Source organism: Salarias fasciatus, chromosome 23 (genome assembly GCF_902148845.1).
Source record: "Salarias fasciatus chromosome 23, fSalaFa1.1, whole genome shotgun sequence".
Lineage (NCBI taxonomy): Eukaryota > Metazoa > Chordata > Actinopteri > Blenniiformes > Blenniidae > Salarias > Salarias fasciatus.
In genome coordinates, this window is record NC_043766.1 from 311,912 (window position 1) to 381,109 (window position 69,198).

Here is a 69,198-nt window from a genome sequence, read left to right on the forward strand (position 1 = left end):
TAAAAAAAGGACTGAAAACAGTGAGTAGAAACTTAGTAGAAAGACCAAAATCGAAGAAAAAGGTCACTTGGTGGCCATCTTGGATTCCATCCCGAACAACCACTTTTGCATGAAAACCAAGACTTGAGTTCAGCTCCCTAAAGTTCGGCAGTCTACGTCCATCAGAATATGGCGGGCCATACTTCACTTTCAGCTCAGCTGATTAGTCCAAGATTCATGATAAGAAGATGAAGAAAACTGGTCATCTGGAGCCATGAAATGACCAATCAGTGTGGGAGGATTATGGCAGGAAACCACATGTGGTGGTCATTTTGGACACCATCTTCACTTTAGGTGGTTTTCTTAATCTTAAAGGAATACTCCGAAGATTTTGGACCCACGCCCTGTCCCGATTATTTACACAGTGAGATAAGCTCATAAATACCTTTATTGTGTCCGTTCGTCCAGCCGCGGGCTCCCAGCTGTTAGCATCGTAGTTAGCTTAGCTCAACTACGGCAGGTGAAGAGGAAACAGAGCCGGACTGACGAAAGTAGACACAGTCCTCCTTCCAGTGGTCCAGGGGACGGCGTATTAGCACGTGAAGTAAATCCGAACGGTTATAAAACATTTTAAAGACGTTTTTTTTTTTCGTTTTCAGTCCGTTAAAATAGCATTTTGATACACACAGACCTGCGCATGTGCAGTGCTCCGCGGAAGGATATACCGGAGCACAGCAGTAGAAGCACAGACTCAGCCGCTGTGCGCCGGTATATCCTTCCGCCGGAGCACTATGCAAAAGTCATTATATTGAATAACCCTAAATTAGTAAATATAAACTTTTCCGGCTCACCTTTTTCCCATCAAGATCCATCAAGACTTTTTGCACAAACTCAAAGGTTCATTCCAATTTCTTTGGATAGTTTTTGAGCGTGCATATGAGCCCAAAGATCATGGTCCATCCTTCCTTTGGAAATCTGCCTGCAGTGTATTTTTACAGCAGTAGTAGTAGCAGCAGTGGTAAGTGCTATGGTGAAATGCAGTAGAAAAAAGTAGAATATCTTTGACCATTGTCGTAGCAGCAGATTAAAGTTAGTCCAAGCAGTAATGTCCTCAAACAGCATTACTTTGCGGTTGGTTTGACATGAACTGTCTAGGATCATGCTCTAACTGTCCACTTGAGGGCACCAGAGTACCTGGATATCTGTGAATGGGCTTTTCATCAGTGGGGTACATGCTTTTTGAGTTCACAAGCCTCAGCTTTACAGTCATACTCAGTTTATTACTCATTAAAAAAAAGCCTGATTTGGACTGGAAACTGTATGAAGCTAAAATAAGTTGGCTATGACTGTAAACTTGATACTTGTGGTTTGAATTATTCATGTCATTAATTAAATTAGTTTGACATGAAAGGCAAAGAATGTGCCGAGGGGATTGCAGATTGAGTGACTGATTAACAGCAGATTCACAGTTTAGCTGTCACAAATGTGGCACTTCAATTGTGAATCATGCAGATGATGTTGAAAATGAGTTTTCACAGTCTTTACATTTCCACATACATGACTAACTGGTGAATCATGAAATAGAAAAGAAAAACAGATATCTTGGCCCTGTGAACTATGCCTAGTATGTATTGAACTAAAGGTCATTCAGACATTGAAAGACAAATCGTATTTTTTTAGTATAAACAAATGACTCTCCATGGTGAGCAAGTCTGGAAGCTTTCTGGATGTTATACTGCGAGAAAAAAATCAAACTTAGGTTAACCTTAGATGAAGTTGGTGCTTAAATATATTTACTGAATTTCCATTAATAAAAAAAAAAAAAAGAAAAAAAGAAAACGAAAGAAAAGACAAGAAACAAAGTGGTAAATGCATTGTCTTGCACAGATGGTTGGAATAGGTGGTTGTCTGCTATTGGTCCAAAAAGCCCACCTTGCAGTAATTTATAGTGTCACCTGGGACAGTAGACACATTTAGTGGCATGGGTGCAGCCAAAAGGGCAGAAAGGTTTACCGGTTTACTAGAAAGTCTTTCCATGCTAACCCATAAGCGACATTTCACCACAGAGGTACAGTTCTTCCAGAACATCATGCAGTGCAAATTTGTAGCAGCTATACTACTTTCGAAAGTCTGCCAGAGCCAAGCCCCCATTTTGTTTAGTGTTTTTGCAAAAAATCCCTGCGCAGACGAGGATTTTTACCACTCCAGATAAACCAGGATAATATTTAATTATGTAATTATGTAATTATATGAGGAATAGTAGACTCAGCTTTTGGCACATATAAGAGAAGGTCGTCGGCATACAAAGACAACTTGTGTTCTGTATTGCCCCTGAGAAAGCCTGTGATAGCACGATTGGATCTTATGGCTATCACAAGTGGCTCGATAGCTAAGACGGATAGCAGTGGACTGAGGGGACTGCCTTGTCTCGTCCCACAGGCCAAATCAAAAGGTGCAGAGTAGAGATTGTTGGTCAGGACTACAGCGGAAGGGCAAGAATACAGCAACCGGATCCAAGCAATGAAAGACGCCCCAAACCCAAATTTGACCAGGGTTTGAAAAAGGAATGTCCATTTGACTCGTCGAATGCTTTCTCTGCATCCATAGAGTGAATGCATTCTGAGGTGGACCGGGAAGGATATTGAAAAGGAGTGGTCTCTGTTTTACAAAACCTGTTTGGTCTGGGGATATAATACAAGGTAGAATCTCTTCAAGACAGAGAGAGAGAATCTTCATCAGAATTTTATAGTCCGAATTCAGTCACGAGATCGGCCGGTATGAGGCACAGTCTAATGGGTCCTTCCCTTTTTTTAACAGAAGCGTGATGCATGCTTGGTTGAGAGTGGGAGGAAGCCGGCCAGATGTATAGGATTCGACATACAGTTTGGTCAAGATCGGAGATAGTTGTTCACTAAAGGTATTCGTTAGTAAAGTTTCAGTTTTTAACAGTTTGATGGCATAGCAGGCTTCTCTTTGTGTTATTGGTTTGTCCAAAGAAGCAATCTGCTCTAAAGTAAGTGAGGGGAGGGCCAAATCATGAAAAACGGGTCAAAAGCTGTTTTTACAAATCTGGGGATGGGTTCTGAGCATTTCAGGTGTCAATCTGTGATATTTGTTTGTCGAGTTTCTCTTGTTGTTCCTTTGAAATTTTTCTTCTGTAGGCCGCGTATGATCAAATCTGTCCTCTACTTTAGCTTAAGTTGTGCCCTCTACAATACAGACACTTTCAGACAACAGCTATATTTCTTAAATGAATGAATGAATGAATTATGCCTGAGACCGTCCTCCCCTGGGCGTCTTTTGTGGCGGCGGTCTTCTTAATCCTCCAGAGTATCAGGCCGCAGCACAAGCCAATCAGCCGCAGGCCAGCCATTGTAAACACTTCCTCTGTCCTCCACGGACAGGGCTGCCAGGCATGTGACCCCCGTCCACTGTCCCCGGGCGTCCATCACATACCCAGCATGCCGAGTCCCGACCGGACAGGCAGGATGTCTGCAGCAGGACAGGAACCTGTTCTCCCGATGCAAGACATCTGGGTGAGTCAGCACGATGGAGGGGTTGGAGGAGGAGAGGGAGGGGCGCTCCACCTGCCAGGAGCTTTAAAGCAGAGGCGGAGCAGCAGGAGACGCAGCAGGACTCCCGTCCTCTCCCGTCCTCTCCTGTCCTCCACGTCTGAGCAGCAGGTAAGCAGAGAAGACCTCGTGCTGCTGTTGTGCTTCTGGAAGGGCTCATTTTTAGGAATCTGTGGCCTCAGTTTTCATTATTTCATTATCAGACAAACTGCATGAAAGCACCAAGAATGAAGTTTCTGTAAAAATCTGCAGGAGTCAGTGGCAGGAGTTGGTTGTCTGAGGTTCTCTGAGGTCTTTTATTACATGATATGAAACCAAGAACTTTGACTGCAGCTGAATGTGGATGTTCTGAAACCCGAGAGTTCAGGAAGGCTGGTCCTCAACAGGACCTGCTGCTGTGGAACCGCTGGGTCCTCAGTGTGGACCCGCGGGATTCAGGGTTTCAGTCTCAGTGTTCTCCAGGGTTCTCAGCTCCAGTCTTAGTGTTCTGCTGTGTCTCCAGCGTCTTCACCATGCTGCTGTTTCCAGAACTCTGACCCTGCTGGTCCAGATGTTCCCTCAGGTCTGTTCTTGTTCCAGGAAGCTGAAAGATGACCAGAGCAGCCGCGTCCCTGGTCCTGGTCCTGGTGGCCTTGTCCTCCACCTTTACTAAATATGTCCCCAAATCTGGCCAGAGGATCCCTCAGTCGCTGTCTCGAGGTTTGTGGTGACGGAGTTGTAATGGGAGCATTGGGGTAGGAACCATATGATGGTGAAAACTTGGTGGGACACTTTCAGGGGACGAACACATGTAAATGTATGGGCAGAGCAGCAGTGTTATTAAAGAGCCTGTAAAGAGCATACGTGTCTCCGGGATGTCTCTTACAGCAGCTAGACTTAACAGTACAGGAGTAGCTTCAGTAGTGTCCTGGTTTGAACCCCAGCTGCTCCTGTGTCTTGCAGGTTGGGGCGACCAGCTGAACTGGGCTCAGACGTACGAGGAGGCTCTGTCCTTGTCTCGGTCCACGTGAGGAAGCACCTTGGTTCTAAGGGGAACGGTTCCATGAGGGGTGGGTGTGAAACAACTGTCTGGTCTGTGTTCCAGGAACAAGCCTCTGATGGTCCTGTTCCACCTGGAGGACTGTTCTCAATGCGATGGTGAGCCGGCCCAGCTGTACCCCCCACCAGCCCCAGCACGTCCTGCTGCTCCCCCCCCTGCTCTGCTTCACCCTAACGCTCCGTCTGTCCTGCAGCACTCAAGCGGGCCTTGGCTCACGACGATGAGATCCAGAGGATCCTGGACGAGGACTTTGTGGTCCTCAATGTGATTGTAGGCTGCAGGGCTGGTGGGGGAGGGCTCTGACACTGCAATGAGACATCCTGCATTACGTGTGTGTGTGTGTGTGTGTGTGTGTGTGTGTGTGTGTGTGTGTGTGTGTGTGTGTGTGCTCTCCTCCCCTGCAGCAGGAAACCGTAGATCAAAACATGTCCCCTGATGGAAAGTACGTCCCCAGGATCGTCTTTGTGGGTAAGACCTGGTGTCTGTGGAGTCAGGGGACTGACCCGACTGGATCCGACCTGTTTAAACCAGATCAGCAGCTTGGTGCAGTCTGGAACAGGGGTCTCTCAGCAGAATGATGTGGCGTTTGGAGATTCAAGAAGTAAAACCAAGAATTTCTTTTTGGACCAAGTTCAGTTCTGTGGAACTCACAGGAGTTCCGGACACGGCTGTAGAATTATTCCCACGATGTTAAAATAACTTCACCAATAATTATGAAGGTGTGGACAAAAGACAAACAACTCAGATGACACTGAGTCACGTTTGTCCTCAATCTCTGGAGCCGTCAGCCAACAGTTCCTCTGACCCTAATGTGAGTAAATCTTCCTAGAACCGATGGGGGCAGGGAGGGAACAGCGCTGAATGTCTGACCTGGAAGAACCTAAACAGATGCTTTGTGGACCAATCATATTGTGTTGTCATTTCCTGAACTGAAGCCAGATCCTGAGAGTGTTGAGAACAACAGGACTTCTGATGAAGGCTGAGGCCTCGACTGGAAGAGAAGAGTATGTAAGAGCAGTGTTACCTCCCCCTTAAAGGTGTTAAAAATGGTCAAGCTAGGAGCTGGGGAAAAGCAACAATTTATGCACAGGGTTACTGGGCTGATGGAAATTAGGCTTACAACGGTGTGCAGGCAAAACAAGGTACAACACAAAAGAACTCAGGTGACCTTTTCCTTTATATAACCAAAGATAAATCAAATAGAAACAGTGTGACAAACAATTTTACAAGTTATCACAGAAATGAAAACACAACCCGCAGGGGTTAAACAAAAAACTAGCAAAAAGCAAAAATGGAGGAGAGCGAACAGAGGGTAGGAGGACGTTAGGAGAAGGGCTCTGTGGGCGGTGCCACTAAACACACACAAACCCTAATCTTCCCCTAAACCTCGACCCTGTGACCCCTCTACCTTAAACTACCTTAAACCAGTGACTAACCCAAACTAAGCCTCACCTGACCTGTCTGCTACAAAGGGTCGTGGCAGCCGCCCACGTTTACCTAATGTGTATATACGGAAAGTTACCTACGTGCTGAATGTAGACCCCGGGGTGTCTTACCTGGAGCCCTTCTCCAAGGAAAAAGACAATACAGAAAACGGGGGACACTACAAAACACACTAGGTGGGGACAGGTAGGTTTAACAAAAACAGGCCCTCAAACAGTAGTCTGGCTGAGGAGGGAACAAACAAGAAGTCTCAAAACTTCAGACAAGGCGTCAAAATGCTCCCCAAAACAACAAGCAATCTCTCCCTCTCACTCACACACCAACACAACACAGGGTGCAAAGCAATATATCGGGGCAGGACTGGAGGATGGTTGGATGATTGGATGATGGGATGATTGGAGACAGGTGTCCAGGATGACTGCTGGCTGGATAGGTGAGGTCATGGATGAAGGGCTGGAGAAAGGAAGCAAAAATGCCACGACTGGACACCTGAGCCAGACAAACACGATCAAACCCTGACACAAAAAGGCAGCAGCCGTCACAAGCCTGCAGAGACGAGTTACAGCAAGATCGATCCTCTTGGAGAACCCTGTTCTAGAAACTCTACATCACCTGCTTCTGCACTGCTACGTCATTTACTACGTCCACTTCCCAACAGACCCCTCCATGACGGTGAGAGACGACATCATTGGACGCTACTCCAACCGCCTATACGGCTATGAAGCAGCTGATATGAATGTCTGTAAGTGCTCCAGCTAACACACACACACACACACACACACACACACACACACACACACACACACACACACACACACACACACACTGAGAGCCTCCTCCTCTTCCTCAGTGCTGGACAACATGAAGAAGGCCAAGAAGGTCCTCAAATTCTCACCTTTGAGCCACAGAACCACACCCACCTCCACCCACTCCCTCCCCGAGTCCACTGCTGCTGAAGTCTGAGCTGTGAGCAGGAGGAGGCGCCCTCCACCCACCTCCACCTTCAGTTTGCTGTCACCAGTTCACATGTGAAAAGACTTTCACTTGAAGGGTTCCTCTGTCTCCTGACGTGTCCCTCCTCAACTCCACCCTGATTTCCACCCTGGTATCTTTACTGCACATCCTTTGGAATAAAAACTGATGTGTTCAACCAACAGCTGGTGTTTTTGGCCCTTTAAGTGATTTGCACCCAGCACAATGAAATATAGGGTACACTTAGCGAAAACCTTATGTGTCATATATTAAAAATATCATAACCTACTGTGTAATGAAAGATATAAAATAAAAATTGCACACCATGGCCATCATCAATGATCCTCGTTCTGTTGCCTTCTCCAGTTGTTGTGGAGTGCTGTGTAAATATCACTACGCCACAGTAAAAAGAGTAAAAAAAACAGACCAACACAAAAACACTCATTAAAAAAACGACTGAAAACAGTGAGTAGAAACTTAGTAGAAAGACCAAAATCGAAGAAAAAGGCCATTTGGTGGCCATTTTGGATTCCATCCCGAACAACCACTTTTGCATGAAAACCAAGACTTGAGTTCAGCGCCCTAAAGTTCAAAAGTCTGCGTCCATCAGAATATGGCGGGCCGTTGTTCACTTGAAACTCAGCTGATTATTCCAAGATTCATGATAAGAAGATGAAGAAAACTGGTCATCTGGAGCCATGAAATGACCAATCAGTGTGGGAGGATTATGGCAGGAAACCACATGTGGTGGTCATTTTGGACACCATCTTCACTTTAGGTGGTTTTCTTAATCTTAAAGGAATACTCCGAAGATTTTGGACCCACGCCCTGTCCTGATCATTTACACAGTGAGATAAGCTCAAAAATACCTTTATTGTGTCCGTTCGTCCAGCCGCGGGCTCCCAGCTGTTAGCATCGTAGTTAGCTTAGCTCAACTACGGCAGGTGAAGAGGAAACAGAGCCGGACTGACGAAAGTAGACACAGTCATCCTTCCAGTGGTCCAGGGGACGGCGTATTAGCACGTGAAGTAAATCCGAATGGTTATAAAACATTTTAAAGACGTTTTTTTTTTCCTTTTCAGTCCGTTAAAATAGCATTTTGATACACACAGACCTGCGCATGCGCAGTGCTCCACGGAAGGATATACCGGAGCACAGCAGTAGAAGCATAGACTCAGACACTGTGCGCCGGTATATCCTTCCGCCGGAGCACTATGCAAAAGTCATGATATTGAATAACCCTAAATTAGTAAATATAAACTTTTCCGGCTCACCTTTTTCCCCATCAAGATCCATCAAGACTTTTTGCACAAACTCAAAGGTTCATTCCAATTTCTTTGGATAGTTTTTGAGCGTGCATATGAGCCCAAAGATCATGGTCCATCCTTCCTTTGCAAATCTGCCTGCAGTGTATTTTTACAGCAGTAGTAGTAGCAGTAGTGGTAAGTGCTATGGTGAAATGCAGTAGAAAAAAGTAGAATATCTTTGACCATTGTCGTAGCAGCAGATTAAAGTTAGTCCAAGCAGTAATGTCCTCAAACAGCATTACTTTGCGGTTGGTTTGTCATGAACTGTCTAGGATCATGCTCTAACTGTCCACTTGAGGGCACCAGAGTACCTGGATATCTGTGAATGGGCTTTTCATCAGTGGGGTACATGCTTTTTGAGTTCACAAGCCTCAGCTTTACAGTCATCCTCAGTTTATTACTCATTAAAAAAAAAGCCTGATTTGGACTGGAAACTGTATGAAGCTAAAATAAGTTGGCTATGACTGTAAACTTGATACTTGTGGTTTGAATTATTCATGTCATTAATTAAATTAGTTTGACATGAAAGGCAAAGAATGTGCCGAGGGGATTGCAGATTGAGTGACTGATTAACAGCAGATTCACAGTTTAGCTGTCACAAATGTGGCACTTAAATTGTGAATCATGCAGATGATGTTGAAAATGAGTTTTCACAGTCTTTACATTTCCACATACACGACTAACTGGTGAATCATGAAATAGAAAAGAAAAACAAGAGATATCTTGGCCCTGTGAGCTATGCCTAGTATGTATTGAACTAAAGGTCATTCAGACATTGAAAGACAAATCGTATTTTTTTAGTATGAACAACTGACTCTCCACGGTGAGCAAGTCTGGAAGCTTTCTGGATGTTATACTGCGAGAAAAAAATCAAACTTAGGTTAACCTTAGATTAAGTTGGTGCTTAAATAGATTTACTGAATTTCCATTAATAAAAAAAACATTAAAAAAGAAAACGAAAGAAAAGAAAAGACACAAACAAAGTGGTACATGCATTGTCTTGCACAGATGGTTGGAATAGGTGGTTCTCTGGTATTGGTCCAAAAAGCCCACCTTGCAGTAATTTATAGTGTCACCTGGGACAGTAGACACATTTAGTGGCATGGGTGCAGCCAAAAGGGCAGAAAGGTTTACCGGTTTACTAGAAAGTCTTTCCATGCTAACCCATAAGCGACATTTCACCACAGAGGTACAGTTCTTCCAGAACATCATGCAGTGCAAATTTGTAGCAGCTATACTACTTTCGAAAGTCTGCCAGAGCCAAGCCCCCATTTTGTTTAGTGTTTTTGCAAAAAATCCCTGCGCAGACGCGGATTATTACCACTCCAGATAAACCAGGAAAATATTTAATTATGTAATTATGTAATTATATGAGGAATAGTAGACTCAGCTTTTGGCACATATAAGAGAAGGTCGTCGGCATACAAAGACAACTTGTGTTCTGTATTGCCCCTGAGAAAGCCTGTGATAGCACGATTGGATCTTATGGCTATCACAAGTGGCTCGATAGCTAAGACGGATAGCAGTGGACTGAGGGGACTGCCTTGTCTCGTCCCACAGGCCAAATCAAAAGGTGCAGAGTAGAGATTGTTGGTCAGGACTACAGCGGAAGGGCAAGAATACAGCAACCGGATCCAGGCAATGAAAGACGCCCCAAACCCAAATTTGACCAGGGTTTGAAAAAGGAATGTCCATTTGACTCATCAAATGCTTTCTCTGCATCCATAGAGTGAATGCATTCTGAGGTGGACCGGGAAGGATATTGAAAAAGAGTGGTCTCAGTTTTACAAAACCTGTTTGGTCTGGGGATATAATACAAGGTAGAATCTCTTCAAGACAGAGAGAGAGAATCTTCATCAGAATTTTATAGTCCGAATTCAGTCACGAGATCGGCCGGTATGAGGCACAGTCTAATGGTTCCTTCCCTTTTTTTAACAGAAGCGTGATGCATGATTGGCTGAGAGTGGGAGGAAGCCGGCCAGATGTATAGGATTCGGCATACAGTTTGGTCAAGATCGGAGATCGTTGTTCACTAAAGGTATTCGTTCGTAAAGTTTCAGTTTTTAACAGTTTGATGGCATAGCAGACTTCTCTTTGTGTTATTGGTTTGTCCAAAGAAGCAATCTGCTCTAAAGTAAATGAGGGGAGGGCCAAATCATGAAAAACTGGGGTCAAAAGCTGTTTTTCCAAATCTGGGGATGGGTTCTGACCATTTCAGGTGTCAATCTGTGATATTTGTTAGTCGAGTTTCTCTTGTTGTTCCTTTGAAATTTTCCTTCTGTAGGCCGCGTATGATAAAATCTGTCCTCTACTTTAGCTTAAGTTGTGCCCTCTACAATACAGACACTTTCAGACAACAGCTATATTTCTTAAATGAATGAATGAATGAATTATGCCTGAGACCGTCCTCCCCTGGGCGTCTTTTGTGGCGGCGGTCTTCTTCATCCTCCAGAGTATCAGGCCGCAGCACAAGCCAATCAGCCGCAGGCCAGCCATTGTAAACACTTCCTATATCCTCCACGGACAGGGCTGCCAGGCATGTGACCCCCGTCCACTGTCCCCGGGCGTCCATCACATACCCAGCATGCCTAGTCCCGACCGGACAGGCAGGATGTCTGCATCAGGACAGGAACCTGTTCTCCCGATGCAAGACATCTGGGTGAGTCAGCACGATGGAGGGGTTGGAGGAGGAGAGGGAGGGGCGCTCCACCTGCCAGGTGCTTTAAAGCAGAGGCGGAGCAGCAGGAGACGCAGCAGGACTCCCGTCCTCTCCCATTCTCTCCTGTCCTCCACGTCTGAGCAGCAGGTAAGCAGAGAAGACCTCGTGCTGCTGTTGTCCATTAGCATGTAGCATCTCCCCAAGGCTCCGCCTGGCTAGCTCCGCCCAGCTCCCACCCCATTGGAGGAGCTCCCGTTGGGAGCAGAGATGTTCGCGGCACTTCCGTGTCCAGTGCGTTCCTGGCGTAACCTGTCCTCAGCACTTCGTTTCTTCGTTTTTCTTTATTTGCACTACGCCAAGTTATGGCGCACTCAATGGTAAGTAAACCCCCAAACATTCTTCTCCACCATTCTGCAACGACCCTCTGTCCTTCTACGGGCGCACTGAACCAGGGTCAGTGCACGCCATTGACAGGTACGCGCAGGGGGCAGGTCGAATGGCGAAAGGATTTGATTGGTTTAAAAAAAGGTGTCCCGGCAAGACTATTGGTTGCTGTTTTTCCAATTTCACTCCTGCTGTAGATAGCTGATATTTTCCAAACTACTTTAACAACACGCTACGAATTGCTTCCCATCGGGTCATAAAGATCATTTTAACCAGTATTTAAAAAAAATGTATCTCATTCAATTCGCCAACCCTAGCTTTAAAGTTGAGGAGTCGTATTACTGAAGCTGTTGAAAGAGTGATGTGGTCTGTCGACTTCATGAAGCTGTTGAACGAGTCATCTTGTGGTCTGTAGGCTTGGAGAAACTGTTGAAAGAGTCGTCTTGTGGTCTGTAGACTTCGAGAAGCTGTTGAAAGAGTGATGTGGTCTGTCGACTTCATGAAGCTGTTGAACGAGTCATCTTGTGGTCTGTAGGCTTGGAGAAACTGTTGAAAGAGTCGTCTTGTGGTCTGTAGACTTCGAGAAGCTGTTGAAAGAGTGATGTGGTCTGTAGACTTCATGAAGCTGCTGAAAGAGTCGTCTTGTAGTCTGCAGACTTCATGCAGTTGCTGAAAGTTTCGTCTGGTGGTCTGTGGACTTCATTAAGCTGCTGAATGAGTCGCGCTGTGGTCTGCAGACTTCATGAGGCTATTTAAAGAGTTGTGTTGTGGTCAGTCCTGCTTTTATCACCAGTAACGAGACTGTTTTCTTTTTTCCAAAACATATTTATTGGAAAGTCAGTTGGAATTGACAACTTGTACAATACATTTTTCTTATTCCCCAGATCCTATTTTCTTTCAAACAAACACACAACGCAAAAAAGGAAACAATGCAAACACACAAACCAGACCCAGCGACATTCAGCCAACCTTCCCTGCTCAACGGCACTGAGTCTGGCAGGACCTGCAAGTCCTGATTCTGATTCTGAAAGAGGAGAAGCCTGTGTATTTCTGTGTATATGATACTTTAGCTTCGCAAATATTAGTATTAGCATTTCATCTGAATATTTTGTAGTGTGTTGTACTGTCTTTTATCGTGTTTCGGCTGCTTTTTTCATTTTTTTCAGTTGTTTTTTTTTCCCTCATTCAAATAGATTATTTAGTTGGCTAGTTTTGTAAATCGTTTAAGTAAAATGCTAAGAAGACCCAGGAGGGAGAGAAAAGCCCCATTAAGATTTATGGAGGAGGAAATAACATCATCATGTCATTTTACCAGTTAGATTTATTATTTCTCCCATTCTTACACACTCGAATAAGTTATGTTGGTCTATATAAATGTTATCCTATCTTATGACTTCTGAATCAAAATCTTGTGTTAAAACACAAATAAAAATGCAAGAAAAAAAACAAACAAACAAAACTAGCCACCCTGTTATAATTATAGGTGTAAAAGGATTATACCAAAAACTCATTATATTGAATAATCCTAAATGAATAAATATAAACTTTTCATAATACAAAATATGACTAAACCAATCTTTAAAAATGCAATGAATACACTGTGGACAATTTAAGAAACATCAACATTATTTGAGAACAAGTATTTATTGATGTATTGCTTTGTAACGTTTCCCAGCTGTGAAACAAAAACACACACTGCTCACTTTGGCGCACGGTGAAATGCAGCAGAAAAAAGCAGAATACCTTGAACAGTTGTAGTAGCAGCAGATTAAAGTTAGTACAAGCAGTAATGTCCTCAAACAACATTATTTCGCCGTTGGTTTGTCATGAATTGTCCACGATCATGATCTAACTGTCCACTAGATGGTGCCAGAGTACACCCTGGATATGTGTTTGTGACTGTACTCAGTATTATGGACGCCTCACCCCGCCCCTCCCCCCATAACAGGGAAGGGGCTTGAAGCTGGAGGGCGAAAAAGTCATTTTACACAGTAAGTTAACGTTTGCTGAAATATGGTCACTATAGATAATGCATGAGTAGGCCTGCACATGAAAATATACCAGGTTTTTGATTTCACAAGGCTCAGCTTTATAGTCATACTCAGTTTATTACTCGTGTGTAACATTTATCGCTTAAAACCTTTTTAAGCCTGTGCGGAACATACAAAGCCACAACAATAACAGTAGCTAATAATAGTAGTAATGAATGGAGGGGGGGTGAAGGAGGGCGGCGTGCTGTAGAGTTCTCTTTAGGGAGGCTCGCTGTCCCACACTTTGAAAACCACTGCTCCAACATATCTGGAAATCTGGAAAACATTTTCTAACGTAAGTAACCTATCATCAACAATTCCAGGTTTGAAATCTTGGATTGTACAGGGTGTATGTTTTCTCCGTTTATGAGTATGGAACGCTCCATAAATATAAAGGAGGAGGAGGAGGAGGAGGAGGAGCAGGAGGGGGAGGGGCGCTCCACCTGCCAGGTGCTTTAAAGCAGAGGCGGAGCAGCAGGAGACGCAGCAGGACTCCCGTCCTCTCCCGTTCTCTCCTGTCCTCCACGTCTGAGCAGCAGGTAAGCAGAGAAGACCTCGTGCTGCTGTTGTGCTTCTGGAAGGGCTCATTTTTTAGGAATCTGTGGCCTCAGTTTTCATTATTTCATTATCAGACAAACTGTATGAAAGCACCAAGAATGAAGTTTCTGTAAAAATCTGCAGGAGTCAGTGGCAGGAGTTGGTTGTCTGAGGTTCTCTGAGGTTTTTTATTAAATGATACTAAACCAAGAACTTTGACTGCAGCTGAATGTGGATGTTCTGACACCGCTGGGTCCTCAGTGTGGAACCGCTGGATTCAGGGTTTCAGTCTCAGTGTTCTGCTGTGTCTCCAGCATCTTCACCATGCTGCTGTTTCCAGAACTCTGACCCTGCTGGTCCAGATGTTCCCTCAGGTCTGTTCTTGTTCCAGGAAGCTGAAAGATGACCAGAGCAGCCGCGTCCCTGGTCCTGGTCCTGGTCCTGGTGGCCCTGTCCTCCACCTTTACTAAATATGTCCCCAAATCTGGCCAGAGGATCCCTCAGTCGCTGTCTCGAGGTTTGTGGTGATGGAGTTGTAATGGGAGCATTGGGGTAGGAACCATATGATGGTGAAAACTTGGTGGGACACTTTAAGAGGACGGACACATGTAAATGTATGGGCTGAGCAGCGGTGTTATTAAAGAGCCTGTAAAGAGCATACATGTCTCTTACAGCAGCTAGACATAACAGTACAGGAGTAGCTTCAGTAGTGTCCTGGTTTGAACCCCAGCTGCTCCTGTGTCTCGCAGGTTGGGGCGACCAGCTGAACTGGGCTCAGATGTACGAGGAGGCTCTGTCCTTGTCTCGGTCCACGTGAGGAAGCACCTTGGTTCTAAGGGGAACGGTTCCATGAGGGGTGGGTGTGAAACAACTGTCTGGTCTGTGTTCCAGGAACAAGCCTCTGATGGTCCTGTTCCTGGAGGATTGTTCTCAATGCAAGGGTGAGCCGGCCCAGCTGTCCCCCCCCCCCGCCCCAGCACGTCCTGCTGCTTCCCGCCCGCTCTGCTTCACCCTAACGCTCCGTCTGTCCTGCAGTGCTGAAGCGGGCCTTGGCTCACGACGATGAGATCCAGAGGATCCTGGATGAGGACTTTGTGGTCCTCAATATGATTGTAGGCTGCAGGGCTGGTGGGGGAGGGCTCTGACACTGCAATGAAACATCCTGCATTACGCATGTGTGTGTGTGTGTGTGTGTGTGTGTGTGTGTGTGTGTGTGTGTGTGTGTGTGTGTGTGTGCTCTCCTCCCCTGCAGCAAGAAACCGAAGATCAAAACCTGTCCCCTGATGGAAAGTACGTCCCCAGGATCGTCTTTGTGGGTAAGACCTGGTGTCTGTGGAGTCAGGGGACTGACCCGACTGGATCCGACCTGTTTAAACCAGATCAGCAGCTTGGTGCAGTCTGGAACAGGCGTCTCTCAGCAGAATGAGGTGGCGTTTGGAGATTCAAGAAGTAAAACCAAGAATTTCTTTTTGGACCAAGTTCAGTTCTGTGGAGCTCACAGGAGTTCCGGACACGGCTGTAGAATTATTCCCATGATGTTAAAATAACTTCACCAATAATTATGAAGGTGTGGACAAAAGACAAACACATAACTCAGATGACACTGAGTCACGTTTGTCCTCAATCTCTGGAGCCGTCAGCCAACAGTTCCTCGAACCCTAATGTGAGTAAATCTTCCTAGAACCGATGGGGGCAGGGAGGGAACAGCACTGAATGTCTGACCTGGAAAAACCTAAACAGATGCTTTGTGGACCAATCATATTGTGATTTCATTTCCTGAACTGAAGCCAGATCCTGAGAGTGTTGAGAACAACAGGACTTCTGACGAAGGCTGAGGCCTTGACTGGAAGAGAAGAGTATGTAAGAGCAGTGTTACCTCCCCCTTAAAAGTGTTAAAAATGGTCTGGCTGGGAGCTGGGGAAAAGCTACAAGTTCTCATAAAAATGACAAAACACAACCCGCAGGGGTTGAACAAAAAACTAGAAAAAGCAAAAATGGAGGAGAGCGGACAGAGGGTAGGAGGATGTTAGGAGAAGGGCTCTGTGGGTGGTGCCACTAAATACACACAAACCCTAATCTTCCCCTAAACCTCGACACTGTGACTCTTCTACCTTAAAACCTTAAACTACCTTAAACCAGTGATTTACCCAACTAAGCCTCACCTTACCTGTCTGCTGCAAAGGGTCGTGGCAGCCGCCCACGCTTACCTAATGTAAATATACAGAAAGTTACCTACGTGCAGAATGTAGACCCCGGGGTGTCTTACCTGGAGCCCTTCTCCAAGGAAAAAGACAATACAGAAAACGGGGGAGACTACAAAACACAGTCGGTGGGGACAGGTGGGTTTAACAAAAACAGGCCCCCAAACAGTAGTCTGGCTAAGGAGGGAAAAAACAAGAAGTCTCAAAACTTCAGACAAGAAACCAAGCAAGACCGATCCTGCAGGGAAAGAGACAAAGAAACCAAGAAGTATTTTGGTTGAAACACAGGGACTGATTGAAACAGATAAAGACATTTCAGGAGGATATTCATTTTAACGACATTAATCTTTCTCATCAAGGAGAGGGGCAGAGTCTTCCACCTCTCACAGTCAGATTTTCCTTGGGTTTGGAGTGAAGTTGGCAGAGAAAAGACCAGAAAAAGCACAAGTCACATGAATCCCGAGATATTTAAAGGGGGAGGGTCCTCAAAAGGCAGATCAGCCTGCTGGAGCAGGGAACCAGCTGACTTCTATTAAGATTTAGCTTATATCCTGAAAATGAACAACATTTATCCAAAATGGACACCTGGAAGAGAAGCTACTGATACTGCTACATAGAGCAACAAGTCATCTGCGTATAGAGATAACCGGTAGTCGAGGCCATCATGGATAATGAGTCAGAGCACCTGACGGAGATGGCCAGTGGAGACAGCTGCAGGTGGAGGCAGCGGGGAGAGAGCCAGGGCATGCTGGGTAGGGTTCTGCAGGAACAGGGCTGGAGAACCCTGTTCTAAAAACTCTACATCACCTGCTTCTGAACTGCTACGTCATTTACTACGTCCACTTCTCAACAGACCCCTCCATGAGGGTGAGAGACGACATTGTTGGCCCCTACTCCAACCGCCTGTACACCTATGAACCAAAAGATATGAAACACTGTAAGTGCTCCAGCTAACACACACACACACACACACACACACCTACACACACACACACACACACACACACTGAGAGCCTCCTCCTCTTCCTCAGTGCTGGAAAACATGAAGAAGGCCAAGAAGCTCCTTAAAGTCTCAGCTTTGAGCCACAGAACCACACCCACCTCCACCCACTCCCTCCCCGAGTCCACTGCTGCTGAAGTCTGAGCTGTGAGCAGGAGGAGGCGCCCTCCACCCACCTCCACCTTCAGTTTGCTGTCACCAGTTCACATGTGAAAAGACTTTCACTTGAAGGGTTCCTCTGTCTCCTCACGTGTCCCTCCTCAACTCCACCCTGATTTCCACCCTGGTATCTTTACTGCTCATCCTTTGGAATAAAAACTGATGTGTTCAACCAACAGCTGGTGTTTTTGGCCCTTTAAGTGATTTGCACCCAGCACAATGAAATACAGGGTCAACTTAGCAAAAACCTTATGTGTCATATATTAAAAATATCACAACCTACTATGTAATGAAAGATATAAAATAAAAATTGTACACCATGGCCATAATCAATGATCCTCGTTCTGTTGCCTACTCCAGTTGTTGTGGAGTGCTGTGTAAATATCACTACGCCACAGTAAAAAGAGTAAAAAAAACAGACCAACACAAAAACACTAATTAAAAAAAGGACTGAAAACGGTGAGTAGAAACTTAGTAGAAAGACCAAAATCGAAGAAAAAGGCCACTTGGTGGCCATCTTGGATTCCTTTCCGAAAAACCACTTTTGCATGAAAACCAAGACCTGAGTTCAGCGCCCTAAAGTTCGACAGTCTACGTCCATCAGAATATGGCGGGCCATACTTCACTTTAAGCTCAGCTGATTATTCCAAGATTCATGATAACAAGATGAAGAAAACTGGTCATCTGGAGCCATTATACGACCAATCAGTGTGGGAGGATTATGGCAGGAAACCACATGTGGTGGTCATTTTGGACACCATCTTCACTTTAGGTGGTTTTCTTAATCTTAAAGCTGGGGTTGGCGATCTTGGAAAACTAGCGTTAGCATGTATCATCTCCCCAAGGCTCCCCCTAGCTATCTCCGCCCAGCTCCCACCCCATTGGAGGAGCTCCCGTTGGGAGCGGAGATGTTTGCGGCACTTCCGCGTCCAGTGCGTTCCTGGCGTAACCTGTCCCCAGCACTTCGTTTCTTCGTTTTTCTTTATTTGCACTACGCCAAGTTATGGCGCACTCAATGGTAAGTAAACCCCCAAACATTCTTCTCCGCCATTCTGCAACGACGCTCTGTCCTTCTACGGGCGCACTGAACCAGGGTCAGTGCACGCCATTGACATGTATGCGCAGGGGGCAGGTCGAACAGCGAAGGGATTTGATTGGTTTAAAAAAAGGTGTCCCGGCAAGAATATTGGTTGCTGTTTTTCCCGTTTTACTCCTGTTGCATTCAGCGGATATTTTCCAAACTACTTTAAGAACACGCTATGAATTGCTTCCCATCGGGTCATAAAGATTATTTTAACCAGTATTTAAAAAAATGTATCTCATTCAAATCGCCAACCCTAGCTTTAAAGTTGAGGAGTCGTATTACTGAAGCTGTTGAAAGAGTGATGGGCCCTGTAGACTTCAAGAAGCTGTTGAAAGAGTCGTCTTGTCGTCTGTAGGCTTCATCAAGCTGTTGAAAGAGTCGTCTTGTGGTCTTTAGACTTCATGAAGCTGCTGAATGAGTCGTCTTCTAGTCTGTAGACTTCATGAAGCTGCTGAAAGAGTCGTCTTGTGGTCTGTAGACTTCATGAAGCCGCTGAAAGAGTCGTCTTGTGGTCTGTAGACTTCATGAAGCCGCTGAAAGAGTCGTCTTCTAGTCTGTAGACTTCATGAAGCTGCTGAAAGAGTCGTCTTGTGGTCTGTAGACTTCATGAAGCCGCTGAAAGAGTCGTCTTGTAGTCTGTAGACTTCATGAAGCCGCTGAAAGAGTCGTCTTGTGGTCTGTAGACTTCATGAAGCCGCTGAAAGAGTCGTCTTGTAGTCTGTAGACTTCATGAAGCCGCTGAAAGAGTCCTCTTGTGGTCTGTAGACTTCATGAAGCCGCTGAAAGAGTCGTCTTGTGGTCTGTAGACTTCATGAAGCCGCTGAAAGAGTCCTCTTGTGGTCTGTAGACTTCATGAAGCCGCTGAAAGAGTCGTCTTGTCGTCTGTAGACTTCATGAAGCTGCTGAAAGAGTCGTCTTGTGGTCTGGAGACTTCATGAAGCCGCTGAAAGAGTCGTCTTGTAGTCTGGAGACTTCATGAAGCCGCTGAAAGAGTCGTCTTGCAGTCTGGAGACTTCATGAAGCTGCTGAAAGAGTCGTCTTGTGGTCTGTAGACTTCATGCAGCTGCTGAATGAGTCGTCTGGTGGTCTGTAGACTTCATGAAGCCACTGAAAGAGTCGTCTTGTCGTCTGTAGACTTCATGAAGCTGCTGAAAGAGTCATGTTGTGGTCTGTAGACTTCATGAAGCCGCTGAAAGAGTCGTCTTGTCGTCTGTAGACTTCATGAGGCTATTTAAAGAGTTATGTTGTGGTCAGTCCTGCTTTTATCACCAGTAATGAGACTGTTTTCTTTTTTCCAAAACACATTTATAGGAAAGTCAGTTGTAATTGACAACTTGTACAATACATTTTTCTTCTTCCCCAGATCGTATTTTCTTTCAAGCAAACACACAACGCAAAAAAGAAAACAATGCAAACACACAAACCAGACCCAGCGACATTCAGCCATCCTGCCCTGCTCAATGGCACTGAGTCTGGCAGGACCTGCAAGTCCTGATTCTGATTCTGAAAGAGAAGAAGCCTGTGTATTTCTGTGTATATGATACACTTTTTTTTTTTATGATACACTACTTTTTTCATTTTTTTCACTCTTTTTTTTCCTCATTCAAATAGATTCGCTAGTGAACGAGTTTTGTAAATAGTGAAATGCTGAGAAGACCCAGGAGGGAGAGAAAAGTCCCATCCAGATTTATGGAGGAGGAAATCACATTAGCATGTTATTTTACCAGTTCCATTTGTTATTTCTCCCGTTCTTATACGTTTAAATAAATGATTTTGGTCTGGAGAAAGCCTCACCCACTCATATTCACCCCCAAACGCACACCTGGTCCCCATCTACCTCTCACCATTGGCACCGCAACACCAGAAGAGAGCTTTTCCTTTTCTTTTTTTTTTTGATGCCCAGGTACTCAAAATCTGATGTTCAAACACAAATAAAAATGCACATAAAAATTTGGAGCAGAGAAAAAGTACTACAGCGGCAAAAAAAAAAAAAAAAAAAAAGATCCATCAAGACTTTTTGCACAAACTCAAAGGTTCATTCCAATTTCTTTGGATACTTTTTTGAGCGTGCATATGAGCCCAAAGATCATGGTCCATCCTTCCTTTGCAAATCTGCCTGCAGTGTATTTTTACAGCAGTAGTAGTAGCAGTAGTGGTAAGTGCTATGGTGAAATGCAGTAGAAAAAAGTAGAATATCTTTAACCGTTGTCGTAGCAGCAGATTAAAATTAGTCCAAGCAGTAATGTCCTCAAACAGCATTATTTTGCGGTTGGTTTGTCATGAACTGTCAAGGATCATGCTCTAACTGTCCACTTGAGGGCACCAGAGTACCTGGATATCTGTGAATGGGCTTTTCATCAGCAGGGTACATGCTTTTTGAGTTCACAAGCCTCAGCTTTACAGTCATACTCAGTTTATTACTCATAAATCAAAAAAAGCCTGATTTGGACTGGAAACTGTATGAAGCTAAAATAAGTTGGGTATGACTGTAAACTTGATACTTGTGGTTTGAATTATTCATGTCATTAATTAAATTAGTTTGACATGAAAGGCAAAGAATGTGCGGAGGGGATTGCAGATTGAGTGACTGATTAACAGCAGATTCACAGTTTAGCTGTCACAAATGTGGCACTTAAAGTGTGAATCATGCAGATGATAGAATTTGCAGTGTTTCAGAAGTTCAGATCTTCTTGAAAATGAGTTTTCACAGTCTTTACATTTCCACATACACGGCTAACTGGTGAATCGTGAAATAGAAAAGAAAAACAAGAGATATCTTGGCCCTGTGAACTCTGCCTAGTATGTATTGAACTAAAGGTCATTCAGACATTGAAAGACAAATCGTATTTTTTTAGTATGAACAACTAACTCTCCACGGTGAGCAAGTCTGGAAGCTTTCTCGATGTTATACTGTGGGAAAAAAATCAAACTTAGGTTAACTTTAGATTAAGTTGGTGCTTAAATATATTTACTGAATTTCCATTAATAAAAAAAACATTAAAAAAGAAAACGAAAGAAAAGAAAAGAAACAAACAAAGTGGTAAATGCATTGTCTTGCACAGATGGTTGGAATAGGTGGTTGTCTGCTATTGGTCCAAAAAGCCCACCTTGCAGTAATTTATAGTGTCACCTGGGACAGTAGACACATTTAGTGGCATGGGTGCAGCCAAAAGGGCAGAAAGGTTTACCGATTTACGAAAAAGTCTTTCCATGCTAACCCATAAGCGACATTTCACCACAGAGGTACAGTTCTTCCAGAACATCATGCAGTGCAAATTTGTAGCTACTTTCAAAAGTCTGCCAGAGCCAAGCCCCCATTTTGTTTAGTTTTTTGCAAAAAATCCCTGCGCAGACGAGGATTTTTACCACTCCAGATCAACCAGGATAATATTTAATTATGTAATTATATGAGGAATAGTAGACTCAGCTTTTGGCACATATAAGAGAAGGTCGTCCGCATACAAAGAGAACTTGTGTTCTATATTGCCCCTGAGAAAGCCTGTGATAGCACGATTGGATCTTATGGCTATCACAAGTGGCTCGATAACGAAGACGGATAGCAGTGGACTGAGGGGACTGCCTTGTCTCGTCCCACAGGCTAAATCAAAAGGTGCAGAGTAGAGATTGTTGGTCAGGACTACAGCGGAAGGGCAAGAATACAGCAACCGGATCCAGGCAATGAAAGACGCCCCAAACCCAAATTTGACCAGGGTTTGAAAAAGGAATGTCCATTTGACTCGTCAAATGCTTTCTCTGCATCCATAGAGTGAATGCATTCTGAGGTGGACTGGGAAGGATATTGAAAAAGAGTGGTCTCTGTTTTACATACAGAGTAGAATCTCTTCAAGACAGAGAGAGAGAATCTTCATCAGAATTTTATAGTCCGAATTCAGTCACGAGATCGGCCGGTATGAGGCAAAGTCTAATGGGTCCTTCCCTTTTTTTTTTAACAGAAACGTGATGCATGATTGGCTGAGAGTGGGAGGAAACCGGCCAGATGTATAGGATTCGACATACAGTTTGGTCAAGATTGGAGATAGTTGTTCACTAAAGGTATTCGTTAGTAAAGTTTCAATCTTAAACACTTTGATGGCATGGCAAACTTCTCTTTGTGTTATTTGTTTTGTCCAACGAAGCAATCTGCTCTAAAGTAAGTGAGGGGAGGGCCAAATCATGAAAAACTGGGGTCAAAAGCTGTTTTTCCAAATCTGGGGATGGGTTCTGAGCATTTCAGGTGTCAATCTGTGATATTTGTTTGTCGAGTTTCTCTTGTTGTTCCTTTGAAATTTTCCTTCTGTAGGCCGCGTATGATAAAATCTGTCCTCTACTTTAGCTTAAGTTGTGCCCTCTACAATACAGACACTTTCAGACAACAGCTATATTTCTTAAATGAATGAATGAATGAATTATACCTGAGACCGTCCTCCCCTGGACGTCTTTTGTGGTGGCGGTCTTTTTAATCCTCCAGAGGATCAGGCCGCAGCACAAGCCAATCAGCCGCAGGCCAGCCATTGTAAACACTTCCTGTATCCTCCACGGACAGGGCTGCCAGGCATGTGACCCCCGTCCACTGTCCCCGGGCGTCCATCACATACCCAGCATGCCTAGTCCCGACCGGACAGGCAGGATGTCTGCATCAGGACAGGAACCTGTTCTCCCGATGCAAGACATCTGGGTGAGTCAGCACTATGGAGGAGGAGAGGGAGGGGCGCTCCACCTGCCAGGAGCTTTAAAGCAGAGGCGGAGCAGCAGGAGACGCAGCAGGACTCCCGTCCTCTCCCGTCCTCTCCTGTCCTCCACGTCTGAGCAGCAGGTAAGCAGAGAAGACCTCGTGCTGCTGTTGTGCTTCTGGAAGGGCTCATTTTTAGGAATCTGTGGCCTCAGTTTTCATTATTTCATTATCAGACAAACTGCATGAAAGCACCAAGAATGAAGTTTCTGTAAAAATCTGCAGGAGTCAGTGGCAGGAGTTGGTTGTCTGAGGTTCTCTGAGGTCTTTTATTACATAATACGAAACCAAGAAATTTGACTTCAGCTGAATGTGGATGTTCTGACACCGCTGGGTCCTCAGTGTGGAACCGCTGGATTCAGGGTTTCAGTCTCAGTGTTCTGCTGTGTCTCCAGCGTCTTCACCATGCTGTTGTTTCCAGAAGTCTGACCCTTGCTGGTCCAGATGTTCCCTCAGGTCTGTTCTTGTTCCAGGAAGCTGAAAGATGACCAGAGCAGCCGCGTCCCTGGTCCTGGTGGCCCTGTCCTCCACCTTTGCTAAATATGTCCCCAAATCTGGCCAGAGGATCCCTCAGTCGCTGTCTCGAGGTTTGTGGTGACGGAGTTGTAATGGGAGCATTGGGGTAGGAACCATATGATGGTGAAAACTTGGTGGGACACTTTAAGAGGACGGACACATGTAAATGTATGGGCAGAGCAGCGGTGTTATTAAAGAGCCTGTAAAGAGCATACATGTCTCCGGTATGTCTATTACAGCACCTAGACATAACAGTACAGGAGTAGCTTCAGTAGTGTCCTGGTGTGAACCCCAGCTGCTCCTGTGTCTTGCAGGTTGGGGCGACCAGCTGAACTGGGCTCAGACGTACGAGGAGGCTCTGTCCTTGTCTCAGTCCACGTGAGGAAACACCTTGGTTCTAAGGGGAACGGTTCCATGAGGGGTGGGTGTGAAACAACTGTCTGGTCTGTGTTCCAGGAACAAGCCTCTGATGGTCCTGTTCCTCCTGGAGGACTGTCCTCACAGCCAGGGTGAGCCGGCCCAGCTGTACCCCCCACCAGCCCCAGCACGTCCTGCTGCTCCCCCACTGCTCTGCTTGACCCTAACGCTCCGTCTGTCCTGCAGCACTCAAGCGGGCCTTGGCTCACGACGATGAGATCCAGAGGATCCTGGACGAGGACTTCGTGGTCCTCAATGTGACTGTAGGCTGCAGGGCTGGTGGGGGAGGGCTCTGACACTGCAATGAAATATCCTGAATTACGTGTGTGTGTGTGTGTGTGTGTGTGTGTGTGTGTGTTTGCTCTCCTTCCCCGCAGCAGGAAATCGCAGATCAAAACTTCTCCCCTGATGGAAAGTATGTTCCCAGGATCGTCTTTGTGGGTAAGACCTGGTGTCTGTGGAGTCAGGGTGCTGAGCCGACTGGATCCGACCTGTTTAAACCAGATCAGCAGCTTGGTGCAGTCTGGAACAGGGGTCTCTCAGTAGCATGTTCCAGCTCTCTCCCTGCTTCAACACACCTGAATCTGGTGGTTCTGTCCTCACTAAGAACCGAGCAGAACCCACAGTGGAGCAGATCCCTGCATCTAGAGCCACTATACTCTTCAAGCTCTGTTCTTTTCAAAAATAACCCTGGACATGTCAAATTCCAAGAAGTCTGCTCAAACATGCTGTCCTGAGTCTGTACCAGTGAGGCGGCGTTTGGAGATTCAAGAAGCAAAACCAAGAATTTCTTTTGGAACCAAGTTCAGTTCTGTGGAAATCAAAGGAGTGGCGGACAGGACTGTAGGATTATTCCCACGATGTTAAAATAACTTCACCAATAATTAAGAAGGTGTGGACAAAAGACAAACACATAACTCAGATGACACTGTGAGTCACGTTTGTCCTCAATCTCTGGAGCCTTCAGTCAACAGTTCCTCTAACCCTAATGTGAGTAAATCTTCCTAGAACCGATGGGGGCAGGGAGGAACAGCACTGAATGTCTGACCTGGAAGAACCTAAACAGATGCTTTGTGGACCAATCATATTGTGATTTCATTCCCTGAACTGAAGCCAGATCCTGAGAGTGTTGAGAACAACAGGACTTCTGATGAAGGCTGAGGCCTCGACTGGAAGAGAAGAGTATGTACGAGCAGTGTTCCCTCCCCCTTAAAGGTGTTAAAAATGGTCAAGCGAGGAGCTGGGGAAAAGCAACAACTTATGCGCAGGCTTACTGGGCTGATGGAAATTAGGCTTACGGCGGTGTGCAGGCAAAACAAGGTACAACACAAAAGAACTCAGGTGACCTTTTCCTTTATGTAACCAAAGATAAATCAAATAGAAACAGTGTGACAAACAATTTTACAAGTTATCACAGAAATGAAAACACAACCCGCAGGGGTTAAACAAAAAACTAGCAAAAAGCAAAAATGGAGGAGAGCGAACAAAGGGTAGGAGGACGTTAGGAGAAGGGCCCTGTGGGTGGTGCCACTAAACACACACAAACCCTAATCTTCCCCTAAACCTCGACCCTGTGACCCCTCTACCTTAAACTACCTTAAACCAGTGACTAACCCAAACTAAGCCTCACCTTACCTGTCTGCTACAAAGGGTCGCGGCAGCCGCCCACGTTTACCTAACGTGTATATACGGAAAGTTACCTACGTGCAGAATGTAGACCCCGGGGTGTCTTACCTGGAGCCCTTCTCCAAGGAAAAAGACAATACAGAAAACGGGGGACACTACAAAACACACTAGGTGGGGACAGGTAGGTTTAACAAAAACAGGCCCTCAAACAGCAGTCTGGCTGAGGAGGGAACAAACAAGAAGTCTCAAAACTTCAGACAAGGCGTCAAAATGCTCCCCAAAACAACAAGCAATCTCTCCCTCACACTCACACACCAACACAACACAGGGTGCAAAGCAATATATAGGGGCAGGACTGGAGGATGGTTGGATGATTGGATGATGGGATGATTGGAGACAGGTGTCCAGGATGACTGCTGGCTGGATAGGTGAGGTCATGGATGAAGGGCTGGAGAAAGGAAGCAAAAATGCCACGACTGGACACCTGAGCCAGACAAACACGATCAAACCCTGACACAAAAAGGCAGCAGCCGTCACAAGCCTGCAGAGACGAGTTACAGCAAGATCGATCCTCTTGGAGAACCCTGTTCTAGAAACTCTACGTCACCTGCTCCTGCACTGCTACGTCATTTACTACGTCCACTTCCCAACAGACCCCTCCATGACGGTGAGAGACGACATCATTGGACGCTACTCCAACCGCCTATACGGCTATGAAGCAGAAGATATGAATGTCTGTAAGTGCTCCAGCTAACACACACACACACACACACACACACACACACACACACACACTGAGAGCCTCCTCCTCTACCTCAGTGCTGGAAAACATGAAGAAGGCCATGAAGCTCCTTAAAGTCTCAGCTTTCAGCCGCAGAACCACACCCACCTCCACCCACTCCCTCCCCGAGTCCACTGCTGCTGAAGAATGAGCTGTGAGCAGGAGGAGGCGCCCTCCACCCACCGCCACCTTCAGTTTGCTGTCACCAGTTTACATGTGAAAAGACTTTCACTTGAAGGGTTCCTCTGTCTCCTGACGTGTCCCTCCTCAACTCCACCCTGATTTCCACCCTGGTATCTTTACTGCTCATCCTTTGGAATAAAAACTGATGTGTTCAACCAACAGCTGGTGTTTTTGGCCCTTTAAGTGATTTGCACCCAGCACAATGAAATATAGGGTCAACTTAGCAAAAACCTTATGTGTCATATATTACAAATATCACAACCTACTGTTGATATAAAATAAAAATTGCACACCATGGCTCACATCAATGATCCTCGTTCTGTTGCTTTCTCCAGTTGTTGTGGAGTGCTGTGTAAATATCACTACGCCACAGTAAAAAAAAAAGTAAAAAAAAAAAAAAAACAGACCAACACAAAAACACTAATTAAAAAAAGGACTGAAAACAGTGAGTAGAAACTTAGTCGAAAGACCAAAATCGAAGAAAAAGGTCATTTGGTGGCCATCTTGGATTCCATCCCGAACAACCACTTTTGCATGAAAACCAAGACCTGAGTTCAGCGCCCTAAAGTTCGACAGTTGACGTCCATCAGAATATGGCGGGCCATACTTCACTTTCAGCTCAGCTGATTAGTCCAAGATTCATGATAACAAGATGAAGAAAACTGGTCATCTGGAGCTATTATATGACCAATCAGTGTGGGAGGATTATGGCAGGAAACCACATGTGGTGGTCATTTTGGACACCATCTTCACTTTAGGTGGTTTTCTTAATCTTAAAGCTGGGGTTGGCGATCTTGGAAAACTAGCGTTAGCATGTAGCATCTCCCCAAGGCTCCCCCTAGCTAGCTCCGCCCAGCTCCCACCCCATTGGAGGAGCTCCCGTTGGGAGCGGAGATGTTTGCGGCACTTCCGCGTCCAGTGCGTTCCTGGCCTAACCTGTCCCCAGCACTTCGTTTCTTCGTTTTTCTTTATTTGCACTACGCCAAGTTATGGCGCACTCAACGGTAAGTAAACCCCCAAACATTCTTCTCCACCATTCTGCAACGACGCTCTGTCCTTCTACGGGCGCACTGAACCAGGGTCAGTGCATGCCATTGACATGTATGCGCAGGGGGCAGGTCGAACAGCGAAGGGATTTGATTGGTTTAAAAAAAGGTGTCCCGGCAAGACTATTGGTTGCTGTTTTTCCCGTTTTACTCCTGTTGCATTCAGCGGATATTTTCCAAACTACTTTAAGAACACGCTATGAATTGCTTCCCATCGGGTCATAAAGATTATTTTAACCAGTATTTAAAAAAATGTATCTCATTCAAATCGCCAACCCTCGCTTTAAAGTTGAGGAGTCGTATTACTGAAGCTGTTGAAAGAGTGATGGGCCCTGTAGACTTCAAGAAGCTGTTGAAAGAGTCGTCTTGTAGTCTGTAGGCTTCATCAAGCTGTTGAAAGAGTCGTCTTGTGGTCTGTGACTTCATGAAGCTGTTGAAAGAAACGTGTTGTAGTCTATAGACTTCATGAAGCTGCTGAATGAGTCGTCTTCTAGTCTGTAGACTTCATGAAGCTGCTGAAAGAGTCGTCTTGTGGTCTGTAGACTTCATGAAGCCGCTGAAAGAGTCATCTTGTGGTCTGTAGACTTCATGAAGCCGCTGAAAGAGTCGTCTTCTAGTCTGTAGACGTCATGAAGCTGCTGAAAGAGTCGTCTTGTGTTCTGTAGACTTCATGAAGCCGCTGAAAGAGTTGCCTTGTGGTCTTTAGACTTCATGAAGCCGCTGAAAGAGTCGTCTTGCGGTCTGTAGACTTCATGAAGCTGCTGAAAGAGTCATCTTGTGGTCTGTAGACTTCATGAAGCCGCTGAAAGAGTCGTCTTGCAGTCTGGAGACTTCATGAAGCCGCTGAAAGAGTCGTCTTGTAGTCTGTAGACTTCATGAAGCCGCTGAAAGAGTCGTCTTGTGGTCTGTAGACGTCATGAAGCTGCTGAAAGAGTCCTCTTGTGGTCTGTAGACTTCATGAAGCCGCTGAAAGAGTCGTCTTGTAGTCTGTAGACTTCATGAAGCCGCTGAAAGAGTCGTCTTGTAGTCTGTAGACTTCATGAAGCCGCTGAAAGAGTTGTCTTGTGGTCTTTAGACTTCATGAAGCTGCTGAAAGAGTCGTCTTGTGGTCTGTAGACTTCATGAAGCCGCTGAAAGAGTCGTCTTGTGGTCTGGAGACTTCATGAAGCCGCTGAAAGAGTCGTCTTGTAGTCTGGAGACTTCATGAAGCCGCTGAAAGAGTCGTCTTGCAGTCTGGAGACTTCATGAAGCCGCTGAAAGAGTCGTCTTGTAGTCTGTAGACTTCATGAAGCTGGTGAAAGAGTCGTCTTGTGGTCTGTAGACTTCATTCAGCTGCTGAATGAGTCGTCTGGTGGTCTGTAGACTTCATGAAGCCACTGAAAGAGTCGTCTTGTCGTCTGCAGACTTCATGAAGCTGCTGAAAGAGTCATCTTGTAGTCTGTAGACTTCATGAAGCTGCTGAAAGAGTCATCTTGTAGTCTGTAGACTTCATGAAGGTGCTGAATGAGTCATCTTGTGATCTGCAGACTTCATGATGCTACTTAAAGAGTTATGTTGTGGTCAGTCTTGCTTTTATCACCAGTAATGAGACTGTTTTCTTTTTTCCAAAACATATTTATAGGAAAGTCAGTTGTAATTGACAACTTGTACAATACATTTTTCTTCTTCCCCAGATCGTATTTTCTTTCAAGCAAACACACAACGCAAAAAGAAAACAATGCAAACACACAAACCAGACCCAGCGACATTCAGCCATCCTGCCCTGCTCAATGGCACTGAGTCTGGCAGGACCTGCAAGTCCTGATTCTGATTCTGAAAGAGAAGAAGGCTGTGTATTTCTGTGTATATGATACACTTTTTTTTTTATGATACACTACTTTTTTCATTTTTTTCACTCTTTTTTTTCCTCATTCAAATAGATTTGCTAGTGAACGAGTTTTGTAAATAGTGAAATGCTGAGAAGATCCAGGAGGGAGAGAAAAGTCCCATCCAGATTTATGGAGGAGGAAATAACATTAGCATGTTATTTTACCAGTTACATTTGTTATTTCTCCCGGTCTTATACGTTTAAATAAATGATTTTGGTCTGGAGAAAGAGTTACCCACTTATATTCACCCCCAAACGCACACCTGGTCCCCATCTACCTCTCACCATTGGCACCGCAACACCAGAGGAGAGCTTTTCCTTTTTTTTTTTTTTTTGATGCCCAGGTATTCAAAATCTTGTGTTCAAACACAAATGAAAATGCACATAAAAATTTGGAGCAGAGAGAAAGTCCTACCATGGCAAAGTTGCCACCCTGGTATAAGTGTAGGTGTAAAAGGGGTATAGCAAAGTCATTATATTGAATAACCCTAAATTAGTAAATATAAACTTTTCCGGCTCACCTTTTTCCCATCAAGATCCATCAAGACTTTTTGCACAAACTCAAAGGTTCATTCCAATTTCTTTGGATAGTTTTTGAGCGTGCATATGAGCCCAAAGATCATGGTCCATCCTTCCTTTGCAAATCTGCCTGCAGTGTATTTTTACAGCAGTAGTAGTAGCAGTAGTGGTAAGTGCTATGGTGAAATGCAGTAGAAAAAAGTAGAATATCTTTAACCGTTGTCGTAGCAGCAGATTAAAATTAGTACAAGCAGTAATGTCCTCAAACAGCATTATTTTGCGGTTGGTTTGTCATGAACTGTCTAGGATCATGCTCTAACTGTCCACTTGAGGGCACCAGAGTACCTGGATATCTGTGAATGGGCTTTTCATCAGCGGGGTACATGCTTTTTGAGTTCACAAGCCTCAGCTTTACAGTCATACTCAGTTTATTACTCATAAATCAAAAAAAGGCTGATTTGGACTGGAAACTGTATGAAGCTAAAATAAGTTGGCTATGACTGTAAACTTGATACTTGTGGTTTGAATTATTCATGTCATTAATTAAATTAGTTTGACATGAAAGGCAAAGAATGTGCCGAGGGGATTGCAGATTGAGTGACTGATTAACAGCAGATTCACAGTTTAGCTGTCACAAATGTGGCACTTAAAGTGTGAATCATGCAGATCATAGAATTTGCAGTGTTTCAGAAGTTTAGATCTTCTTGAAAATGAGTTTTCACAGTCTTTACATTTCCACATACACGACTAACTGGTGAATCATGAAATAGAAAAGAAAAACAAGAGATATCTTGGCCCTGTGAGCTATGCCTAGTATGTATTGAACTAAAGGTCATTCAGACATTGAAAGACAAATCGTATTTTTTTAGTATGAACAACTGACTCTCCACGGTGAGCAAGTCTGGAAGCTTTCTGGATGTTATACTGCGAGAAAAAAATCAAACTTAGGTTAACCTTAGATTAAGTTGGTGCTTAAATATATTTACTGAATTTCCATTAATAAAAAAAAACATTAAAAAAGAAAACGAAAGAAAAGAAAAGAAACAAACAAAGTGGTAAATGCATTGTCTTGCACAGATGGTTGGAATAGGTGGTTGTCTGGTATTGGTCCAAAAAGCCCACCTTGCAGTCATTTATAGTGTCACCTGGGACAGTAGACACATTTAGTGGCATGGGTGCAGCCAAAAGGGCAGAACGGTTTACCGGTTTACTAGAAAGTCTTTCCATGCTAACCCATAAGCGACATTTCCCCACAGAGGTACAGTTCTTCCAGAACATCATGCAGTGCAAATTTGTAGCTACTTTCAAAAGTCTGCCAGAGCCAAGCAGCCATTTTGTTTAGTGTTTTTGCAAAAAATCCCTGCGCAGACGAGGATTTTTACCACTCCAGATAAACCAGGATAATATTTAATGATGTAATTATATGAGGAATAGTAGACTCAGCTTTTGGCACATATAAGAGAAGGTCGTCGGCATGCAAAGACAACTTGTGTTCTATATTGCCCCTGAGAAAACCTGTGATAGCACGATCGGATCTTATGGCTATCACAAGTGGCTCGATAGCTAAGACGGATAGCAGTGGACTGAGGGGACTGCCTTGTCTCGTCCCACAGGCCAAATCAAACGGTGCAGAGTAGAGATTGTTGGTCAGGACTACAGCGGAAGGGCAAGAATACAGCAACCGGATCCAGGCAATGAAAGACGCCCCAAACCCAAATTTGACCAGGGTTTGAAAAAGGAATGTCCATTTGACTCGTCGAATGCTTTCTCTGCATCCATACAGTGAATGCATTCTGAGGTGGACCGGGAAGGATGTTGAAAAAGAGTGGTCTCTGTTTTACATACAGAGTAGAATCTCTTCAAGACAGAGAGAGAGAATCTTCATCAGAATTTTATAGTCCGAATTCAGTCACGAGATCGGCCGGTATGAGGCACAGTCTAATGGGTCCTTCCCTTTTTTTTAAAAAGAAACGTGATGCATGCTTGGCTGAGAGTGGGAGGAAGCCGGCCAGATGTATAGGATTCGGCATACAGTTTGGTCAAGATCGGAGATAATTGTTCACTAAAGGTATTCGTTAGTAAAGTTTCAGTTTTTAACAGTTTGATGGCATAGCAGACTTCTCTTTGTGTTATTGGTTTGTCCAAAGAAGCAATCTGCTCTAAAGTAAGTGAGGGGAGGGCCAAATCATGAAAAACTGGGGTCAAAAGCTGTTTTTCCAAATCTGGGGATGGGTTCTGAGCATTTCAGGTGTCAATCTGTGATATTTGTTTGTCGAGTTTCTCTTGTTGTTCCTTTGAAGTTTTCCTTCTGTAGGCCACGTATGATAAAATCTGTCCTCTACTTTAGCTTAAGTTGTGCCCTCTACAATACAGACACTTTCAGACAACAGTGATATTTCTGAAATGAATGAATTATGCCTGAGACCGTCCTCCCCTGGACGTCTTTTGTGGTGGCGGTCTTCTTAATCCTCCAGAGTATCAGGCCGCAGCACAAGCCAATCAGCCGCAGGCCAGCCATTGTAAACACTTCCTCTGTCCTCCACGGACAGGGCTGCCAGGCATGTGACCCCCGTCCACTGTCCCCGGGCGTCCATCACATACCCAGCATGCCTAGTCCTGACCGGACAGGCAGGATGTCTGCATCAGGACAGGAACCTGTTCTCCCGATGCAAGACATCTGGGTGAGTCAGCACTATGGAGGGGTTGGAGGAGGAGAGGGAGGGGCGCTCCACCTGCCAGGAGCTTTAAAGCAGAGGCGGAGCAGCAGGAGACGCAGCAGGACTCCCGTCCTCTCCCGTTCTCTCCTGTCCTCCACGTCTGAGCAGCAGGTAAGCAGAGAAGACCTCGTGCTGCTGTTGCGCTTCTGGAAGGGCTCATTTTTAGGAATCTGTGGCCTCAGTTTTCATTATTTCATTATCAGACAAACTGCATGAAAGCACCAAGAATGAAGTTTCTGTAAAAATCTGCAGGAGTCAGTGGCAGGAGTTGGTTGTCTGAGGTTCTCCGAGGTCTTTTATTACACAATATGAAACCAAGAACTTTGACTGCAGCTGAATGTGGATGTTCTGACACCGCTGGGTCCTCAGTGTGGACCACCTGGATTCAGGGTTTCAGTCTCAGTGTTCTGCTGTGTCTCCAGCGTCTTCACCATGCTGTTGTTTCCAGAACTCTGACCCTGCTGGTCCAGATGTTCCCTCAGGTCTGTTCTTGTTCCAGGAAGCTGAAAGATGACCAGAGCAGCCGCGTCCCTGGTCCTGGTCCTGGTGGCCCTGTCCTCCACCTTTACTAAATATGTCCCCAAATCTGGCCAGAGGATCCCTCAGTCGCTGTCTCGAGGTTTGTGGTGACGGAGTTGTAATGGGAGCATTGGGGTAGAAACCATATGATGGTGAAAACTTGGTGGGACACTTTAAGAGGACGGACACATGTAAATGTATGGGCTGAGCAGCGGTGTTATTAAAGAGCCTGTAAAGAGCATACATGTCTATTACAGCACCTAGGCATAACAGTACAGGAGTAGCTTCAGTAGTGTCCTGGTTTGAACCCCAGCTGCTCCTGTGTCTTGCAGGTTGGGGCGACCAGCTGATCTGGGCTCAGACGTACGAGGAGGCTCTGTCCTTGTCTCGGTCCAGGTGAGGAAACACCTTGGTTCTAAGGGGGAACGCTTCCATGCGGGGTGGGTGTGAAACAACTGTCTGATCTGTGTTCCAGGAACAAGCCTCTGATTGTCCTGTTCCACCTGGAGGACTGTCCTCACAGCCAGGGTGAGCCGGTCCAGCTGTCTCCCGTCCCCCCCGCTCTACTTCACCTAACGCTCCGTCTGTCCTGCAGCGCTGAAGCAGGCCTTCGCCAACGACGATGAGATCCAGAGAACCCTGGACGAGGACTTTGTGGTCCTCAATCTGATGGTAGGCTGCAGGGCTGGTGGGGGGGAGCTCTGACACGGCAATGAAGCAGCCTTCATTGGGCGTGTGTGTGTGTGTGTGTGTGTGTGTGTGTGTGTGTGTGTGTGTGTGTGTGTGTGTGTGTGGGTGTGTGTTTGCTCTCCTCCCCAGCAGCAGGAAACCGGAGATCAACACCTGTCCCCTGATGGACAGTACGTCCCCAGGATCGTCTTTGTGGGTAAGACCTGGTGTCTGTGGAGTCAGGGGACAGAGGCAACTGGATCCGACCTGTCTAAACCAGATCAGCAGCTGGGTGCAGTCTGGAACAGGCGTCTCTCAGCAGCGTGTTCCAGCTCTCTCCCTGCTTCAACACACCTGAATCTGATGGTTTTGTCCTCACCAAGAACCGAGCAGAACCCACAGTGGAGCAGATCACTGCATCCAGAGCCACAATCCTTCAGGTGTGTGATGCATGCCTGACATTTGGTACCTATACTCTTCAAGCTCTGTTCTTTTCAAAAATAACCCTGGACATGTCAAATTCCAAGAAGTCTGCTCAAACATGCTGTCCTGAGTCTGTACCAGTGAGGTGGCATCTGGAGATTGAAGAAGTAAAACCAAGAATTTCTTTTTGAACCAAGTTCAGTTCTCTGTAATTCAAAGGAGTGCTGGACAGGGCTGTAGAATTATTCCCGCGATGTTAAAATAACTTCACCAACAATTATGAAGGTGTGGACAAAAGACAAACAACTCAGATGACACTGAGTCACATTTGTCCTCAATGTCTGGAGCCATCAGCCAACGATTCCTCTGACCCTAATGTGAGTAAATCTTCCTAGAACCAATGGGGGCAGGGAGTTTACAGCACTGAATGTCTGACCTGGGAAAACCTAAACAGATGCTTTGTGGACCAATCATATTGTGATTTCATTTCCTGAACTGAAGCCAGATCTTGAGAGTGTTGAGAACAACAGGACTTCTGATGAAGGCTGAGGCCTCGACTGGAAGAGAAGAGTACATAAGAGCAAGTGTTACATCCCCCTCAAAGGTGTTAGAAATGGTCAAGCCAGGAGCTTGGGAAAAGCAACAACTTATGCGCAGGTGTTGGGGACGCACTGATGGACAGACCCAGTTAAGGCATGACCCGGAGTCATGTTGTCTGCGAATACTGTCCCCCGTCATGAAGGAGACATGACCCCCGCCGTGGTGGAGACGCAGCAGACTTTGAAGCTCTCTAGAACAAAGAGAGAAACTTCTTCCTCTCAGCAGGAGGCCACCGCCATCGTGTCCCCCAGAACCTGGAATGGCTGCCCATCTCCTCCACCATGTGCTCAGAACAAAGAAACCCTCATGTAATGGCCGCTTATCTGTCCTCACAGAACAATAAAGCCAGATAAGGGTGCAATACCACTGCCAACCTCACGAGGGCGCTCGTGGGGCTCCTCCACAGAGCAGAGGAGGGAGGACTCAGATCGCCTTCTGATTGGCTGAGCGACCGCCACTCAAAAGTTGAAATCCTGCCCTCCATCTTCAGTTCTCTCAAGGAATTTTATCCAGGAAGGACGCACAGCCGTCCCTCCAACGGATTATACCAGGTACCGAACGGACCCGCTGGCCGGGACTTTTGGGACCAGTTTTTCTTCACCGGTGAAGCCCCTTTTCCCAGAGGAGCAGAACGGCAGGGACTCCCCTGGAGCAGACCGAAGACACCAGCAGGACCGCACCACTACGGCTCAGCTCTCCCCCGTTCTCCTCCTCCTGCAGCCAAAACCCAACTGAGGACCCGGACAGAGGAACCAGGACCTCTTCCTCCACGTGGATCCCTCCAAGAGCCCGAGGTTCTGTTGGACGCAACAGAACCCGATCGAGATCAGAGCGACGGCTTTGATCTCCCCACCGAACACCTCATCAGCCACAGGACCCACAGCAGCGGAGAGCCCATCACACAAGGTTTGAGACCTGGGCGGGCTTTAGGCAGCTTAGATAGTGGTGATGATTCAATGCTTGTGTGTTTTTATTGTGAACCAGGACTGAAGCCGTTCATGATATATGCACTGTTGTTTCCTTTGTTTCCTTTCTTCATCTTTCTCCGTCTCTCTCTCTCCTCGTGCGCTCCCGTGCGCACGTTCACGAGCACGCGCTTCCTCCTCACAGATCAGACCCGCAAGAGGCCGGCCAGCCGTGCATCTGTGCGTGTGAGATAGGAAGACAGGCTCATCTTTCTCCGCCTTTCCTCTTTACTAACCAGAGAGCAGTATTTGAACAGCGCGGTAGACCTCGAGTCGAGAGCACGCACGCGCGCCACACGCCCGCCCGCTCGCTCTCGTCTCGCTCTCTCTCACTCTCTCACTCCGCCCCTCCCCACTACCCCTCCCGGGGTAGCCGGACAGGGACCGTTGCCCCGCTCTCACTACGTTCGTGGAGCCCAGACCCGGGACTCGGAGAGACTCCCCCGCTCTCTCCCCCTCTCTCCCTCTCTCTCTCTCCTCTCTCCCTCTCTACGCGCATGCGGACACCCACATGCGGACTCGTCAGCGATCCGGACATTCACGAACACCCGAGCGTGACCCGAGTCACGCCTACTTCGTGAGTGACTCAGGATCGACTCCTCCTGTCGCTTCGGGTGGCCGCTCCACACACACACACACACACACCCACGCTCACACACCCCTCCTCTTCCTCCAGGAAGAGGGACCACACACACCCACGCTCCGAACGGGTTAACGCCCCTTCCTGTGCATCTACGGATGCTCTCTCACACACACACACACACACACACACACACACACACACACGACTTGCAAGTTTGAATGTTTTGTTTTGTTGATTATGTGTTAATTAGTAATAGACATTGTTAATAAACGCTCATTAAAGGTGTAATACAACATTTTGATTTCCGGGTGGATCACCTAAATAATTGGTGGGTCTGTTTGTCAATCATTCTGACGAGCTGCTTTCGTAAGGCGGTTCTACGTGCTTGCGCCCAATCAGCTTCTCCCTTTTGCGCATGCTCATTCAGAGTGTTTATGTAGCCGGTGAGCTTCTGAGCTCGTACTTACCGATGGCGAGTCTGACATAATGAAACTGTAACTGCTTCGGAAAAAAAAGCTTTATTCATGAGCGAGGCGGATCGCAGATATTGTAAACAGAGCCGTGCACGCCGGAGAAGAGGAGATCGCGCTCGTACACTTCCGCGTTTCCTGGGAGAAGCAGGAGAGCCGGGCGGATGGTCTGGCGCATGCGCGTTGTTCAAAAAGTCAGTAACAGATGTGGGGCTTCATCTTTTCGAGAAAATCGTGTATTAGACCTTTAACTGAACTGAACGATTCATGCTTCTCTTTTTGGTGGTCTTGTGACAAATGCCCATGGTTGGACAGTCTATGCTCGATCTCACACCTTCTCTGATAATTTAACGGTGTTTATCCAAAGATTAACTACCAGCTTAAATTATCTTTCCATCTTTGAGATTGAAAATTTGTAATGAATGTTCCTCTGACGAGGTGGTGCCCCGGAATTATCAATTAAAAAACCTACAGGTTGATTTAATGCATAATTCACAACTTCCCTCAGCTCATTTTCTGTAATTTACCCATTTCCAGTAATTAGTAATTTGTGGCATTATTGATTAATTAACAGCACCTTGTTAATCAATAAGTTAATGGTTAAATCACTCTGTGGTGTACTCCATTCCCAAATAACTGATTATTTAACATTATTAACGAATAAATAACCATTTATTCTGATTAATAATAATTGATGTTGGGTTAAATTACTTGGTGCTTCACTTTAAACAGTTTATTACGCCGTAATTGATTGTTATTGGTGATCCACTGTGAATGACCTGCAATTATTAATTGGTAAATCAAAATCTACCCAAATTAATAAGTAACTAAATTACTTAAAGTAATAAATTACTCTCAGTAATCAATACTTTAGTAATTTATTCCCAATTACCAATCGTAAACCCCAACATATTGGTGCCCCGTGTGAGGCTGTTTTAAACCAGACTTTGTCACAAGACTCCAAAACCTGAATTGTTCCTTTGTTGTTTTTCGTTGCTGTTAACTTTATTCTGGCAGAATTTGGTTTTTCAAAAAACGTGTTGCAACATTGCCGAACAAAGTCAGTTGTGGTTGTGAAGTGGTATAGAGAGTGGTTTTTCTTGTTAAATGTGCATCACATGCATTTTTAACTCTTCTTGGAAAGTAACAGTCAGTTATTGCTCACCAGGTTTTGTTAGACTCGTCTTACTAACCTTGTTAGGCTGCAATAGAGCAATTAACATAACCTCATAGGTTTGTAAGTCACAGGTACGGCTCACCTGTGCACTTTAACATGTGTCGCACAAGCAAGCTCATCTGATATTGAGTGTAAGCCTCTATTATCATGGATAATCAGAGCATTCAGACATCAGGAGCAGCAGAGGCGTTGCAGATGCCTCTGGAGCCAGCCCTGCATGGCACAGCAGTGGCGGTGCTCACATGCCTCTCCGTGCCAGAGAGAAGACGCTTCAATGACTTCAGCATTGAAGAGTGCGACGCAGAAATCCGGAGACTGGCTGACAAGCTCACCCAGCCGAACGGCACCCAGCCAAGCGTCATTACAAGCACTTTAGACGAACTTACGTTGCTCTGCCAGCATTAAGCCGAGCTCCAAGCTCAGAAAGCCCAAGTGCATCTTTCTCAGCTGCAACGTCAACACGATCAGCTGACCTGTGATGTCACAGAGCCACAGGACCTGGCCCAGCCGGGCCAGAACCACCTTGTGGAGCTCCCAGAGTCACATAGCCCTCCTCCACCACCAGAAGAGAAATACACCGCAGGTTCAACAGAAACATCAGCCGAGGTCGCCGACCTCCCATCCGCTGATAGGACTGGGGACCCGGTCCAGCCACAGCTCAGCGCTCCTCAGGAGGGAGGAGCAGAACTGCGACATGAACTTCAACCTGTCCGGTCAGATGGACAGCCCGACCCCAACCGGGGTCATCTTGAAGCAACCCGATCAGGGAGGCTTGACATCGTCTGCCAGCCGAGTATCAAAGCATGGATGCAGACCACATATTACCATGAGGTAAGTGATTCTGCTCCACATCACCATCATGCTTCCTCCCCTGCTTCTTACACTGAGGCCTCTCAGCTCCCACCTCCAGCCGGTCCCCTTCCATCTGGGTCCTGCCGCTTCGGCGTGCATCTTGGCGTTCCCGCCACTCCACTGCAGGCCCCCCGCGGTGCCAGCAGCTTTGGACCCCCGGCTACTGTGGAGTCCATCCACCCCAGTAGCCTCCACTTTCACCGGCCTAGAGATCCTCGGTTGTATCCGCACCGAGATCGGTCAGAGTCAGACCCAGCAGACTCTGACAGCTTCAACTCTCCCAGGGGGTGTGGTCCGAGCACCCGCCAGTCAGGATCCCTGGTGAGAGACATCGAACGCTTCGACCACAGCAGCTCGGAGGTTAGTATAGAGGACTACCTCCGAGAGGTCGAGCGGTTCCTCCTGGACTCTCCCTCCCCTTCCACTCATGAAAAGCTGAAGCTTTTCTGGAAGAAAAAGTCCAGAAGCATCCATGTGTGCATGGAATCACTTCCACCCTCCATCAGAGACCGACACCCTGACTTCCATCAGGCGCTCAGTGAAGTGTACCATGCCTCCGTGATGGTTGGTCCCCGCGTGATCTCTCATGAGAAGTCTGAACCTCCATGGGAGGACCACAGACGCATGAGAGATAGCCGCACAGAACCAGAGCTGGAGGAAGATCATGCACCCTGGTCCATGTTTGTTAATAACCCACACGGCAGTGTGAGGTTCAATGTCGCTCTGTTTTCCAGGACTGCCGGACACACCATGACAGAACTCCGCAGACGTGCGCAGTTGGTGTGGGAGCAGCATCAACGCCATATAGGCACGAAGCCTGTAGGTGGCGCCAGAGTTCATGGAATCCAGGTGACAGGCAGCACAAACCAGCGATCTGAAGGTCATGAGGTCCCTCCCCCTAAAGCGGTTGGCCTCGGGGGGTCTAATACACACCCACCGCCTCGACACCAGGGTGAACAACCAGGTCAAATGGGTGAGAAACCGGGTCCGCAGAACCCTCAACACAAAGGGGGGTCAGACCCAAACCACACATGGAGAGGTGAGTCTGTAAAGAACCAAGCGCTCCCCCTAGGGGACGACCCGAGAACAGAGCTGCAGCAGTGGGTGGAAACCTGCACTCAGACAGCTATACAGGGCCTGGACCTGACCTCCCTGAGGGGGGTGCAGGACCACCAGCCCCTCCTCGCCTGACTAGGCCGAGACTCCCTCCCCGCTGCTCACAGGGCTCCCCCTGTGGGTTGGGGAAGGGAGTTCTGTAAGTCAAAGAGGGGGGCCGAGACCACCGATCTCCAGCCCTCAGACTTACCAATCCTGACTTTCCTGAGCCGTTTTGAGCGCAGAGACCATCTCAAGCGCATTTACACCACCATAGTGGTAGAGGTGTCATCATTTCTGTCCTGCTTCATTCTGGGTCTGAAACAACTTTCATGTGTTCAGTGACTTTTGCAGTGGTCCAGAGAACCCTGCTCTCTCTTGGTAAACCATCTCATGCGGCAGCCTGCAGTGTTAGCATCACCAGCTACACTCAGGATTCTTCACCCACAACACCATCGGTCTGGGTGAACATCACATTCCAAGAGGCATCATTGGTGCATCCCACCGATGTCACCACACTGAACACAGAACCACAAGTCATTGGCCATGACCTCCTTGACCAACCAGCGCCGCTGATCGATCACCATCTTGGGCACCCGCGAGCCCAAATCAGCGATCCGACCCCATCTGGTCCAGAAACGGACCAGGCCGCTTCCAACAGCAGAGTCGCTGTCACCAAGTCCCAAGGTCCGGCACCGATGCTCATGCCGCTCCCAGAATCCAGCTTGCAGACACCACTGACCACACCTCCTTTCGGTCACCAGCCACCACATGCTGAGACCCAAAACCGCTTTCAGGATCACCTGTCTCTCTTATGCTCCCTGAAATCCGTGAGCTCTCCTTTGTACAGCCCCCACATCGTGGGAGGAGTACATTTAAGTGGAACCTTGGTTCCCAAGACACTCTTGGTCCTCTGGTCCAAGAAATCCGCCGACGTGGGCCTGCTGAAGCTTTCGTGCCCGCACGATGCACCTCCCAAGCAGGTGCAACCCAGTCACCACCGATTCTTAGCAGGCTCCACCCAGACCTCCATTAAAGCCATCGGCGTATGCGTTCTGTCCGTGCACACCAGACAGAAAGAAACCATGCACTGTATGAGCATCATTCATGGTCTATGTCCCCCTGATCCCACCAGGGTGCATCCTCTTCTCAGGCTTGGGACCCAACTGCACGCTGTGAACCAAGATCTGTGGTCGCTACCGAGCACTGACCCGCAGCCGCTGACGGCGGAGCCAGAGCAGCTAGCATCCGGCCAAACCAGCCCGCAGGCGCGTCATGTGGCCCACGACACAGAAGTCACAGCCCCGGCACGACCAGCAGGGGTCCCCATTCACCTGACACTCCTTCAGGGGCAGGAAATGCCTGACACACAGGCTACTCTTCCAACCGCTGCCCCACTTTTGTCACCTTCATCTAACGATCTGTGGCACACCTCTTCTTGAGCTGAACCGTCATTCAGCCTACCTGCTAGTCCAGAATCCAACACGGGCTGTGATTCTAGTGACTGCACAGCAACCACCGAGGGTGCCAACCGACAGTTCGTTCCACCATTTTGAGCCAGCGGTCCCAGTCATCGGTGACCAACCCTCGTCCTTAAACAGGGACGGCGTGCTCAGTGACGCTTCTGCAGGAGGCAGTTTGTGATGCAACCCCAGGTACGACAGGTGACATGATCGTGTACACCCTGGCAGTCCAGCCAGGAGACACAGGTACACCCGGTGAACCGGTTGAGCATGCACTCGGAAAGCCTTGCTCTGGTTCCCAACCAGCGATCGAGCAACAGCTTGCAGAAGCGGATGCTCTCGCAGCTAGGAACTGGAGAAACGTGCTCAGAGGTGTTTTCCGTGATCTTCAAGCGACCTTCGCCCGGGACTCGCATAACGGTGGGGTCACTGACCTCCACCCGGTGCCTGTTCCCACTGACCCCGGTCCGCCACCGTCCTCTGCACGGCAGTGCAGAGTTCGGTCAGCTGCCTACGAGTCAGCGAAGAGTATCCTTGACCGATCGCCGGAGAAGAACCTCAACCGAGAGTGCAGCTCGACCCACAACTCATCCACAATCTGGCCAGTGCTAAAACCCATGGGTAAATGGCGGCCCACCATGGCGGTGGACCCCGCTGACCAGTACAGACTCGACTTTTCCTTCGGCAACTGCCAGCACACCTGGAACCGGTGCCCATTCGGCTACTTGAACTCACCATCAGAGTCTACCATCTTTCCCCACAAAGCCCTGAGCGACGCGGCCGCCGGCAGCAGCCTCATCTATGTGGGTGACATCCTCATGAGGAGCCGCTGCTCTGAGGACCATTCAGCCGAAACCGAACGCGTCTTGAGCCAGCTCCTGGCTCACTTCTCGAACAGCCATATTGCCTCAGGAATGATGGCACTTCAAGGCTATGACATTGAGGTCGCGTACGCTCAGAACCAGAACATGGCCGCGGGCCGAAGCCTGGTTGAGCGTCAGCATGGTGACTGTGCAGAACAGTCTAACATCAAACCTCTCCTTGTCACGACTCAGACCCTCTCTTCCCCTCATCATCGCCATGATGAGGACGTCTGTCAGGGTCTTCCCCGAGTCTACGTCGACGGCTGCTCATTCCACCATGACAGCCAGCTTAGGGCCGGTGTGGGCATTGTTTGGGTCGGTCAGAACGGTGACCTGCCAAGTCATTTCCAGCTGAGCCCTAAGAGCAGTCAGTACGCTGAAGCCGCAGCGGTGCTCACAGCACTGCAGCAGGCAGCGAAACTGTCCACCACACAACTGGTGTTTTGTTCCACCCTGAACTATGCCCGCCATAGTTCCACCTCGCACCTCCCCACCGGGACGGCGAACGGCATGAAAAATGCCCGGAACAAAAACGTCAAACAGTCAAAACTGTTTCCGACATGCGACCAGCTTGTGACCGACAAAGGAATGACAGTGGACCCGGAGAAGGTCAAAGGTCATTCCCATGTCATGGACAAAGCTGAAGATGATGAGGCAGAACACCAAGCCAAGCTGGGAGTAGAACAGGGAACACGCTGGGAATTCCATCATGAGCGGCTCCCTGCTCCGCAGTCGTGTGTGGTCCATGCCGCCACCCGCCGTCAGGCCAGGGAGACACCAGGGAGCGCCAACGCGCAGACCCTCCACCTGGGACGGAACCCGGGTGACAATGACCTGATCACGACGCAGGAGCAGGACCTCGTGCTCGGAACCCTCCGACGGCGTGTGGAGAACACATCTACGGATGGAGTCCCACACGTTCCGCCAGACGGGCCAAGTGAACTACAGACCTTCACCCGTGATCTGTCACACCTGACACGGGTGGGAGCCCTGTTAGTTCACACCAAAGGCCAGGGACGCGCCCAGCGGGCGGTCCCAACCGACCACCGAGGTGCCATGTTAGCTCACGCGCATGACTGCCCGGTGGGCGGTCGCCAGGGCTCCCGCGCAACCCTCCAAACTCTCCAGCAGGTGGCATACCGGCCCACAATGGCCCACAACATCAAGCTTTACGCCCATAGCCGCCTCATCCGATGTCAATTTCAACCCTCGCGACCACTGAACCGAGCTCCACTCCTAGGGAGGGGGGTTATCTTCCAGTGGTCTCATCCGCAAGTTGACTGGATAGGGCCCGGCCCCAGATCCTCCAGAGGTAAAAACTACCTCCTCACCGTCACTTGCTCCTCCACCAAGTGGGTTGAAGGCCTTCCAGCGCCCAATGACGCAACCATCACAACCGCGGCCCTGTTCCTGAACCACCGGTTCAGATGCCGGGGCCTCCCTCCGTCTGTGAACCCAGACAGAGGCACACATTCCGCGTCACAGGTTATGACACCCCGATACGACATCTGGGGGGGTGGAAGTAAGCTTCCACCTGTCATACCACACTCAGTCATCAGGTCAGGTTAAAAGAACCAATCCAACCATTACCAGCAGGCCCAGAGAGCATGCTGGGAGCAATGGTGAAGACCGGGACGTGGAACTCCCCCTGGTGCTGACGACCAACCGGTCCACACCGCACCACTCCACCGGAGTCACTCCCCTCGAAAGGATGACTGACACAGAAATGACATCTCCCTTGCACTTCCTGTACCACCCTGAAGGTATCAGTGTGGCCACCGCCCACACTGCATATCAAAATGCGGCCAATCTGCGTAACCACATCTGAACCACCTTCTCATGGGCCCAAGGAAACTTGGAGGCCGGCGTTCCAGGGGCGAAGGCCGACTTGGCTCGCGCGGCACCCCGCAGAGAGCACCAGGTGGCCGGCCAATTGTTTTACGTCAGACACGCCCAGCCAGCAGGAACCTCCAGAACGTTCCTCCCCGGGTGGTCAGGACCATTTGAGACCGTGGGGAAACTCTCGCCAGCGGCTGACTGGATCAGAATCCTGAAGCCCCGACAGCCCCAAGATACAAATGGGTCCACACAAACCAGATCAAACCCTTCAAACCATTCACTCCTTGGGTACCGGAGGTCAGTTCCCCGCCTGGCGAGGGGGGAGGACCTCAAACCCGGGTAGAGTAATGAGGTCACTTGCAGGGTCCAGTAGACTGGCATGTTCAACTAACATCATGCATGCCCGAGTCCTGCCCACGTCAACCACCTGACCTAGTGACTAATGATGAGGTTCGAGTAACCGTTCAGGGACCACAGTCGCTGTAAACTTACACTTTGCTTTAATAACACCTTGCATGCCTGAAAGACTGTGAAGTACCGTTAAGAACAACCTGCTTGAGTAGACAGAAATCAGAAGCTCCCCCCCATTAGCAGCCTCAGTATAGGTGAAACACCACCGTACTTAGCATACGAACCCCGGTTGAGCAGATTTCTAGCACTAACACCGCCACGGTTATACAACGTTCACAGGTGCCTCTGACAGAGTCTCGGCAGTGCCATTCCGTTCTCTGTTAGCCAACAGAGCCAAGAGTTGGGTTTTACCAAAAAAAAAAAAAAAAACTAATTAGCATAAAGCAGAAAGTGTAATGTCTAAGTCCGTACTGAATGTTGGGTTTGGGAGGGTGACACACGCATACACTTCGAAACACACCACCACTCACCATCACGGCCGTGGTCACCGCACCGCGTATACCATCCATATTTACAGACCAGACTGTAGCTCTGATTCTGATACCACCGTGCGTCATAAGGCAATGCGCATACCAACCGTGGGTTATTCCTACTCCCCCCGGGGAGCGGAAATAACCTACTAACCTTGGTCTAACAACCAGCTTCCTTTCTTGCTCTTTTCTTTGCTCTACACTTCCACTCTTCCATTTTGAACATGTGATCCAACTGTCTGAAATGAAGCGAGCATGTGTATGTATCTAGTTAGAACAAGAACTGAGAGCCCTGCCCAGGTTCCCCTCTGCCTTACCGCCCAGGTACTCACCTCTCAACCTTGAACTGTTTGAACCTTGAACTGTTTGAACTCCGGACTGTTTATGGACATTATGCTTCACAGGATCTGTGGATTATTCGTCCCATACGTTGCTCCAAAGACTGTGAACCGAATCCCACTCTTCGGACCAAAGGGGGGATGTTAGGGATGCACTGATGGACATATCCAGCTAAGGCATGACCCGGAGTCATGTTGTCTGCGAATACTGTCCCCCGTCATGAAGGAGACATGATCCCCGCCGTGGTGGAGACGCAGCAGACTTTGAAGCTCTCCAGAACAAAGAGAGAAACTTCTTCCTCTCAGCAGGAGGCCACTGCCATCGTGTCCCCCAGAACCTGGAATGGCTGCCCATCTCCTCCACCATGTGCTCAGAACAAAGAAACCCTCATGTAATGGCCGCTTATCTGTCCTCACAGAACAATAAAGCCAGATAAGGGTGCAATACCACTGCCAACCTCACAAGGGCGCTCGTGGGGCTCCTTCACAGAGCAGAGGAGGGAGGACTCAGATCGCCTTCTGATTGGCTGAGCGACCGCCACTCAAAAGTTGAGATCCTGCCCTCCATCTTCAGTTCTCTCAAGGAATTTTATCCAGGAAGGACGCACAGCCGTCTCTCCAACGGATTATACCCGGTACCGAACGGACCCGCTGGCCGGGACTTTTGGGACCAGCTTTTCTTCACCGGTGAACCCCTTTTCCCAGAGGAGCAGAACGGCAGGGACTCCCCTGGAGCAGACCGAAGACACCAGCAGGACCCCACCTCTACAGCTCTGCTCTCCTCCATTCTCCTCCTCCTGCAGCCGACCAAGAACCAACTGAGGACCCGGACAGAGGAACCGGGACCTCTTCCTCCACGTGGACCTCTCCAAGAGCCCGAGGTTCTGTTGGACGCAACAGAACCCGATTGAGATCAGAGCGACGGCTTTGATCTCCCCACCGAACACCTCATCAGCCACAGGACCCACAGCAGCGGAGAGCCGCTCCTTAAAGTCCCATCACACAAGGTTTGAGACCTGGGCGGGTTCAGGCTTAGATAGTGGTGATGATTAATGCTTGTGTGTTTTTATTGTGAACCAGGACTGAATAGTCCAAAAAGGTTCATTGGTCTTCCAAGTTATAATCCAAAACAAAGGTTCATTTCAAAAGACCAGGGAGGTATTTTGTTATTTACCTGACAGTTTCGGCAGCTGTCAGCTGTCTTCTTCAGAGAGTCACGTGATGTTGTGGTGACGTATCTTGTCAGCTGATTTATACAGGTTTTGGCGCTATTCTCCCACTGGTGGAAGCGGGAGAACAGCGCCATCTGCAGTCCGACTTCTTGAGTACAGCATCCCAGGTGTGCGGAAACGTGCCCCCGAGACAGTGAACCGGGATGAGGGGGCCTTTTTGCTTTCACACACCTGGGATGCTGTACTCAAGAAGTACAAATAAAAATATATATATATATAAATATATGTACTGTTGTTTCCTTTCTTCATCTCTCTCTCTTTCTCCTTGTGCGCTCCCGTGCGCACGTTCACGAGCACGCGCTTCCTCCTCACAGAACAGACCCGCAAGATGCCGGCTAGCCGTGCATCTGTGCGTGTGAGATAGGAAGACAGGCTCATCTTTCTCTGCCTTTCCTCTTTACTAACCCGAGAGTAGTAAATTGAACCGCGCAGTAGACCTCGAGTCGAGAGCACGCACGCGCGCCGCGCGCCTACCCGCTCGCTCCCCACTAGCTCTCGTCTGGCTCTCTCTCGCTCTCTCTCACTCCGCCCCTCCCGGGTTCGCCGGACAGGGACCGTCGCCCCGCTCTCACTCAGTTCGCAGAGCCCAGATCCGGGACTCGGAGAGACTCCTCCACTCTCTCCCCATCTCTCCCTCTCTCTCTCTCCTCTCTCTCTCTACCGCGCATGCGGACACCCACGTGCGGACTCATCAGCTATCCGGACATTCACAAACACCCCAGCGTCACGCTGGGGTGTTTGTGAATGTTCGGGTTGCCGAGTCACGCCTACTTCGTGAGTAACTCAGGATCGACTCCTGTCGCTTCGGGTGGCACCTCCACGCACACATACACCCACGCTCACACACCCCTCCTTTTCCTCCAGGAAGAGGGACCACACACACACACCCACGCTCCGAAAGGGTTAACACCCTCGTTGTGTGTCTCCAGACGCTCACGCACGCACGCACGCACACACGCACGCACGCACAGTCTTGTATTTCTATCCTTGTGGGGACCGTCCATTGACTCCCATTCATGTCTAGCCCCTAACCCTCACCCTAACCCTAACCCACACCACAACAAAGCCTAACCCTAAAGAAATGTTTTTGCACTTTTACTTTTTTCAGTAACAACAACATGGTCAAGAAAACACTGTTTCTCCTACTTAGGACCGGAAAAAGGTCCCCACAAGGCACGTCGTTCCACGTTTTGCTATCCTTGTGGGGACATTTGGCCCCGACAAGGATAGAAATACAAGAACACACACACACACATGTTCATCTTGTTAATTCAGATCTTCATGTGTTGTAGGAGGAGTCCTGGACCTGGAACCAGCCGTGTGTCCCTGAAGAGTGACCGGTCTATGCCAGAAGTCATTCTCTTTAAACCAGGACCAGGACCTGCTGATGAGGGGTGAGAATCAGTGTTTGTGTCAGGATTCATCCTCACAACAAACACACACACACACACACACACACACACACACACACGTTCATCTTGTTAATTCAGATCTTCATGTGTTGTAGGAGGAGTCCTGGACCTGGAACCAGCCGTGTGTCCCTGAAGAGTGACCGGTCTATGCCAGAAGTCATTCTCTTTAAACCAGGATCTGCTGATGAGGGGTGAGGATCAGTGTTTGTGTCAGGATTCATCCTCACAGCAAACACACACACCCACACGCACACACACACACACACACACACACACACACACACACACACACACGTTCATCTTGTTAATTCAGATCTTCATGTGTTGTAGGAGGAGTCCTGGACCTGGAACCAGCCGTGTGTCCCTGAAGAGTGACTGGTCTATGCCAGAAGTTATTCTCTTTAAACCAGGACCTGCTGATGAGGGGTGAGGATCAGCGTTTGTGTTAGGATTCATCATCATAACAGCAGCTTGAACAAAGTCAACGTGTTTCTGCAGCGTCAGCCAGCAGAGCTCCCAGGTTCTCCGTGGAGGCTCCGCCCCTCAGCATCAAACACATCTGGACTCCATCTTTATGGTGAGAACAAGTGTCTAACCGTAGCGTTATCAGTCGTCCTCTTGGAAACACTGACAGTCTCCAGAGTAGTAACAACGGTGGATTTATTCTCACATCTCCATCTGTCTAACTCCAGATGTTTCTCTGTTCCAGCTGCTGGAGGACAACATGGTGGCTTTCATGAAGAAGGAGCTGAAGAAGATGAAGAAGCTCCTGAGTTCAGATTACCCAGCATGCTCAGAGAGTGAGACAGAGGATGAGGATGAAGAGCAGAGGAGCAGCAGAGAGTCATTAGTGAGGATGACTCTGGACTTCCTGAGGAGGATGAAGCAGGAGGAGCTGGCTGAGCGTCTGAGGAGCAGTAAGAGGATTTGATCTCATCAAACACTGAAATGTTTTCAGCGGGGATGGTCTGAGCCTGCAAGATAAACTCAGTGTATTTGTTGTTGCAAATACACTCTTTATGCTGCGTTCACACCGCCAAATGATTTCCCAAATTTAACCTCTGACCTCGTGTTTTGGACACTTGGGTGAAGAGAGGGGCAGAGCTGTCGACCGATCACCACCTGGTGGTGAGTTGGATTCGCTGGTGAAGGAGGAAACCGGACAGACTTGGCAGACCCAAACCTGTTGTGAGGGTCTGCTGGGAACGTCTGGTGGAACCCTCTGTCAGCAGGGTTTTCAACTCCCACCTCCGGGAGAGCTTCTCTCATGTCCCGAGGGAGGCTGGGGACATTGAGTCTGAGTGGACCATGTTCTCCACCTCCATTGTCGAAGCAGCTGCTCGGAGCTGTGGTGGTAAGGTCTCCGGTGCCTGTCGTGGTGGCAACCCCCGAACCCGGTGGTGGACACCGGAAGTAAGGGCTGCCGTCAAGCTGAAGAAGGAGTCCTATCGAGCCTTGTTGGCTCATGGGACTCCAGAAGCAGCTGACGGGTACCGGCAGGCCAAGCGAACTGCAGCCCGAGCAGTTGTGGAGGCAAAAACTCGGGTCTGGGAGGAGTTTGGGGAGGCCATGGAGGAGGACTATCGGTCAGCTTCGAAGAAATTCTGGCAAACCGTCCGGCACCTCAGGAGGGGAAAGCAGGTCTCCATCAACACTGTTTACAGTGGGGGAGGAGCTGCTGACCTCAACTGGGGATATTGTTGGACGGTGGAAGGAAGACTTCGAGGACCTCCTCAATCCCGTCGCCACGTCTTCCGCGGAGGAAGCAGGGTCTGAGGTCTCAGAGGTGGACTCGTCCATCACCCAAGCTGAAGTCACCGAGGTGGTTGGTGAGCTCCTCGGTGGCAAGGCACCGGGGGTGGACGAGATTCGCCCTGAATATCTTAAGTCTGTGGATGTGCAGGGACTGTCTTGGTTGACACGTCTCTGCAACATCACGTGGCGGTTGGGGACGGTGCCTCTGGATTGGCAGACTGGTCCCTGTTTAAAAAGGGGGACCGGAGGGTGTGCTCCAACTATAGGGGGATCACACTCCTGAGCCTCCCTTGGAAAGTCTATTCCAGGGTACTGGAGAGGAGGATCGGACCGATAGTTGAACCTCGGATTCAGGAGGAACAATGCAGTTTTCATCCAGGTCGTGGAACAGTGAACCAGCTCTGTACCCTCCATAGGGGCTCGAGGGTTCGTGGGTGTTTTCCCAACCTGTCCACATGTGTTTTGTGGACTTGGAGAAGCGTCCCTCGTGGTATCTTGTGGGGGGGTATAGGGGAATACGGTGTCCGGGACCCCATGTTTAAGGGCCGTCCGGTGTCTGTAGGACCGGAGTAGGAGTCTGGTCTGCGTTGCTGGCAGTAATTCAGACCTGTCATGGGTGCAGGTGGAAGGACCCCCGCGCAGGCAGCCAGGTGGAGTTCAAACCAGAGTCCTGCACTGGGTCGGGTACCCACTAAAACAACTGATTGGTGGTTTTTAAAAACTTTTTTTTTTCTCAGGTTTGGATGTGGGTGGGAAAAATAGCTTGTGTGTCAGGTCACGGGTTGTAGGTTGACTTATGAGAATCAATATAACATAATAATAAATAAAATAAAATTTAAATTTAATAAAATTAAAAGCTCTGACATGATCCATCTGCTGCGACTGCAGCTTGCACAGCGTGTCTTCTGCATCCATTTCCGGGTTACCAAAACAACAGAAATGGCGGAGGACGTGAGAGTACAACTTCAGAGCGGAGAGTACAAATTAGCTGAAAATTCATCCTCCAGAGCTAAGTCTAATGTTTGGGAGCATTTTGGTGTTATAATAGATGAAGAAAATTATCAAGTTGCTGGGTTCGCGGCCTGTAAAAAGTGCAGTAAAGTGTTGTCTCACGATAGCCGCAAAGTGGGAACTAACTTTCAGTTAGATGAGCAAACTACAGAAAACTATCTTGGTCATTATTTCCTCTGAGGATTGCTTCCACTACTTTGTGACAATCATTGGCTCAGCTGTTTAAACACGTTTCACCATCTAATGACACAATTTGTGATTGGACGAGAGCATCAAACGGTCTGCCTCCGTCTAACAAGCGCCACTTCCAAAACACTTAATAGCTATTTAGATATTTGAGAAATAAATGGATTAAACGTACAACTATCACTTTGTAATGCCCCTGAAGTGTTCAAACATTACACAGTGTTTCCCTGATGGATTACTTTTCTCCTCGATGGATTCCAAAACATGTCATGGCTCGTAACTGCTGACCGCCGCTCAAGTCTGGACAGAAAGTAAGTCTATTACACATGTACAGGTGTATGGGAGAAGAATACGCAGGGTTGATGATTCATGACTGAATTCAGGCTTTTTTTGGAAGAGCTGCTTCATTCAGGTGCGTTGTTACTCACTGTGGCGATATGCTGTTCAATATTCAGACAATATGACCCAAAATGATTACTTTAAATAAAGGTCGGGCTGCGGGTTGTGTTTCAACGGGTCCCGTTCAGGACTCTGGTTCAAACTCATTTATTTTCAGGAACAGCCAACATGCAGGCAAGGACACAGAAGCACGCAGTGAGACACACAAGGAGCCGACAAGAAAAACCAGGGGAGCAGGACTTAAATAGAGGGAAAGACAGGTGCAACACATTAAGGTGGTAACGAGGCAGGAGCAGACAGAAACAGGAGGGGCAGGGCCAGCACAAGGGACAAACAAAACCGAAACCGGCCCTGAGCGCCCCCACATGGCCGCAGGGGCATAGAGCGTGACAGGACCCTCCTCTCAATGTGCGGCGCACAACAGAGCAATCATTCCAGGCACCACCGCCCAACATCCCGGACCGAGAAGGGGTCAGACGGGACGGACAGAAACCGGACACAGACTCAGACTCAGACACAGATGGCACGGCGCTAAAGCCAACAGGCGGGACGGGGGAACATGGGACTGCACTGCGCGGCCGGGAACGCTGCTGAGGACTGGGACGCTCCTGGAGTAGATCAGAGGCATCGTGGCCGGCGGCAAAGCATGGGCTGGGCGGACCGTAGATTCCGGGGACAAACTTCACCAGCGGGGCCCAGAGGCTGAAGATCCTGGGGACGAGCTTTGCCGGAGGAGGCCAGAGGCTGAAGATCCCACAGAAACAGGAGGGGCAGGGCCAGCACAAGGGACAAACAAAACCAAAATCGGCCAGCGGTCCCAAATGGCCGCAGGGGCACAGGGCATGACAGAACCTGTTCCCAGTGCATGTTGGACTCCAGCTGGGCTGGCCTTTGTCACTGGTTCTGTTCATAATCTTTATGGACAGAATTTCAAGGTGCAGCCAGGGGCCGGAAGAGGTCCAATTTGGTAGCCACAGGATGTCATCTTTGCTTTTTGCAGATGATGTTGTCCTGTTGGCTTCATGTAACCTGGACCAGCATGCACTGGGGCGGTTCGCAGCCGAGTGTGAAGCGACAGGGATGAGGATCAGCACCTGTAAATCCAAGCACCTCTAAATCCGAGGAAATGGTCCTAGACCGGAAGAAGGTGAATTGCCCTCTCCAGGTCGGTGGAGAGACTGTGGCCCAAGTGGAGGAGTTTAAGTAACTTGGGGTTTTGTTCCTGAGTGAGGGACGGATGAAGGTGAGATTGACAGGTGGATGGGTGCAGTGTCTGCAGTGATGCGGTCGTTGTTTAGATCCGTCGTGGTGAAGAAGGAGCTGAGCTGAAATGCGAAGTACATAACACACTTTAATCTTCACTGTCAAATCCATTGAACTCACCCATGCTTTCGTCTTCTTTTCAGGAACTTCTGCTGGAGTTTTCCAAAAGAAGCTGAAACGTGGCCTGAAGAAGAGGTTCCAGTGTGTGTTTGAAGGAGTCTCTAAAGCAGGAGAGTCCATCTTCCTCAACCAGATCTACACAGAGCTCCACATCACAGAGGGAGGGGCTGCAGAGGTCAACCAGGAGCATGAGGTCAGACAGATTGAAGCAGCATCCAGGACAGCAGACAGAGCAGAGACAAGCATCACACCAGGAGACATCTTTAACGCGTCACCTGGAAGACCTCAGCCAATCAGAACAGTGCTGACAAAGGGAGTGTCTGGCATTGGGAAAACAGTCCTGACTCAGAAGTTCACTCTGGACTGGGCTGAAGACAAAGACAACCAGGAAGTCCACTTCATATTTCCATTCACCTTCAGAGAGCTGAATGTGCTGAAGGAGAAGAAGTTCAGCTTGGTGGGACTTGTTCATCACTTCTTCACTGAAACAGAAGAAGCAGGACTCTTCAGCTTTGAAGACCTCCAGGTGGTCTTCATCTTGGACGGTCTGGATGAGTGTCGACTCCCTCTGGACTTCGACCACAATAAGAGCCTGACTGACATTAGAAAGCCCACCTCAGTTGATGTTCTGCTGACAAACCTCATCAGGGGGAATCTGCTTCCCTCTGCTCGCCTCTGGATCACCACACGACCTGCAGCAGCCAATCAGATCCCTGCTGACTGTGTGGACAGGGTGACAGAGGTCCGAGGGTTCACTGACCCCCAGAAGGAGGAGTATTTCAAGAAGAGGTTCAGAGAGGAGGAGCAGGCCAGCAGGATCATCTCCCACATCAAGACCTCCCGAAGCCTCCACATCATGTGCCACATCCCGGTCTTCTGCTGGATCACTGCTACAGTTCTGGAGAAGGTGTTGAAGAGCAGAGAGGGAGGAGAGCTGCCCACGACCCTGACTCAGATGTACATCCACCACCTGGTGGTCCAGGCCAAAGTCAAGAAGGTCAAGTATGATGGAGGAGCTGCCACAGATCCACACTGGAGTCCAGAGAGCAGGGAGATGATGGAGTCTCTGGGAAAACTGGCTTTTGAGGAGCTGCAGAAAGGAAACCTGATCTTCTATCCATCCGACCTGACAGGGTGTGGAATCGATCTCAGCGCAGCCTCAAAGTACTCAGGAATGTTCACACAGATCTTTAGAGAGGAGAGAGGCCTGTACCAGGACATGGTGTTCTGCTTCATCCATCTGAGCCTTCAGGAGTTTCTGGCTGCTCTTCATGTCCATCAGACCTTCATCAACTCTGGAATCAACCTTCTCAAAGAGAAACAAACAACCATTCAACAATCTCCACAACAGCCTCAGCTCAGCCGTCTCCATCAGAGAGCAGTGGACGAGGCCTTGAAGAGTCCAAATGGACACCTGGACTTGTTCCTCCGCTTCCTCCTGGGTCTTTCACTTGAGACCAATCAGAGTCTCCTTCGAGGTCTGCTGACACAGACAGGAAGTAGCTCACAGACCAATCAGGAAACAGTGCAGTACATCAAGAAGAAGCTGAGTGAGAGTCTGTCTGCAGAGAGAAGCATCAATCTGTTCCACTGCCTGAATGAACTGAATGATGGTTCTCTGGTGGAGCAGATCCAACAGTCCCTGAGGTCAGGACACCTCTCCACAGACAAACTGTCTCCAACTCAGTGGTCAGCTCTGGTCTTCATCTTACTGTCATCAGAAGAAGATCTGAAGGAGTTTGACCTGAAGAAATACTCTGCTTCAGAGGAGGCTCTTGTGAAGCTGCTGCCAGTGGTCAAAGCCTCCAGCAAAGCTCTGTATGTGGTTTAAGAACAAATCTGTAGAACTGAGTCCAGGAGAAACACTGATCTGGTTTTCATTGTTGCTTCTTCTTCAGGTTGAGCAGCTGTGGTCTGTCAGAGAGAAGCTGTGGAGCTCTGTCCTCAGTTCTCAGCGCTCAGTCCTCCAGTCTGACACATCTGGACCTGAGTAACAACGACCTGCAGGATTCAGGAGTGAAGCTACTGTCTCTTGGACTGGAGAGTCCTCACTGTAAACTGGAAGCTCTCAGGTCAGGATCCAGCTGCTGCTTGATCATGTGGAGGATCTTCCTTCTTCCTTCTTGACTTGATGCAGCCATGTTTGTGTCTCCAGTCTGTCAGGGTGTCTGGTCTCAGAGGAAGGCTGTGCTTCTCTGGTCTCAGCTGTGAGATCCAAGTCCTCCCATCTGAGAGAGCTGGACCTGAGCTACAACCATCCAGGAGACTCAGGAGTGGAGGAGCTGTTTGCTGCAGTGGAGGATCCCCAGTGCAGTTTGGAGACTATCAGGTATGAACTCACAACAGGAGCTCCTGGGCCTGTGTCTTGACCAATGCCCTGTCTTCCTGTCTCTCTTCCTGCAGGGTGGACCATGGTGGACAGCAGAGGCTCAAACCTGGTCTGAGGAAGTGTAAGTTGGACTCATCACTGTCCGTTTGTCTTTCAATCAAAGCTTTGGATTCATTCAAACATTACTGACAAGAGAAGCCTGACAAAAAGTGTCCTCATCAAACTTTCTCTCCATCAACAACATGTCAGGAAGTCCACAAACAACAAATCCATCACATGTGTCACATGAGGACTGAACTCTTTTTCTCTCCATCAGATTTCTCTCAACTTCAACTGGATGAAAACTCAATGAACAGAAACCTCAAACTGTCCAACAACAACAGGAAGGTGACACATGAGTGGGGAGAGCAGCCGTATCCTCATCATCCAGACAGATTTGATGTCTATAAACAGCTGCTGTGTGGAAATGATCTGAGTGGTCGATGTTACTGGGAGGTCGAGTGGAGCGGAGGTGTTGACATATCAGTGAGTTACAGAGGAATCAGAAGGAAAGGAGGCAGTGATCAGAGTAGGTTTGGAGGGAATGATCAGTCCTGGAGTCTGAGGTGCTCTGCTTTCGGTTACTCTGTCTCGCACAATAACAGAGACACATTCATCTCCTCCTCCTCCTCCTCCTTCTCCAGGTCTGGTAGAGTAGCAGTGTATGTGGACTGTCCTGCTGGCTCTCTGTCCTTCTTCAGAGTCTCCTCTGACTCTCTGATCCATCTCCACACCTTCAACACCACATTCACTCAACCTCTATCTGCTGGATTCAACCTCTGGTCCCCTGGTTCTTCAGTGAGTCTGTGTCCTCTATAGGAAGGACGTCTCTGTCTCTGACAGCAGGGAGGAGGAGGGGCCTCTCAGAAGGTGGGAGGGGCCTATCAGAAGGTGGGAGGAGTTTAGCTCCACTAAAGATGTGATTTCTTCTTTGTTCCATCTGGTGTTTGTTGTGGTTTCATTGTTGTGGTGTTTCTTGAAATGTTCCATCACAAAGTAACAAAGGTAAATCATTGACAACATTGTAAAAAAAAGAAAGTCATATAACAGTATTTTATTGTTTATTTCACAACTTTTGTCTGTGTTATCAAAACGCCAATTAATTCACAAAAAGAAACTGTGATTTTACATGTCAAATGTAACATAACAAGAAATCCCTGCAACTGTGAAAAAACACAATATTCCTGATTTTTTTTTACAAGGAAATCCAATTAGAAATATGTATATTTATGGTTAAAATATGTTAACAACTGTATTGTAATTTCACAAATATTTTTCAATTCTTTACGGAAAAAAAATTGCAAAATTAAACTTCACAACTCAAAAAAATCATTACAATCATTAAAACTATATGTAATTATTAAAATTACATAGGAGCTAATGGGGAAAGTACACCTCTCACTCATCCCTGAAGTGAGTTTTCTTTTTTTAAAACATTCAGCCAGATCCGCATGGTGGCTTAGAGGTTGGCGCTCTTGCCCCTCGTTTAGACGGTCGCGGATTCATGTCCCGGTCCTGGCTCCCCAGCTACCTCCCATGATCCAAAACACACAGGTCATGTTGCCCCCAGTTGTTTTCTGTATTACCTGTTTTTAAAGATGAATCACATTCAATAATTTTATTATTTTGTAACATTAAATGTTAAACAACTGTAAATTCAGGCAAAATCTTGTTAAAATTACAAGCACAAACTGTATTTTTAGTACGGAAAAAACTATATTTTTACGAGAAAGTAATCTTCTGTTATTTTATGGTATATTTCTGGTGCCCCAGCTGCTGAAAAATTCCCGTTTTTTTAAGGTTTTTTTGTTTACAGTGAACTCAAACACTCTTTCTCACTTTCACTTGTTATTTTTAGAATTTTTTTTTTTTTAATTTTCTGTATTGTAGAGACACATACAATTCTAAAATCACCGCAAAGCAAAATCACTCCCCTCCCAAACAACAATCTACAGTTATAACCAGGGGTGCGCAGAAGCGGTGCGCTGGTGCGCATGCACTTCCAAATAATAAAATGCGCACCTGATCAAACATTGGAACGCTCATTTGCGGACCAAGATTTGGGGATAGCGAGGTGTGCATCTGTGTGTCGGATGGTGTGATGCATGACGTGCATAATACTTCAGACGGCACCGAGTCTACACTCCCGCACAGGGGGTACGGCAGCTGCACAGGGACAAAAGCCCTCTGGCGCCCCCCAGGGGAGACGCTTCACACTTTGAAAACCGCTGGTTTAAGTGAGAAAGCAGATACTGCACGAGCATTTTTATTTTTCAGAGCTTTAAACACCATTATATTTTGTGAAAGTTACGAGGTTTCAGACATTCTGTTGCACGGCTTCTCTTCGTTTTCAGTTGAAATTAAAGCAGGCTATGTAACGCTGTCCAAATATCCCTCGATTTTGTTCTTCCTGTAGGTAGGCGTGGGGAGAAAAAAAATGTATTTAAAAATGTGAAGACCTAACAACAACCCAAGGTTCTCCCCTGAGAACTAGACAAAAAGTATTAAAATATTATACAAAATACATATACATATACAAATTACAAAAATATTATAATTTGTTTTTTGTTATATTTTTTTACTATTATGGAAATGCATTATGTTTATGGTGTAGCTGCCATGGAGAGGTATTTGTTTTGTTGTATTGTTTTTTTCTTTTTGTGATGTGTTGTGATTTCAATTAATTCTGTTTTGGGAACTGATTAATTACCTGTTCAATGGTGAAGAGCCTGGGTTACGAGGCAGCAGAGTATTTTTGTGTTGAGTTACCAATTTGGTTTTGGATCAAAGAGTCTTTGGTTGGTGTTGTATTTTTGTTTTTTTCTTCTTTCTGCAATCAGATCATTTTCCAATACAATTTTGTTTAACAAATTTGAGAGTATTTTTGTAAAGAAGCTGGCGTGATTCATGTTTAAGGGGCTAACACAACTAAACAAAAGGGGAAAAGATTAAGACTCAGACGTTGAAGAAGCGCTACACAGGTTCTTCAACAACAAAAAAATAACAACAACAACAAAAAAACAAAAGCAAAAAAACATAAAAAATTAGAACAGGTTTTTGGTCTGGTCGTACAGTGGTTCAAGGTCATACTGGTATGTATAATAATGATGGTCTCAGTCTTTCAAGCAGAGATGGGAAAACAAGAGTGCCGTAAAGAGAGAGAGAGAGAGAGAGGGAAAAAAACAAAAAGCAAATATGTAGATAAATACAATGACAATGTAGCAATATTGCAGTGGTCCAAGATTAAATTAATAAGCAGAGGATTACATCTGCACAAAGCGGGATCCTACTCTGGAACAACTGGGAAAATAATCCTTTCTGTATAAGCAAGAAAAGGCCCCCACACTTTTTTAAATTTATGTGAGGATCTTTTTAATGTACACCATTTTTTTTTTCCATTTTTAAATTATTAAGGATCTCTTTAACCCACATTGTGTGAGAAAGGGGGATGTTGACTTCCACCTCAGAAGAATGAGACGTCGGGCCGCCGCTTTCGCAAGCTCCTTCTAAGAAGAGCCACTGAGCACTTTGTTTTACTGTTTTCACTCATTTCACATGTATTTTCTATGTGAAATTGACAGCATTTTGTCATTCATTTAAAATGTTTTCAGGGCAATACATTCTAAATATCTTCAGTGACATATCGTGGTGTATTGTGGAGGACATCTGTTGCAATATATCGATTATCGGGCCACAACCCGGACCCCGTGTTTCCGGGGGAGCTGTCTGAGGTTGGTCATGGCTGCAGCCAGACCTCCAAACGGACTGCCAAACCCACCAAGAAATCCAAAAACATTATGAAACAAATAAATGTGCGGTGATTAATAAAATACAGTGAATGTATTGTAACCTGTCATTTATTTAACTGAGCCGCCAGGCCTCTAGGGGGCAACATTGTTTCAGCTGTGGTGCTTTGACAGGAAGTTTTGATATTAGCAGCAGAAAGCTAATGCTTTTCCTCAGACTACCATTTGTTTCAAGCCCATTGAGTGGCAAAATAAGTAAGTAAACATGTTATTGAAGTAAGAATCTGTATTGGAATGTTGTAGTCTGTGTGCAGTGTTTCTGACTTCCATTCTGTTTTTATATTTGTGTTATCCTGGTGGATTTGGGACTTTGGGGCTATCCAAGTGTGATTTGCGTTAATGTTGATGCAACTTTATACTGTACCAGTCTGATTTATGTGTTTCTGTTTTCGTTTGTACATTTCAGTTTCACACTTTTTTGTATTAAATCCATCCATCACAACAACCGGCCTGTTCCTTGGAGGATGCAATGCAAACTAGAGTTTAGCTGGCTGTGAACCCCAGTATAGGACAGGAGTCACACTGGGTGTAGCAATACAGTGAAAGTGACATTAACAACTTAAACAAATGGAAAAACTCTTATTGCTGGCTGAATAACACTGTGAGGAGCGTGAACAAGCCCAACCTGTCCTGCTCCAGTCCCACACTGCGCTCCAGCTGAGCCTCAAAAAAACACACATGCACTTTTAACGGTGAAACGCGGTCCATTCCTCATTATTTGCCATATTGAACTCGGCTGGATTATCCGAAAAATCAGGAGGAAAAGGCTGGTATAAGGCACAAACTGAAATAAGGAGCACAAATGTGACAAAAATTAAAATGAAGCTTAAGTCCAGTGTTTGGCCAGTGCACCGTTTCTCCCTCTGGGCTTTCTTCAGGTGCTGAAAACATGCAAAATAAAGTAAATTTCCCTTCAACACACAATCTGGCTTAATAAAGGTAAGTATGAGGCACAATTCGGCGTGAATGAATGTATCCTGTCTGCTCTGTCTGAGAGTCAGAGATAGAATGAAGTTTGAGGAAGTGTGCCTCAGAAGAAACTGCCATTTTTCATCGCCTCTGCTATGAGTGGTGTGTGTGTGTGTGTGTGTGTGTGTGTGTGTGTGTATGTGTAAGAGTGCGTGCGTGCGTGTGTGCATGTGTGCGTGTGTGTGTGTTGGAGGTGTGGCAATCATCTTGGTAAAGACTTGGTATTTTAAGTTATTGTAAATCATAATCGATGAATTGTAAAATTATGCTTCTTGCAAAATTCTTCCAAAAGCAAAAACAAATCCCTGTCCCCGGCTCGGGGCATATAGAGTATTTTCTAATTCATTTTTGTGTTTTGCACATAATGCGATTAATCACAATTAATCGCAGAAAAATTATGTGATTAATCGCGATTAAGAAATGTAATCGTTGCCCAGCACTACTTTTGATGTTGTTCAGCTCTGACGCTCCTTGAACCTTGACCACAGCCACTCCACCCGCTCAGAGACATGAAGAGGACACTGCCGGCCCAGCAGGAAGTCCATCAATCATTGACTTGTTGAGGAGTGCTGCCAAACAGATCACGCTGCCTGGCCTTAGTTCAGATGGACTGTGACGCTCTGCGGGCATGTCAGAGCTGAGCTTGGACTCTTGGACTGGGAGTTATCAGGGTGAGACGGCGTCCTCACATCAAGCAGAGACACACAGAAGGACTGAGCAGGGACGGATAGCAGCGTCTTCTCTCCAGAAGTGTCTGGAAGAAGCTGTGAAGAGAGTTTATCAGGTGAGAATCTCTGTCAGCTACAACAAAGCTTTCACAACGCTGTGTTGGACTGGATCTGACTGTGTGGCTGCTGGCTGTGTGTCTGTGTGTCTGTCCAGCCTACATTATGGACACCTGTTGTTCTAGTGGAGACACACATCAGGAACAGCCTTCAGATGTGTGTGCTTCTCAGGCTGAGGCTGGTCTGGTTCAGAAGGTTTATCCCAGTTGAACAACTTTAAATATTAACAGGAATTTATGAACATGATGAATCTTTATCTTTACCCACATGCGCACAGACACACACTCAAACCATTGTGAAGGTGGCCTCAGGCTTGGTGGTGCCGCCTCCCACCCAGTGTACTGTTCAGGGAGGAATGTCTGGATCGATGCCAAACAGGTCTGATCATGCAGATCAATGTTCATCAGAGACACATTTGATTTGATCTGTATATATCGTAGACATGTCATGATAAACGCTGAGAGAGTGTTCCAATGCTACGTTTGATCATCCCAGTCTTTCCTATGGGCATGATCTTCAGGCCATGTGACTGCCGTCTCTCACAACAACATCACAACATCATCTGCAAAAAGCAGAGATGAAATCCTGTGGTCTCCGAACCACACCCCCTCTGGCCCCTGGCTGCACCTAGAAATTCTGTCCATAAAGATTATAAACAGAACCGGTGACAAAGGGCAGCCCTGCCGGAGTCCAACATGCACCGGGAACAGGTCTGACTTACTGCCGGCTATGCGGACCAGACTCCTACTTCGGTCATACAGAGACTGGACGGTCCTTAACAAGGGGCCCTGGACTCCGTATTCCTGAAGCACCCCCCCACAAGACACCACGAGGGACACGGTCGAACACCTTCTCCAAGTCCACAAAACACATGTGGACTGGTTGGGCGAACTCCCATGAACCCTCGAGCACCCTGTGGAGGGTCGAGACCTGGTCCAGTGTTCCACAACCAAGAAGAGAACCGCATTGTTCCTCCTAGATCCGAGGTTTGGCTATCGGTCGGATCCTCCTCTCCAGTACCCTGGAATAGACTTTCCCAGGGAGGCTGAGGAGTGTGATCCCCCTATAGTTGGAGCACACCCTCCGAACTCCCTTTTTAAACAGGGGGACCACCACCCCGGTCTGCCAATCCAGAGGCACTGTCACAACCGCCACGCAATGTTGCAGAGACGTGTGAACTAAGACAGTCCCTGTACATCCAGAGACTTAAGTTACTCGGGGCGAATCTCGTCCACCCCCGGTGCCTTGCCACAGAAGAGCTTACCAACCACCTAGGTGACTTCAGCTTGGGTGATTAACGAGTCCAACTCTGAGACCGCAGTCCGCCTCTGGGACCCTGTAACAAATTCGCCCGTCGTTTCCAGGACGATCTTGCCACTACGCTTAAAGAGGACACGGGCGGGAAACACCAATCAGCAGGGGTGATTAACTAGGAGATGACGAACTTAAGATTGGTCATAAAGCAACGTTTATTATAACAAAAACCCCTCCCAACAGAAAACAAGCCACCCGCCGCTCGGGCGCTCGTCCTTTAAAACTAAACAGAAAAACGCCGCACAACGCGGGAAGTCCAAAAATAAACAGAAAGGGCTCAAGAAAGTCCTGTCTTCTCCCTTCCCAATGTTCCCCAAAGTTTAAGGCACACGTCCCTGCACGGGGACCGACTGAGAGGCCGGCGGCCGATAATTACTCACGCCCGGCCAAGTCCAAACACCTCTCGTCCCCGCTGCTCCTCCTCTCCAGCCCGGTGGCTCCGTGGCAAGCAATTATAATTCCCAAGAGCACAAGGTTATAATCCTTTTGTGGCAGTTCCTCCGGGTAACGCTCCACGGCCTCGCTCCTCCGGCAGGTGAGTTTCCGTCCAGGATGGCGTGTGACGTCACTCCCCTCTCGCAGCAGGTGCGCTGCCTTCCTTAAATAAACAACCCCGCCCCCATACCGATGTCCAGGTAATTACGTCCTTGTCATGGTTTCCAATCACAAAACCGTGCCCCAGAATAAATAGCCACAGTGACCCAAGTCTAGCACATGAAGATGACAGCACAGGAAACACATTTTATCACCCCTGCTGGGTCAACACGTAAGGACCTCCGTGGTCGTTACAACCCCATCCTCTGCTTCCTCCATGGAAGATGTGGCGACGGGACTGAGGAGGTCCTCGAAGTATTCCTTCCACCGTCCAACCACCGTCCAGGTCAGCAGCTCCCCACCTCCACTGTAAACAGTGTTGGCGGAGATCTGCTTTCCTCTCCTGAGGCGCCAGATGGTTTGCCAGAATGTCTTCGAGGCCGACCGATCGACCTCCTCCATGGCCTCCCCGAACTCCTCCGAGACCTGAGTTGTTGCCTCCACAACCACTCGGGGTGCAGTTCTATTGGCCTGCCGGTACCTGTCAGCTGCTTCTGGAGTTCCATGAGCCAACAAGGCTCGACAGGACTCCTTCTTCAGCTTGACGGCAGCTCTTACTTCCGGTGTCCACCACCGGGTTCGGGGGTTGCCGCCACGACAGGCACCGGAGACCTTACGACCACAGCTTCGAGCAGCTGCTTCGACAGTGGAGGTGGAGAACACGGTCCACTGGGACTCAATGTCCCCAGCCTCCTCGGGACATGAGAGAAGCTCTCCCGGAGGTGGGAGTTGAAACCCCTGCTGGCAGAGGGTTCCACCAGACGTTCCCAGCAGACCCTCACAACAGGTTTGGGTCTGCCAAGTCTGTCCGGTTTCCTCCTTCACCAGCGAATCCAACTCACCACCAGGTGGAGATCGGTCCACAGCTCTGCTCCTCTCTTCACCCTAGTGTCCAAAACACGCTGCCGGAGGTCAGATGACATGACAACAAAGTCGATCATAAACCTCCGACCGAGGGTGTCCTGGTGCCAAATGCACTTATGGACCCCCCTGTGCTCGAACATGGTGTTCGTTATGGACAAACTGTGACTCGCACAGAAGTCCAATCACAAAACTCCACTCGGGTTAACATCAGGGAGGCCGTGCGATCCAATCACCCCCTTCCAGGTCTCACTGTCGCTGCCCACGTGGGCGTTGAAGTCCCCCAGTAGAACAATGGAGTCCTCAGTTGGAGCGCTGTCCAGCACCCCTCCCAGGGACTCCAGGAAGGCCAGGTACTCCGCACTGCTGTTCGGCCCGTAAGCCAAGACAACAGTGAGGCACCTGTCCCCGACCCGGAGAACCAGGGACCAGACCCTCTGGTTCACTGGAGTGAACTCCAACGCATGGCGGCTGAGCTGTGGGGCTATAAGCAAACCCACACCAGCCTACCGCCTCTCACTGTGGGCAATGCCAGAGAAGTGGAGAGTCCAGCCCTTCTCAAGAGGTTGGGTTCCAGAGCCCAGGCTGTGTGTGGAGGTGACCCGACTATATCTAGCCGGTATCTCTCAACCTCCCTCACAAGCTCACGCTGCTCCCCCCCCCCAATGAGGTGACATTCCATGTCCCTAGAGCTCGTCTCTGTGTCTGAGAATCGGGTCGCCGGGCATCCTGCCGTCAGCTGCCATCCAGTCCACATTGCACCCGGCCCCTACGGTTCCCTCGGAAGGTGGTGGATCCAGGTGGTTGGCCCACGTCGCCCCTTCGGGCTGAGCCCAGCCGGGCCCTGTGGGCAAAGGCCTGGCCACCAGTCGCTTGCAAGCCCCAACCCCAGGCCTGGCTCCAGGGTGGGGCCCCAGCTGCGCCATACCGGGCGACGTTACGGACCTTGATTGTAGCTTCATCATAGGAGCGTTTGACCTGCTCTTTGTCTGGCCCGTCACCCAGGACCTGTTTGCCATGGGAAACCCTACCAGGGGCATAAAGCCCCGGACAACATAGCTCCTGGGGTCACGCGGGCGCTCAAACTCCCCCACCACTTTAATGTGGCAGGTCAGGAGGGGAGTTGTTTTGTTTGGTTTTTTTTATCTCACTCACTCAAAGCAAAATGTGTTTTTCTTTTGTAGAATGAGTAATCACAAAACATCAGACTCACCTGGCCCTGGCCCTGGCCCTGGCCCTGGCCCTGGCCCTGGACCTGGCCCTGGATCAGGACCTGGACCTGGATCCAGTGTTGCATCCACAAAGACTGATTGTTCCAAACACGCTCTAGATTCCAGAGGATCTCCTTCCTCAGAGTCTCAGTAGGTTTTCTTTCATCTGCTGATGTGTATTTTCTGTCATTCTTCACTAAATGATTCACTGAACATGAACAAAGTTAGTTCTGACTCAGAGAATCATCAAAGTCCATCTGAAAGTCCCAGTTCTTCTCTTTCTTCTCCAATGTTCCTCCTTTTTGCCAGTCAGTCTGTTCCTGATGTTGTGTTTGTTTTCAGCTCCGACTCTGGGTTTCCATCCAGCTGTGTGTCCCTGAAGAGTGGCCGGTCTATAGGGAAACCCATTGGCTTTAAATCAGGACCAGGATCTGCCGATGAGGGGTGAGGATCAGTGTTTGTGTCAGGATTCATCGTCAGAACAGCAGCTTGAACAAAGTCAACGTGTTTCTGCAGCGTCAGCCAGCAGAGGTCCCAGGTTCTCAGTGGAGGCTCCGCCCCTCAGCATCAAACACATCTGGACTCCATCTTTATGGTGAGAACAAGTCTCCAACCGTTATTGGTCGTCCTCTTGGAAACACTGACAGTGTACAGAGTCGTAACAACGGTGGATTTATTCTCACATCTCCATCTGTCTAACTCCAGATGTTTCTCTGTTCCAGCTGCTGGAGGACAACATGGTGACTTTCATGAAGGAGGAGCTGAAGAAGATGAAGAAGCTCCTGAGTCCAGGTTACCCAGCATGCTCAGAGAGTGAGAGAGAGGATGAGGATGAAGAGCAGAGGAGCAGCAGAGAGTCATTTCTGAGGATCACACTGGACTTCCTGAGGAGGATGAAGCAGGAGGAGCTGGCTGAGCGTCTGAGGAGCAGTAAGAGGATTTGATCTCACCAAACACTGAAATGTTTTCAGCTCCAGCAGAAACAGAGTCGGGGATGGTCTGAGCCTGCAAGATAAACTCAGCAAAGCATGATTTTTGGGGTCCTCCACTCTGTTGCTAACAGTTCCTTTTCTAATTTGTTGTTGCTGTGGCGGGAGCACACAGAAACACAATTGATTACTCAATCAGCTGCACCTGCATACAGTGAGGGCAGGTGAGGACAGAGAGGGGGGCGGGGCGGGGGGGGGGGGGGGGGGGGGGGGGGGGGGCAAGAGGCTGAAGATACGGAGGCGAACCTCGGCGGCGGCGGCCAGAGGCTGAAGTCTTATGTGGGAGGCACGCAGCTTCAGAGATTCACGGCCCGCTGGGTCCAGTGATGATCGGCTCCTTCTGTCAGGGGTGCAGGTGGAAGAACCCACGCGCAGGCAGCCAGGTGGAGTTCAAACTCATTTATTTTCAAGAACAGGAATACAGGAACGCTGGATAAAGGAACGCTGAGCTGAACTGAGCCGACATGCAGGCAACGATGCAGAAGCACACAGAGAGACCCACAAGGAGCCAACAAGACACACCAGGGGAGCAGGACTTAAATAGAGGGAAAGACAGGTGCAACACATTAAGGTGGTAACGAGGTAGGAGCAGACAGAAACAGGAGGGGCAGGGCCAGCACAAGGGACAATCCCCCCCCCCCCCCCCCCCCACACACACACCCACATGGCCGCAGGGTCTTAAGGCGTGACAGGACCTGTTCCCGGTGCATGTTGGACTCCAGCAGGGCTGGCCTTTGTCACCAGTTCTGTTCATAATCTTTAAGGAGAGAATTTCAAGGTGCAGCCAGGAGCTGGAGGAGGTCCACTTTGGTAGCCACAGGATGTCGTCTTTGCTTTTTGCAGATGATGTTGTCCTGTTGGCTTCATGGAACCTGGACCATCATGCACTGGGGCTGTTCGCAGCCGATTGTGAAGCGACAGGGATGAGCAGACCCGCCGACAGCGGGGGACAAACTGCTGTCCCGGACCCATGGTTGGGGGTGGGTCCAGAAATAAAGGTGGGGGGGCCCATCCAGCACCCCACTCACGGCTCCTGATGCAGCATGCAGAAACCACGCCGCATGACCCCGCTACCCCCAGCTCCACCCCGCCCCCCCAAATAAGCGGTGAAAAATGGATGGATGGATGGATGGATTTGTCTGTAAACACTGGGAAAAATCATCAGCTCTACTATGCTATCTGTGTAAATTTCAGCAAAACGCAGACTTTGGACAATTTCATTTCAAATGCAATGAAAGAAACATAAACGTCATGGGGCAATTCACAAATTACCAGAAGTCCATCGGTAATTCCAGTAATGACTGAATAGTACAATAACACACTGTCAAATCCATTCAACTCACCCATGCTTTCTTCTTCTTTTCAGGAACATCTGCTGGAGTCTGCCAACAGAAGCTGAAACGTGGCCTGAAGAAGAGGCTCCAGTGTGTGTTTGAAGGAGTCTCGAAAGCAGGAGAGTCCATCTTCCTCAAGCAGATCTACACAGAGCTCCACATCACAGAGGGAGGGGCTGCAGAGGTCAACCAGGATCATGAGGTCAGACAGATTGAAGCAGCATCCAGGACAGCAGACAGAGCAGAAACAAGCATCAGACCAGGAGACATCTTTAAAGCCCCACCTGGAAGATCTAAACCAATCAGAGCAGTGCTGACAAAGGGAGTGGCTGGCATTGGGAAAACAGTCCTGACTCAGAAGTTCACTCTGGACTGGGCTGAAGGCAAAGACAACCAGGAAGTCCACTTCATATTTCCATTCACCTTCAGAGAGCTGAATGTGCTGAAGGAGAAGAAGTTCAGCTTGGTGGGACTTGTTCATCACTTCTTCAAGGAAACAGAAGAAGCAGGAATCTGCAGCTTTGAAGACTTCCAGGTGGTCTTCATCTTGGACGGTCTGGATGAGTGTCGATTCCCTCTGGACTTCCAGAACACTGAGTTCCTCACTGAAGTTACAGAGTCCACCTCAGTGGATGTTCTGTTGATAAACCTCATCAGGGGGAAACTGCTTCCCTCTGCTCGCCTCTGGATCACCACACGATCTGCAGCAGCCAATAAGATCCCAGCGGACTGTGTGGGCAGGGTGACGGAGGTCCGAGGGTTCACCAACCCCCAGAAGGAGGAGTACTTCAGGAGGAGGTTCAGAGAGGAGGAGCAGGCCAGGAGGATCATCTCCCACATCAAGACCTCCCGAAGCCTCCACATCATGTGCCACATCCCGGTCTTCTGCTGGATCACTGCTACAGTTCTGGAGGAGGAGCTGAAGAGCAGAGAGGGAGGAGAGCTGCCCAAGACCCTGACTCAGATGTACATCCACCACCTGGTGGTCCAGGCCAAAGTCAAGACGGTCAAGTATGGTGGAGGAGCTGCCACAGATCCACACTGGAGTCCAGAGAGCAGGGAGATGATGGAGGCTCTGGGAAAACTGGCTTTTGATCAGCTGCAGAAAGGAAACCTGATCTTCTATGAACCCGACCTAACAGAGTGTGGCATCAATCTCAGAGCAGCCTCAAAGTACTCAGAAATGTTGACCCAGATCTTCAGAGAGGAGAGCGGCCTGTACCAGGACAAGAAGTTCTGCTTCATCCATCTGAGCCTTCAGGAGTTTCTGGCTGCTCTACATGTCCATCAGACCTTCATCAACTCTGGAATCAACCTGCTGGAAGAGAAACAAACAACCATTCAACAATCTCCACAACAACCTCGGCTCCACCATCTCCATCAGAGAGCAGTGGACGAGGCCTTGAAGAGTCCAAATGGACACCTGGACTTGTTCCTCCGCTTCCTCCTGGGTCTTTCACTGGAGACCAATCAGAGTCTCCTTCGAGGTCTGTTGACACAGAAAGGAAGTAGCTCACAGTCCAATCAGGAAACAGTCCAGTACATCAAGAAGAAGCTGAGTGAGAGTCTGTCTGCAGAGAGAAGCATCAATCTGTTCCACTGTCTGAATGAACTGAATGATGGTTCTCTGGTGGAGGAGATCCAACAGTCCCTGAGATCAGGAAGTCTCTCCACAGACAAACTGTCTCCTGCTCAGTGGTCAGCTCTGGTCTTCATCTTACTGTCATCAGAAGAAGATCTGAAGGAGTTTTACCTGAGGAAATACTCTGCTTCAGAGGAGGCTCTTCTGAAGCTGCTGCCAGTGGTCAAAGCCTCCAGCAAAGCTCTGTACGTATTCATGATCAAATATGGACCAAAGTATGGGCTCAGTATTACTGTTTTGCCGGCACATTAAAAAAAGTCTGTCCAAAAAACAAGATTTTCATTTGTGAAAGAGACAAAGTTCCTTTTCAAACATCCTGTTTATAGATGAAAAGTACAAAACAGCTTTTAAGACTCAGAATTGCTGTTGTGAATTTTGTCCTCGTTTGTATACCTCTATGTGGAGGATTTTATTTATTACGGACTTTACGTTTGTGGGCAAAT

The 69,198-nt window shown here is 48.0% G+C and overlaps 6 protein-coding genes across 6 annotated transcripts in view; all 6 read left to right on the forward strand.

Annotated features, from left to right (window-relative positions):
- The first annotated feature begins 4,141 nt into the window (after window positions 1–4,141).
- Window positions 4,142–11,837, forward strand: LOC115381953 (anterior gradient protein 2 homolog). Its single transcript, XM_030083599.1, has 8 exons — window positions 4,142–4,250; window positions 4,494–4,557; window positions 4,636–4,688; window positions 4,784–4,860; window positions 4,995–5,058; window positions 6,692–6,775; window positions 6,884–6,934; window positions 11,812–11,837. The coding sequence occupies exons 1-8, from the start codon at window positions 4,142–4,144 to the stop codon at window positions 11,835–11,837; spliced, it is 528 nt and encodes a 175-aa protein (XP_029939459.1).
- A 2,487-nt stretch (window positions 11,838–14,324) lies between these two features.
- Window positions 14,325–21,987, forward strand: LOC115381954 (anterior gradient protein 2 homolog). Its single transcript, XM_030083600.1, has 8 exons — window positions 14,325–14,439; window positions 14,672–14,735; window positions 14,814–14,863; window positions 14,958–15,034; window positions 15,175–15,238; window positions 16,977–17,060; window positions 17,155–17,192; window positions 21,964–21,987. The coding sequence occupies exons 1-8, from the start codon at window positions 14,325–14,327 to the stop codon at window positions 21,985–21,987; spliced, it is 516 nt and encodes a 171-aa protein (XP_029939460.1).
- A 1,592-nt stretch (window positions 21,988–23,579) lies between these two features.
- Window positions 23,580–31,687, forward strand: LOC115381955 (anterior gradient protein 2 homolog). The gene is made up of 8 exons (XM_030083601.1): window positions 23,580–23,682; window positions 23,926–23,989; window positions 24,068–24,120; window positions 24,215–24,291; window positions 24,406–24,469; window positions 26,308–26,391; window positions 26,474–26,511; window positions 31,664–31,687. The coding sequence occupies exons 1-8, from the start codon at window positions 23,580–23,582 to the stop codon at window positions 31,685–31,687; spliced, it is 507 nt and encodes a 168-aa protein (XP_029939461.1).
- A 1,590-nt stretch (window positions 31,688–33,277) lies between these two features.
- On the forward strand, window positions 33,278–39,779 carry LOC115381956 (anterior gradient protein 2 homolog). Its single transcript, XM_030083603.1, has 6 exons — window positions 33,278–33,386; window positions 33,619–33,682; window positions 33,762–33,814; window positions 33,882–33,958; window positions 34,109–34,172; window positions 39,760–39,779. The coding sequence occupies exons 1-6, from the start codon at window positions 33,278–33,280 to the stop codon at window positions 39,777–39,779; spliced, it is 387 nt and encodes a 128-aa protein (XP_029939463.1).
- Window positions 39,780–42,221: 2,442 nt separating this feature from the next.
- Window positions 42,222–56,156, forward strand: LOC115381957 (NLR family CARD domain-containing protein 3-like). Its single transcript, XM_030083604.1, has 11 exons — window positions 42,222–42,386; window positions 43,017–43,124; window positions 43,179–43,307; window positions 48,660–48,725; window positions 48,858–49,065; window positions 52,906–54,700; window positions 54,781–54,954; window positions 55,038–55,211; window positions 55,286–55,332; window positions 55,528–56,048; window positions 56,097–56,156. Exons 1-11 carry the CDS (start codon window positions 42,222–42,224, stop codon window positions 56,154–56,156), a joined length of 3,447 nt encoding a protein of 1,148 aa, XP_029939464.1.
- Window positions 56,157–63,873: 7,717 nt separating this feature from the next.
- LOC115381958 (NLR family CARD domain-containing protein 3-like) overlaps window positions 63,874–69,198 on the forward strand; it is a 19,798-nt gene continuing 14,473 nt past the window's right edge. Inside the window, exons 1-4 of the mRNA XM_030083605.1 lie at window positions 63,874–63,956; window positions 65,307–65,385; window positions 65,513–65,720; window positions 67,146–68,940. Coding sequence (XP_029939465.1) covers window positions 63,874–63,956; window positions 65,307–65,385; window positions 65,513–65,720; window positions 67,146–68,940 — 2,165 coding nt within the window. The remainder of the gene's footprint in view (window positions 63,957–65,306; window positions 65,386–65,512; window positions 65,721–67,145; window positions 68,941–69,198) is intronic.

Coding starts and splice junctions, on each gene's coding strand:
- LOC115381953 (XM_030083599.1), top strand. CDS start 4,142: ATGACCAGAGCAGCCGCGTCCCTGGTCCTGGTCCTGGTGGCCTTGTCC. Junction 4,251..4,493: donor CCCTCAGTCGCTGTCTCGAG/GTTTGTGGTGAC, acceptor TGTGTCTTGCAG/GTTGGGGCGACCAGCTGAAC. Junction 6,935..11,811: donor CCTCAAATTCTCACCTTTGA/GCCACAGAACCA, acceptor TGTGGTCTGTAG/ACTTCGAGAAGCTGTTGAAA.
- LOC115381954 (XM_030083600.1), top strand. CDS start 14,325: ATGACCAGAGCAGCCGCGTCCCTGGTCCTGGTCCTGGTCCTGGTGGCC. Junction 14,736..14,813: donor CTGTCCTTGTCTCGGTCCAC/GTGAGGAAGCAC, acceptor TCTGTGTTCCAG/GAACAAGCCTCTGATGGTCC. Junction 15,035..15,174: donor TTGTGGTCCTCAATATGATT/GTAGGCTGCAGG, acceptor CCTCCCCTGCAG/CAAGAAACCGAAGATCAAAA.
- LOC115381955 (XM_030083601.1), top strand. CDS start 23,580: ATGACCAGAGCAGCCGCGTCCCTGGTCCTGGTGGCCCTGTCCTCCACC. Junction 23,683..23,925: donor CCCTCAGTCGCTGTCTCGAG/GTTTGTGGTGAC, acceptor TGTGTCTTGCAG/GTTGGGGCGACCAGCTGAAC. Junction 26,512..31,663: donor AGGCCATGAAGCTCCTTAAA/GTCTCAGCTTTC, acceptor CTCGTCCCACAG/GCCAAATCAAACGGTGCAGA.
- LOC115381956 (XM_030083603.1), top strand. CDS start 33,278: ATGACCAGAGCAGCCGCGTCCCTGGTCCTGGTCCTGGTGGCCCTGTCC. Junction 33,387..33,618: donor CCCTCAGTCGCTGTCTCGAG/GTTTGTGGTGAC, acceptor TGTGTCTTGCAG/GTTGGGGCGACCAGCTGATC. Junction 33,815..33,881: donor GGACTGTCCTCACAGCCAGG/GTGAGCCGGTCC, acceptor TCTGTCCTGCAG/CGCTGAAGCAGGCCTTCGCC.
- LOC115381957 (XM_030083604.1), top strand. CDS start 42,222: ATGGCGGTGGACCCCGCTGACCAGTACAGACTCGACTTTTCCTTCGGC. Junction 43,308..48,659: donor CGACGCAGGAGCAGGACCTC/GTGCTCGGAACC, acceptor GTCAGCCAGCAG/AGCTCCCAGGTTCTCCGTGG. Junction 54,955..55,037: donor TGTAAACTGGAAGCTCTCAG/GTCAGGATCCAG, acceptor TTGTGTCTCCAG/TCTGTCAGGGTGTCTGGTCT.